The sequence below is a fragment of the Mustela nivalis genome (genome assembly GCF_964662115.1).
Source record: "Mustela nivalis genome assembly, chromosome: 6".
Classification (NCBI taxonomy): domain Eukaryota; kingdom Metazoa; phylum Chordata; class Mammalia; order Carnivora; family Mustelidae; genus Mustela; species Mustela nivalis.
Window position 1 is genome coordinate 30,613,166 of NC_139025.1, and position 71,633 is coordinate 30,684,798.

Genomic DNA, 71,633 nt, shown 5'->3' on the forward strand with positions numbered 1-71,633 from the left:
TGTAGGCTCAGAGGAACAGAATGGGCAGCGGGAGGTAAGGAAATGGAGAGTACTAGTGAGGACCAGGTGCTCAAGGTTACCTAGTTACCCTTTACTGAATGCTCCTGGGTGCACAGTCCACATTTTCTTATTGGGGGAACAGTATATGCATGTTCTTAAGGAACTGTGGCCTAACTGGGGAAACAAATCAGGGTCTCACGAAGTGAAAAAATATGCAAAACATTTTTTCCTGATTTATTATTTTTATTTATTTTATGTTTAAAAGATTTTACTTAACAGAAAGACCGCATGCACAAGCAGGGGGAGCAGCAGACAGAGGAAGCAGGTTCCCCCGTGAACAAGGAGCCAGATGCTAGATTCTATTCCAGGACCCTGGGATCATGACCCAAGCCAAAGGCAGATGGCTAACTAATGGTGCCACCCAGGTGTCCCTCCTAATTTATTTTTAAAGAAAGTGAGTGTGTACAGAAACACATATCTTTTTGTTGATGTTGTTGTTGTTGATATACATTACAAATCTGTGTAATATTCAAGAAATCCTGAGGTTATGCATGTGTTTGAGATGGGAAGAGAACTAGGCAATAGGAGAGAGGGATGGGAACGAGACTTTTCACAGCATACAGTTTTACTCTTGATTTTTCAAATATTTAATGTATTAGATTCTCAGGAAAAAAAAAAAAAAACTGTATTCATTTGCTATGGCTGCTGCACCAGATCACCACAAACTTGGTGGCTAAAAACAGAAATTTATTCTCTCACTGTTCTTGAGGCCACAAGTCTGAAACCAAGGTGTTAGCAGGGTCATGCTCCGTGGTGACAGGAAGAATTCTTTCCTCACTTCTTCCAACTTCTGGCGGCCGCTGGCCCCTGGCTTGTGGTTGCAGAACTCCAACCTTGGCTTTGGTTTTCATGTGGGCTTTTTCCTTTTGTGTCTCTGTCCTCTCCTCTTATAAGTACCAATGATTGGATTTAGATCCTACCCTAATCCAGGGTGATTTCATACTGAGATCTTTAATTATGCTGTCAAAGACCCTATCAGTGATAATTAGGGAGTATCATTTTATTGTAATTTTACTTCTCCTAAATTCAATATTACCTAAAACAAAATGTTTTCTGAGAAGAGGTATTTGAATACAACAGATAACATGTATGCATACATGGAGCCATCACAAGCAAGAAAATGAACAACATATACTCTGAAGTTTCCTTGTGCCCCCTTGCAATTTTTTTTAAGATTTTTAAAAAATTTATTATTTATTGAGAGTGAGCACGAGCAGGGTGAGAGGCAGAGGGAGAAACAGACTCCCCACTGAGCAGGAAGCCCTGTGTGGGGCTCAATCCCAAGACTCTGGGATCATGATGGCCTAAGCCAAAGGTAGCTGATCAACCAACTGAGCCATCCAGGTGCCCTCCTCCTTGTAATTTTTACTTCTAATCCTTTCTAGACTATGTTCCTCCAGGCAACCACTAGCCTGCTTTGTTACCATAGTTTACAGTGTCAACATTATTTATATAAATGGATCCATAAAGTGTGGACTTCCTGTCTGGCCTCTTTCATCCAGTATCATTAATTTGAAATTCATAGGGCCCCTGGGTGGCTCAGTGGGTTGGGCCGCTGCCTTCGGCTCGGGTCATGATCTCAGGGTCCTGGGATCGAGTCCCGCATTGGGCTCTCTGCTCAGCAGGGAGCCTGCTTCCTCCTCTCTCTCTCTCTCTCTGCCTGCCTCTCTGCCTACTTGTGATCTCTCTCTGTCAAATAAATAAATAAAATCTTTAAAAAAAAAAAAGAAATTCATCAATGTCATAGCAATAGACATTCCTTTCTTAATGCTGAGTAATATTCCATTATAAGGATTTAACAGTTTAGCTACTTGATGTACATTTGGGCTAGCTCTAATTTTTGGCAATTACAAATGAAGCTGCTATGAACATTCATGTAAGCCTTTGTGTGAACATACACCTTCCTTTATCTTGGATGAATATCTTGAGTGGGATGGCTGGGTCATACGGGAGGTGTTATTTTCATTTTAAACTGCTAAACTGATTCCCAAAGTGGTACAACTCCTGGCAGCTACATTTTACATTCCTGACACCACTGTGAAGTCCACTTACTCTGCACCCTTGCCAACACCAGGAATAGAATCAGTCTTTTGATTTTAACTATTCTAATAGGTGTGTGTTGGTATCTCATTGTGGCTTAAATTTGCATTTCCCTAATGACTATTGATGTTAGGAATCTTTTCATATGCTTTAGTTACCATCCTATCTTTTTTTGTGAAGTGTCTCTTAAAATCTTTTGCTCATGGGTACCTGGGTGGCTCAGTTGGTTAACCTAGGTCCCTAGGCTCTGGGATCAGGCCTGCCCCACATTGGGAGAGCAGGGAGCCTGCTTCTCTGTCTGCCACTGCCTCTGCTTGTGTTCTCTCTCTCAAATAAATAAATAAAATCTATTTAAAAAAAAATTCTTTTCCTCATTTAAAAAATTGGACTGGGCGCCCAGCTGGCTCATTTGGCTGAACGCTTGACTCTTGAACTCAGGGTTGAGTTTGAGCCCCATGTTGGGTGTAGAGATTAAGTAAAGGAATAATTTTAAAAAACTGGGTTGTCTTGGGTCGCCTGGGTGGCTCAATTGGTTAAGCAGATGCCTTCGGCTCAGGTCATGATCCCAGCGTCCTGGGATCGAGTCCCACATCGGGCTCCTTGCTCCGCAGGGAGCCTGCTTCTCTCTCTGACTCTGCCTTCCACTCTGTCTGCCTGTGCTCGCTCTCGCTCTCTCTGTCTCTGACAAATAAATAAATAAAATCTTAAAAAAAAAAAAAACTGGGTTGTCTTTTTTTTTTTTTAAAGACTTTATTTATTTGACAGATCACAAGTAGGCAGAGAGAGAGAAGGGAAGAAGCAGGCTCCCTGCTGAGCAGAGAGCCTGATGCGGGGCTCGACCCCAGGACCCTGAGATCATGACCTGAGCCAAAGGCAGAGGCTTTAACCCACTGAGCCACCCAGGTGCCCCAAACCTGGGCTGTCTTATTAAGCTATAAGGGTTCTTTACATATTCTAGATATAAGTTCTTTGCTGTATATTACATTTTGTAAGTACTTTCTCCCAGTTTATGGCTGCATTTTCATTTTCATAAGTGTCTTTTGAAGAGCAAAAAATTTCAAAACTAGTTCATGCTTTATATGTTGCATTTAAGAGATCTTTGCCAAACTGAAGGTCACTAAAATTTTCTGCTAGTATCATCCTTCTAAAGCACACAGTTCGAAAAAAAAAATTCTGGAAAATATCTGAGGAAAAAATTGGCTATATGATTTAATAGTACTATGGTTTAAAATGAAAAGAAAATGAAACACTGACTGTAAATTTAATATCAATATCCTCAAATACTCAATAATGATTTATTTTTAAGCTAAGTGTGGCTACTACTTAAAACGTGGACTGCTATAGTAAAGAAAGACTCACACTTCAAATTAAATAATGAATGTTTTTTTATTTCTCTCCTAATTTTTAAAATGTGAACATTCTGTAATTTAGTCACAACCTTTACTTCCAGGTGACTTCTTCATTGGGTCTCAATTCCCTGTGTGGAAATTAAAAAGGAAGGAAAGGAAAAGTATAAATTAAATTTTTATGGGGGGGGGTAAAGAGTCAGAGGATTAAGAATTCAATATTTTATATTCTATTAAATTGACCCATTAAAATTTTTATATAGACTCAACATACTCATTCTAATCTCTCATGATTTTAAACTTTTACCATCCCTTCAATTTCATTTTTCCAAATTAAGGAACTGCAATTTCTTCGGCTGTATGAAAGCTATTATCTTCTCAATGAGTTCATTTGAGGTTTTCTAAACCTTTTCTAATTCACTTTCTCTTTCTTGAAATCCTTAACTGTAAACCTCCTCTTCACATTGACTGTGAATGTTGCTCAAGCCTCTGGTTCCTTGAGCTTCTTCCCACTTAGCTGCATACCCAGTGGCAGACATGTTAACTCACTCTGCTGCCAAAAGAGCCATCTCCAGAGACACAACGTGGTACCAGGAGCTGCCAGCTGCCTTCTGATCACTCAGCTACCACAACTAAAGCTCTCCAGCAGTATTGCTGGGACCATGGCACCAAGCCACTATTAGTACCACAGATTTCAGCTACATTCTGGCTTAAGTAAGATAATATATGAAAGCTTTATTAAAGGCTTTCGTGAGCTGGTTTATAACATTGTTTCTAGATTACAGTGCATCCTGAATGCTAAAAAAAAATTTTTCAAACATTTGAAATAGCCTGTTCATAAACTGAAGACTTGTTGGCCGTCCAAAGGTAATCATACAGTTTTGTAAAAGGATTAAACAGTAACTAATGCTACAAAATAATGTAACGTTAATATTACTTTGGGGGCGGGGGAGAGACAACTCACCCCTTTTATTTATTTTTGGCATATTTGATATTAAAAAATTATTTCCAAGAGCTCATTAATTGTTCATTTAAAAGAAGCATAAAAACTAACCTTTTAAACAATAAACTCTTGTTCCGGAAGGCGGTCAGCGTTTCATCATTCCTTCGGTCTAAGTAACATCCAAAGACAAACCCCACAGGCACAAGTATATGTACCCAGTGGTCACGAACAATCTGAATTATATTCATCCTGAGTGCTAGGGGGAAAAAAAATTATCAGAAATATAACTGCCTTTGTAATATCTTGAAAAACTGCATCTGAAACAGAAAGATAGCCCTGAATATAGGAGATCAATGTTAAAGCATAGTAAGCCTCTTCAAATTTGCCTGGGATCAGGATGTAGTATACAACTTAAAATCTACTTGATGACAATTATACAGGTGACAATGATTTGTATAAAAATTGTACTGCATTAAAAATCAATTTATTAACTTTTTTTCCTAGCTCTACTAGTGAACTGATATGATACAGTGCAGAGAAATGGAGAGTATAAAAATATTCTACTTGCAAAAGTTGGATATTTGCACCCTCCTACAATTAATTTAAAACATTTACACATGTGTAAATTATTTTTTGAATCTCTTACGATGCTAAAACAAATATAACTACACTATTATGCCAAAAGCAGAATTATTTAGTCAAGCTATCATTATTGAAAATGAATATTTCAATTAGCAGTAATTGTGACTCAGATAAACCCCATTAGCTACAATACTGCTAGTGCACAAAGCTGAAAACTAATTTTTGAAAGGAAATGAAATTTTAAAAAACTTCAATGACATCATGGTAGATCTCAGTATCAATTCAAAGATTGAACAAGTAATAAGGACAGAAGGGAATTTACTTTTATAGAATGACTAATAGGTACCAGAGCCATCATATCATCTTATATATAACATGAAATAACTATTATCCTCATTTTATAGACTAGAAAACAGCTTCACCTAAACAGGTATTAAACACAGAGCTGAAATTCAAGCTTAGGTTTGCTCCAAAGCTCTTTTTCTATTAGATCTCAATACCTCTCTAAAAGACCTCTTCTTGAATTAAAATTTATGGGACTTAGGGGCTTTTAAGTTCTAAGAGTTTCTAAAAGATACAGGAGGAAGAATAGAACTAGAAGTCACCGTATGGAAAATAAATTTGCCTTAATTAAAAAAAAGTTTTCGCAAAAATTTGTACCTAAAGTTGAAATAAAAATACATCTGCCTATGCATGAATCTAAGACGAATTCATCATATACAATGGCTGAGAAGGTGTATGACAATATGGTGAAAGAATACAGGCCTGCCAACAAAAGTGCTCAGCACTCAACTAACTGTGCTAGGGTTAGGGAGACTGGATTCCTGCCTCTCCTAAGACACTGGTTCTCACACTTAAACATTCCAAATCTGTATTTCTCAAACTTCATCACGATCTAAAGACACTGAGGTGGAAAATGGCCATAAAGGTAAAAGTTGCACAATTACCCCATACTCTACTTGATAAAGCGTATTACACACAGCAGGAAAATTAGGTAAAGTTAACAAGTTATTTAAAATATATAACTTACAGTTTAGTCATTAAAGTTTTAGTCTACCTCCTACGGCTGGAATTTTCAAACCTAACTGCACATCAAAAGCGTCTGGGGAGCCTTTATCAAAATAAGGACTTTTGGGGTGGGGGAGACTGGGTGGCTCAGTCAGTTGAGCATTGGGCTCTTGGTTTCAGCTCCAGGCGGGATCTCATGTGTTGCGGCATTGGGCCCCAGATGGGGCTCCCCACTCAGCAGGCAGTCTGTATCAAGATTCTCTCCCTCTGCCACCACATGCCCAACCCCCTCATGTGATGGAGTACTCTAGTAAATAAATCTTTAAAACAAACAAAATAGGTACTTTTGGTCCTCCTTCCTTGTGGGGCTGGAAAAGTCTAGTTGAAAGAATTTGTTATCTGATTTGATGCAAACAGTTCTTGAGCAAACTTATTTCCTAGAAGATGGTGGCTCTCTCAGCACTATGCCTTAAGTAACGTTATTTGCATTTAGATACTGAAGCTCTCTTCGTGAATCTGACCAAGTGCCCTACCAGATTAGCCTAGATTAGCCACTTACTTGTTGAACAAATTTGAGCCAGTCAAGGATAAGAATAACAAAACATGCCTTGATCAACTTTGAAAGCACAAAACTGCAAAGTACTAGACAGTATTGGTCTCTGTAGAACTCAAGAGGTCATGTATTCGGTCACCTCTCCTCATAGGTTCCTCAAATTTCTTTATAGGGGTGTTTGGGGAGTCAAGCCTACCCCTCAGCACAGGTGAGTCAGATACTATATGTACTTTAACCTAAGACAAAAGTGCTTGTTGACCAAGACTGTTCTAAATAAGCCCATGGCCACCGGTGGGTTATAAGCCATTATTGTTGTTGGCATTCTTCCAACAGGGCAAGTAGCTACTTTTCTCCAGCTCTACTCTGAGAATCTAAGAGGGGAGACAAACCCTGGAGACTGGCTGCACATAAGTTCTTATATACACTCTACAGGTCCAGACTGATAAAAGGATTCTGTGTATTCAAAATCCAGAGTTGGGTTCAGCCACCATGATTCCATCGCTAACAGGTAAACTGAAAAATCTTAGTCCCAGAGACATTTTGTATTACACTTGTGTAATCTATTTAATGGACTTTGGGAGCCGTGGCATTTAACATAATTTGTCCTCTGTTTTTCACTGAGTGAATGACTAGGGAGGACAAAGATTTATGGACCGAAGAAGTGAGCTAGAATGATTTCTTGGAGAATGGATAGGAGGGAGAGTACAGAGAGGCTCTGGTCATGAGCCCAAGACCATAGGGGACTTTATCTGTTAGGCAAAGATTAGTGAGGTCCTCGGAGAAGCTACAATGGAACAAGCCCTGAAGTGTGGATGAACAGTGACATCCACATGGGTGCCCAAGAGGCCACTGTACATATTAGTGTTTTTTTGGTTGGGGTTTTTTTTTTTTTTTTTTTTTTGAGGGGGCAGGGAGCAAAGGGGGAGAGAGTGAGTCTTAAGCAGGCTCCATGCTCAGCAAACATGGGGCACCAGCGTATGCCCCTGAGATCATGACCTGAGCCATAATCAAGAGTCAGATGCTTAATCAACTGGGCCACCTAGGTGCTCCAGTAGTGTCTGCTTTTTAAGACTCATGAAAAATCCTTTTACATCACAAGTGGAACTTGCTATGGTATTCCTAATTAAAACTAATTAGTTTTTGTCTTATGGACTCAAGGAATCACTGAACTGATCACCCATCCTTTGTTACCAATGTTTAAAATATTTTGCTGTAGCTCTACAAAGAGCTCTTATAGCACTGTCAGGTTCAGTTCTTACTGCTTTTCATAATCGCTAACTCATGTACCATGTACTCACTAATGTCCCCAGTTTAGCAGGCATATTTTTTCAGATGAGGAAATGGACTTGCCTAAGGTCACAGATGCAGTAAGTAGCAGAGCCAATATTAACACTCAGGCAGTCTGGCTTTGGTTCAAGCTATTTGTGTTTTATTGATTGCTAGGGTAACTACAGAGGTGAACATTTAGACTGACCTCACTCAGTGTTCTTATTTTTCCTAACATTACCTTTTTTTAAAGATTTTATCCATTTATTTGACAGAGAGAAATCACAAGTAGGCAGAGAGGCAGGCAGCGGGTGGAGGGAGAAGCAGGCTCCCTACTGAGCAGAGAGCCCGATGTGGGGCTCGATCCCACCACCCTGAGACCATGACCTGAGCGGAAGGCAGAGGCTTAACCCACTGAGCCACCCAGGCGCCCCCTAACATTACTTTTATTCCAACCAATTTTTCCCACCTAACTAAAAAAAAAAAATAAAATAAAAAAAAATAAAGTAAAATGTATCTGGAGTGTATTTTTATAAGTCAATACATGTTGTAAAACGTAGATGAACAGATATTCAAAAATTAAGTCCTAATCTCTAATTGGTCCCCACAGCATTTTAGATCGACTTTTTTTTTTAACAATACATACAATCTATGAAAAGCAATGCTGGATGCACGGAGAAACTGAACTCCTTGAGGTCTGGAACCGTGTCTTATTAACCTAATACAAATTAAACATTATGTTTTTAAAAAGTGATTTTTGGGTGTGGAATGGTCGGCTCAAGAAGGCGTGCGATTTGGGGCTGGTTTCCAGTCCTGAGCAACCAGGAGACAGGACGCTGAAAACTTGGGATCCATCTGTGATGCTCGCGCCTTCCCTCCAGCCTAAGGACGTGATCCCGGCCTGTCTTCTCTCCGGGCCGGTCAGGGACGGTCACCTGATGATCCCTAAAGGACGTTTTCCAATAACGACAACCTCCCACTCCCCTTCCCAAAAGCCGTCAGGTGCGAAACAGGAGCCCAGCTGTCTACGGGAAGATAAGCCCTATTTCCCTTTCCCGTCTCCACCGCTCGCAAGCCCCGGGGGACTCTCCAGACCACTCCTCGCCTAAACACACCGCCGCCGAGGGCTTCCCTAGAGGTGGACCCTCCCCGTCTCACCACGGGGACCCGCAGCGCCTCGGGCCATCCTGGACCCCGGACCCACCTGCGCCCTTGGTTCCAAAAACGACCCCACAACCAAGGGCAGCGACGAACTCAGCCACCGGCGCCGGCGGAAGCTGCGGCCTTGGGACCTGCCATTCGCCACGCTGGGTCAAAGAGAGGGGTGGCGCTGGGAAACTGTACCTCTTCTCCCTTGGGATGTTGGGATCTTCTCGTACTTATTTTAGCTTTTAAGCACTATAAATTATTTGCAAATAAGACTTCGGCGCAAGGTGACGAGACTTGTTGTCGTAAAAGCCATCTCCTTTCCACAGCTTCGTCCTCACCCCCCCAGAACATGGTATCGCCCTGGGCCTTACCCGCCTCAGAGGCTCGCCTCCAGTTTCAAAATGGCGGCCGCCATCGGGGGGCTTCTGCTGGCTGGTCGTCACGGGTGGTGTTGAGCGAGTATCAGCTTGTCTCGCTCTTGAACCTGGATTCGACTAGGGGTTGGGAAGGGCAGTGGACGGCGTTGGGGGAGGACTGACGAGGCAAGTGGGGGCGGAGGGAAGGAGTGAACCTTTGGATGGGGGAGGGGGCGTCCTCGGCCCTAGGGAGACCCTGGCTCCACCTTGTCCGGGTCCGCGCTGGGGACATGCTCCCGGGTTTTCGGTGGCCACTGTCCTGGCCCGGCGTGGCAGAAGTGCTTATCGAGGGAAAGAAGTGATTTTTCCGTGGGTCTGAAGCCCCCGGTCTTTGTGCCAACCCGCACGATTCACTCGTGTGTTCTCTTCTTCCCTCTTTTTTGCTGTTTCCCGGCTGGATGAGTTAATCCGGCGCCAGCTTTGGCGCCTTTGGCCCTCGTGGTTGCCGTGTTTTTTAGCCTCCTCGCTAGGAGTCTTGCGTGGTCTCGGGTTCAGAGACCACGAGGCTGCTAAGCACTGGGCACAAAGTAGGCGTTCTTTTTTAGTTAGTCGATTCCAGGGACCTTTTAAGATGTTACTGTGTTTTATTAAAATGGTCTCGGCCTTCTGCTCCTCCCGCTCCCCCCAGCTCCCCAGCTCAGCCCCCCAGCCCCCCCTTTGCCCTCGAGCCCTTCCATCTCTGTTTTATTTGCTCTTAAGTAAGCAAGAGGTCAGACTAGCCTTAACCCCGTCGAGTCCGGCCTCCTGTCACCAGCAGAACATGAATTATCAATTGCCCATTCCCTAATTTTTTATCTTATAACCCCTGTGATATATATACATATATATATATATATATATATTTTTTTTTTTTTTTAGGAAGCCAATTTTTTTCCCTAACTGACCAGGAAGAGACTTTTTGGACTCCGTGAGCTTGGGGGCCAATCCAGATTTCCTTCGTTTTCCCTTGGATTTTTGCCTAGTTCCCTTTAGCGGTCTCCAACATGCAAGGTCATCATTTCTCTCGCAAGTAACTGAGAGATAATTGAGATGAAGTAGGAAGTCAGGAAGGAATTGATGATCGTTGGGGTTCATTCTTTAAGCACACATGTATGTCGCTTTAAGTGCTGTGCTTGAATTTGGCGATACAAAGATGATCGCTTTTGCTCTTTGCGTATACATTCAGCATTCATTCAACAAATATTTTTGGTTCCCTTTTTGTGCGAGGTAAAAAAAAAAATAACCTCCTGAGACTGCGAAAAAAGCTTCCTAAAGGAGAACTATTTCAATTGGGTCTTGAAGGGTCAGAAGGAATTTACAAGGCTCAGGAGAAGGTCATTCCTGGATCTAGAGACTTGGGTAGTCTTGGCATACTGAGAGAGAGTGGGAGGATAAACGTCCTTGAGCATTCAGTGCAAGGGTGGTTGGTGAAGGAAGAGGGAGATTGAAAGCAGCTTGTGAAGGACCTTGATTTCCAGCTAAGGAGTTCAGATTCCATTTGTTAGAAAGTGCATACTTTACACAAGGAAAGGGCATGAGTATATTTGGTTTTTTTAGGGTGGTCTCTGACAGCTGTATGGAGGATCAACTGGGAACAGGAAAACTAGGTAAGAGGAAATTGTCACTGAGGTAAGGTAATGATTGCCTCAGTTGCAATAGGATAGTGAAGGGTGTGAGAGAGACCTTTCTGAAATGTCAGATAGGATTCAACAGGTGGCAGCAGTTTGGTGGATGGAGGGTGACTCCAGGGTTTTTGGTCCAGAAGACTAAATGGTTGGTGATTCCATTAAAATCAAGCCCAAGATATGTACATAAAAATAGGGTGGTACCAACCTGCACCTTAAGGAGTGGCTGAGGACAGTGGAGTATGGTACAAAGCATTGATTTTAAAGTCTAGATTTGTGCTATTACAGTAGCCACTAGCTGCATGTAGCTGTTGAGCCCTTGAAATTGTGGTTAGATTGAATTGGGATGTGCTGTAAATATAAATGCACACTGGATTTCAAAGACTTGGTATGAAAAGGTAAAATATCTCAATAATTAATAGGTTGCATAGGAAAATTATATTTTGAATAAGTTGGGCTCAGTAAGGTATATTAAAATTAACTTCACCTGTCAAACTTCTCAGTGTGGCTATGAAAAAAAGTTTTAATTACGTTTGTGGCTTGCATTGTATTTTTGTTGGGCAGAGCCAATGTAGTCTAGGAATTCATGTGGAGGTGCAATTTGAGCTGGGCCTTGAGACGGCGGTGAGCAGGGATGTCAGCAGCTTGCTGGTGCCCCCATTGCTAGTTAAGGCATTCAGGGTTTTGTTTTTTCAAGCAGTGAGAAGCTTTCAGAGGTTTCTGAGCAAGGGTTAATATGTGGAGAGGTGTTTCAGTAGATTAGTCTGACCGTCATGGTTAGGTTGAGACGAAGTAAGCCTGGAGGGAGAGAAACAAACCCAAATATAAGGTGATGAGGCCCTGGTTTAAGGTACTGGTGATGGGAAGGGAAAGGGGGTGATACACAGGTGAGGCATTTTGAGGGGAAAAGAATCAGGAGTTGGTAACAGACTACTCAAGAAGTAGCCTTGGTTAGATGAGGACTAATGAATTCATGTCAGAATTATAAAGTACATTTGAGGCGAAAGGAATTTAGTCTCAAAATAGAAACAGCAAAGTTGGAAGGAGGAAGTGGCCTGCTAAATAGTCTTCCTTTTTATCTCCTTGCTTTCTGTATCTTACCTAATCAATCATACCCACCAGGTAATTTTTCTGAAATACGGAGTTTCCTGTATTGTGTCATCTTACTTCATAGTAGATCGTAAAATGTTTCTCTCTTGCCTGAAGAGCTAGGTCTGGAGTCCAAGACCTTTCATTATCTGGCCCTTTTCTATTCATTAGGGCTTTTCTTTCATTTTTTGCTTATATGAAAGTGTGCCCGGCTGGTTTTTCCACTAAAACTGTCAGTTCTTATGTGCCTTTGATCATGTTATTCCCCTCTTTTCAATACCTTTTCTCTTTGTCTCTCCTCAGGTACTCCTAATCCTTAGCAAGGAATTTAAGATCCCACCTCTTTTATGATTCTTAATAATATAAGCTAATGTCGGTTTTTAAAATCTTATTTCCTAAACTGCATATTTTAGCTTGTGATTATGACCAATTTGGTACATTATTATTTTTGTCTTTTATTATCCTTTTATTATCCCTGTTTTATGTAAGCTTTAGCTTCCTAAAATTATAACAAGTTTCTTTTTTTAAAAAGGACCGTTCATTATACTGCTTGCTGTCGCTCATGGTGTTCATCTTAGGGCAAGACATAGAAGTTAAACACCATAAGTAAAAACAGAAGTAAATCTGTTATACCACATTCAGCAGACTCTCTTTATTTTTTAGATTTATAAAGAACTCTTCCCTTGAATTCATGGTGTCTCACCCTATGTACAACTGAGATATCAGTAAGTAATGATGAGCAATTGTATTAAAAATATCTTTTCACCTGTTGAAATCTGGGTCTGTGTGCAGAACTTTAACATGAACTAATTTACTTCTGTCTGCAGGATCTTTTGTATTTTCACTTCATAATCTAAAGAAAGTGGAAGTTAAAGTGGATTTGAGTAAAAAAGGGTTTCTCTTAGACCATTAATATAATTGTTGCACAGGAGGCTTTTTGGCAGGGAAAATTTTCTTTAGATCCTTTCCAAAGGATTCTTTCCATTAATATCTATCTTTGTATTTACAAAGATATATATATTTTGTAAAGATTTTATTTATTTATTTGACAGAGAGAGATCACAAGTAGGCAGAGAGGCAGGCAGAGAGAGAGAGAGAGGAGGAAGCAGGCTCCCTGCTGAGCAGAGAGCCCGATGAGGGACTCGATCCCAGGACCCTGAGATCATGACCTGAGCTGAAGGCAGCGGCTTAACCCACTGAACCACCCAGGCGCCCCTGTATTTACAAAGATATTAATCTTCGTATTTCTCCTACCTTATGAATAGGAACATGCTAAGCCAATATATTTTTAATTTTAACTTATTTATTTCATCAGTTCTTTACTGAACAACTGCTGTGTGTTCCAAACATGTGTTAATATAGTAAGGATACAAACATGGGTCAAACCTGGCTTGCATCCAAGAGACCTCTCCCAAGCAAGGAGAAGTGCATATAAATGGGTAACTGTTAATGGTGCAGTAAGGGCACTAAACTCATTTGATACTAGCCATGCTTCATTCATTTAATAAGCTTTTATTGACCCCCCCCCACTATGTGTTAGACACTATAGAGGCATTGGAGGGTAACTGTACCCAAAATAGATAAGGTCTATTTTTCCGCGGAGTCCATAATCTACTGCTGGGGTGAGCAGGAGAGATGGGGGTGGGCAAAGCAAGTAAATGAGGAGCAGGTTAGGTAATAGCGAGCAGTAAGTCTTTTGAGGGAAGCGGAGTGATGTTACAGGATGTAACCGGTAGGCAAGGACGTTAGGGTTGTTAGAAAACCATCTCAGAATAAATTTGAGGCAGGGAATTATACAAACTAGCTAGAGATCTTCGTGACAGTGGAGATAGAAGGAAACTTGAGAAATCGCATGGAGGTAAAAATGCAGCACTTCCAGAGAGACTGGATGTGGGATACAAAGGAAAGGCAGGACTCAAGGATGATGCCGTCAGAGGTCAGACGATAATGTATAGCTGTGGAACTGGTGAAATTACCTGGAAAGAAAAAAAAGTCCTACTGAAGAGCCCTGCTGTGTTTAGAGGTTGAAGAAAGAAAGTAACTAGCAATGGAGATGGGCGAGTGACCTAAGTTAGATACAAGGAAAACCAGGAGAGGGTTGACACGGAGGCAGAGTGAGGAGAATATTTCAAGGAGGCTGTACACTTACTTTCACTGAATGCTGCTCCGGTTTCTGCAAGTTGTGGCCAGAGAAATAAATGAGGTTGGTCAGTGACCTTGATGAAAGCACTTCTGATGGGTTGGTGGAGAAAGATGCCAGCTTTGGGAGGTGAGAGAGTGGAGACACATTTGTGGACAAATATTTTGAGAACCTTTGCTGTGAAAGGGGAGCATAGAAATGATGAAGTACTTGCCCGGGATTGTAAGATTAAGAGAGGGTGTTTTTTAAATTGGGAAATTCTAGAGGATCTGCGTCTGCTAATAGGAGTGGTACATCAGTGATACATGGATAATGCAGGGAAAAGATGGGGTGACTGAAGAGGTTCAGTCCTCTAGAAGACAAAAAATTAGAATGGGATCCAGAGTACTTATGGGGATTGGCCTTAGATGAGAGCAAGGCTATCGATTCCATGTAATTGGAGACACAACAATGTTTATGCAGATGCATTAATAGAGTTGGTATTGGAAAATGGGTTATTTCTAAAGGCTTAGTTTTCTAGTTGAAGAATGAGGCGAGGTTATCAGCTGAGAGTCGGGTGGAAGGAGTGGAACATGATGCTTGAGCAGAGGAGGCAGTGTAAAATCAGTCTCAGAAATAGTCAGTCTACTACAAAAACTCAGATTGGGGGGCACCTGGGTGGCTCAGTGGGTTAAAACCTCTGCCTTCAGCTCAGGTCATGATCCCAGGGTCCTGGGATCAGGCCCCACATCGGGCTCTCTGCTCTGCGGGGGGCCTGCTTCTCTTCCTCTCTCTCTGCCTGCCTCTCTGCCTACTTGTGATCTCTCTGTCAAATAAATAAATAAAATATTAAAAAAAAAACTTTAGGGGCGCCTGGGTGGCTCGGTGGGTTGGGCCGCTGCCTTCGGCTCGGGTCGTGATCTCAGGGTCCTGAGATCGGGCCCCGCATCGGTCTTTCTGCTCGGCAGGGAGCCTGCTTCCTCCTCTCTCTGCCTGTCTCTCTGCCTACTCGTGATCTCTGTCTATCAAATAAATAAAATCTTAAAAAAAAAAAAAAAACACCTCAGATTGATAGGTAGTGCTTAGTGCCTGTTTGATACATGTATATATATATTTTTTCCATTTGAGATTTTTGACCATGAATTTAAAGAGCAAATAGCACAGCCTTGGGTTCTTTTCCTCTGGCAGCATTCAGTTTCTGGAATAGGCAAAGTGAAGGATTGGAATCAGTCAGAGTTGGAGTTCTGCCAGGCTGCTACAAGGAAAGACCAGAGCAGCCAGGTGCCTGATAGTGTTTTCAAGATACTCGTAATGGATTGTGGATCAGCAGGAAGGATGTGAATGGAGACAGAGGGTGAAAGAGTGGGGGGTGAGTTAGAGATCCGGTGAGGCCGAAGGATTTTCACAGTGGGATTACTGAGTAAGCAGGGCGGGAATGACAGCATGAGACCCCGGAAGGTAAATGTTTGGAAATGGTGCAGCTCAGGTGTGATGAGGTCAGGGGTTGAAGTGAGATGAGGTTACTGGAATTGAGAAAGTCGGGGGATTGGAGTCAGTGTTGAGTTACTGAGGAAGACTGAGTTGGGAACTAAAGTCCTCAGTGAATGAGGACGTCAGCAGTGAGGAGGAAAGCAGGAAGGCTCCTGGTGAACTGGCTGGGAGGGCCCGGAGTATATGGCGGAGGAAGGAGAAGATCTGGTTTGGGAGCTTCAGTGAGGAACAAGGAGCATGAACGTCCTGCTTTGGAGGCACAGGGGGTGTACAAGGAAAAAAACCTGGGGAACACTGCAGGAGAAACCGTTTCGGTGAAGAGAACCTTCAGGGGAGAGGTGCAGTTACAGGTGAGGGTGAGCGGCATCGTTCCAGAGGGCCTCCTGGAAGGACTTGGGAGGGGTAGAAGGTAGAGGAGTGGATCCGACTGGTAGCCGTGCACATCAGTGATAATGGACAATCCAGGAGTCTTGGGTTTTTTGTCTGTGACTGGGAAGAAGAAGAATGGGAGATGTGGTGTGGTGGGATTGGTCTTCTGACACCCTGTCATGAAAGGTGACAGTTTACCTGAGTTTATTGATAGGACCTTCGGTAGCTGGTATGAGATCATCAGGTGTGCTTGATCTTTCCTTCTTGAATAGGCTAATTTACTTCAAGGAGCACGGATCTGAAATACTGCTGTGGAGTTGTACTTTGCTAATGAATGTTCTTGTAACATCTGCTTAATAGCACACAATTCTAGGTCTTAAATCCCAATAATTGTTCATGTTGTATCTCTTTGAACTATATACAATAGGCATCCCAACATAAATTCCATCAGATATATGTTGAATACCATCTGTGTGACAAGTTTTCTTTTTAGGAATTGCAAACACGAGGTTCTACCTTTTTTTTTAGTTGCTTACTTTCCAGTGCAAGCATTTTTAACATTCAATGCCTGAAAAGTATGTGGGTTTCTATGTGTATGTGCACCTTGTTTGTTTTTGGACGGCTGAGGGGAGAAGGAATAGTCCATAGCTTTTTATCAGATTCTCAAGGGGGTCTATTTATTTAAGGACCAGTGGTCTAATAGGAGAGAGAGACATGAAAGCTAATCATTGTAATGCAATGAAATCATTGCCATCACAGAGAAAAATAAAGGAAGCACAAATTCACCTTGAAGAACGAGTTCATTAATTCATTATGTAGTTATTTATTGAGGAACTTGGTAGTCTCCATTCTAGGTAATTTACACATTATTTGAAATCTTCCAGCATCCTTTTTATGTGTATTATTATTAATGATTGATTTTTTTTAAAGATTTTATTTATTTATTTGGCAGAGAGAGATCACAAGCAGGCAGAGAGGCAGGCAGAGAGAGAGGAGGAAGCAGGCTCCCTGCTGAGCAGAGAGCCTGATGTGGGGCTCGATCCCAGGACCCTGAGATCATGACCTGAGCCGAAGGCAGCAGCCCAACCACTGAGCCACCCAGGCGCCCCTGATTGATTTATTTTTAAAGATTTTATTTATTTGAGAGAGAGACAGAGGTAGAGAGAAAGAGAAAGCATGAGCAGGGAAAAGGGAGAAGCTGGCTCCCCACCGAGTAGGGAGCCCCACCCAGGGCTAGATCCTGGACTCTGGGATCATGACCTGAGCTGAAGGCAGACATTTAACCAGCTGAGCCACCCCAGTGCCCCATAAGATTGATTTATTTATTTTAGTGACAGAGAAAGCCTGCTCTTCGGGGTGGTGAGGGTGGAGAGCTGAGCATGGAGCCCCATGCAGGGCTCTAACTCATGACCCTGAGATCCTTATTGGAGCTGAAACCAAGAGTCTGATGCATAACCAACTGTGCCAAGGTGCCACCCCCTTTTTAAAGATTTTATTCCTTTATTTGACAGAGATCACAAGTGGGTGGAGAGGCAGGCAGAGAGAGGGGGAAGCAGGCTCCCCATTGAGCAGAGAGCCCAATGTGGGGCTCGATCCCAGGACCCTGAGATGATGACCTGAGCCAAAGCCAGAGACTTAACCCACTGCTCCACCCAGGCACCCCTTTTTATATGTGTTACTAAAACTCATGTTTACAGATGAGGGTACATAAAGTGAGGAAAGGTTAATTAATTGCTTAGGGCCACCTGGTAGTAGCTTCAAATCTGAAACTGATTGTAAAGTCTACCACTTTTCATTAAGCTACACGGGGGAGCCAATGAAGGGATCATTGTAAACAAGATTATGTAAGATCATGTTTGTACTTTCAAACTTAGCAGTGATGGAAATAGGTCTTTAAAGTGTTTGCTTTCTGGGGTGCCTGGGTGGCTCAGTCGGTTGAGTGTCTGCCTTTCAATTCAGGTTGTGTGTCCCGTGTCCTGGGATCAAGCCCTGCATCTGCTCCTTGTTCAGCGTGGAGTCTGCTTCTCCCTTTGCCCCTACTCCTACTCGTGCTCGCTTGCTCTCTCTTTCTTTGTCTCTCAAATAAGTAAAATCTTAAAAAAAAAAAAAAGCATTTGCTTTGTATGTTTATGGAATTTAGAAACCTGTTATGGGGCGCCTGGGTGGCTCAGTGGGTTAAAGCCTCTGCCTTCAGCTCAGGTCATGGTCTCAGGGTCCTGGGATTGAGCCCCACATCAGTCTCTCTGCTCAGCGGGGAGCCTGCTTCCCCCTCTCTCTCTGCCTGCCTCTCTGCCTACTTGTGATCTCTGTCTGTCAAATAAATAAATAAAATATTTAAAAAAAATGGTAGACTTGATGTCTAAGCCATTCCATGTTTAAAAAAAAAAACCTGTTATAATCTTGATTTGTACGTTATGTTTGGGAGACTATGATGTATGTTTAATTATATTTTTATTTCTTTTGAAAAGACTTTCTGGATTGTTATTGGACCAAAATGACGTCTATTATCAAATTAACTACCCTCTCTGGGGTTCAAGAAGAGTCTGCTCTTTGCTATCTTCTGCAAGTTGATGAGTTTAGATTTCTGTTGGACTGTGGCTGGGATGAGCATTTTTCTATGGATATTATAGATTCCCTGAGGAAGTAAGTTACTTTTCATATATCTAGACTTTTATTAAATCAGCTTCTCTTTTCTACACTGTAATACCATTTTGTGTTACACAGTGTTTGCTTTCCTTCCTCTATTTTAATTCATAGTAAAAGGCTGAGTTTTACTTTCTCCAAAGATCCAAATAGTGACTGTTTCCATTTGTAAAGTTTTGATTGCATTATGAGCAGTGTTTATTGAAATTCAGTAAAATGTTAAGTGTTACTCGGCTAATGAATCTCAGTAGGACTTTGCACCTAATATGAGAGAAGAATAAGTTTATAAGAATTTGAGGAGAGGATAAACCTTCCACATGGAGGGTCTGCCAGCAGATCACATTAGCTTACTTTCTATGTCTTTTGATCCTCCATACTGAGCTTGGTGCCCAGAATAATGACCATGAGATACGAAAGGATACTAATCCATCAAAAAAAAGAATTCGGTTACACTGTAGTATTGTACTAATTATGGAAGGAAAGATAACTTAAATATTTAAAAACTTAGAACTTGTAGCAAAATATTTTTTTTCTAATTTCTTCTCTCAGACCACACGTTTTATTAATTAAGGTTTCAGTACAGTGAATATGCTCTCCGTCGCCATACTGAAAAGCAGGGGTAAAAATTCATAATAAAAATGTGGCCATTTAAATATCCTCTCCCTCTCTGAAACAAATAATACATTATATGTTAATAAAATGTAAAATAAAAACAAATAAATAAATATCTTCTCCCTAACCATTTCTGAAATTTTAAGTTGAGTTCTTGGATTTTAATAAATAGTATATGAAGTAGTCATTCAAAATCAGCTTATGTGTGGTATCGACTGGTTCTCTTTTCTTTTTCCTTCTCTTTTTTTTAATGTGTATAGACATCATCTATTTTGTGGAACACACCATACTTTTGATATCTATGCAGGACGGGGTAGTAATAATTGATATTGATGGGTATCATAATTTCAGCCCCTTTGCTCTTTTACCCCAACCTAGTCTTTACTCTTAAAAACAAGATTGGAGAAATTGAGAAGGCCTTTTGATCATGTTTTCCTAGGCATGTTCACCAAATTGATGCAGTACTTTTGTCCCACCCTGATCCTCTTCATCTCGGTGCCCTCCCCTACGCAGTCGGGAAGCTGGGTCTGAACTGTGCCATCTATGCGACCATTCCCGTTTATAAAATGGGACAGATGTTCATGTATGATCTTTACCAGGTAACTCACGCAGTTAAAAAATGCTTTTTACACTCCTGCAGTGACCATCTTTAACCTCTTGTTTGTGTTCTTTTAGTCTCGACACAATACGGAAGACTTTACCCTCTTTACGTTAGATGATGTGGATGCAGCCTTTGATAAAATACAGCAGTTAAAATTCTCTCAGATTGTGAATTTGAAAGGTAAAAAATGTTTCCAGTAGTAAGTAATTGGACTAATGGGGTTTAACTGACTTTGAAAAGTACAAGGGAAATTTGTAGTAAAAATCATAGGCTCTGTGGTCTGAAAAAGAAGAGATTAGCATGTTCAGGTATGGAACGCTGAACTTCTCCCAAGTCATTTGGATTTTAAAATATTTCAGACTAAATACTAACACAATGTTAATAGCTCAAGCCTTTTGACATGTAACTTGGGAAAGACTTTAGTGTTTACTGTGTCTGATGCACAAAGGTAACATGGCCAGGTCCTCCTGGGAGTTCACAGTTAAGTTGAGGGGCTCAGATGACTAAATGTAGTGATCAAAGTCTTGAAGGAAGTGCAGTGCTCTGGCAACATAGTAGAAGATAATGGAATTCTAGAACTGGATATTAAGAAGTTTATTATTTAATTAGGTCAGGAAGTTGTCTGTTAAGTATAGATTTCTCATCTGTGGAGGGAGATGTATTAAATATGAAGCCTTGCTTTGAAATTGAGAAAATGGTGCCACGGTGGACTCTGATGATTTAGCCAAGAAATATCAGCATCAGAACAGTTTGACTTGTACTTAATTTTTCTATAGGATAAATTGTTTACCATGAGATTTGAATTGTTACTTTGTCAGTTTAGAGGTTTGTAAAAATGGAAAAATTTGATGATTGTGTGAATAAATATTCACATTTATTTGTTCATACTAAGTAATTTAATGGGGTACTGGGTCCAATCTCTTTGTAATATTTCAGTTTATGAACACAGGTATGTCTCCAAGAACTCATAACAAAACAAGAATGTCTATAGGGAGGGAAAGGAGTAGCTGGGTGGCATAAGAGTGAGATTGGCATTTTCACTGTTTGCCTTTTTACTTTGGGATTTTGTATCATTGCGTATATTAGCTATTAAAAATAGCTTACAAATAAATAAGCTTTCTTTAGGCTTGTAAAAGAAATCTGAGTATTGTCACTATCTTATTGATACAGGTAAAGGACATGGATTGTCTATCACTCCTCTGCCAGCTGGTCATATGATAGGTGGAACAATATGGAAAATAGTCAAAGATGGAGAAGAAGAAATTGTCTACGCAGTTGACTTTAACCACAAGAGGGAGATGTAGGTATATCAAGACAAAAGCTAATGGAAATGCAGTTGATATTGTTTCATTCTTTGGAGGGAAAATTAAACTAAAAAGTTCTTTTCTTTTTAGCCAGAACTCTAGAACTACTTAAAAGTCTCAAATAGTGAATTTTTTTGCATTGTAAGGGGAAAGTCTGATATAACAGATAATGTATTTTACAAATTGGCATGTAAGTATCCACTATATAAAGCAGATACCACTCTGGAGATGTAAAGGAGATGAATTTTTGTACATAGGATTATATTTTATATGCTACTTGACCTACTATTTAAAGGAACTTTGTGGGTTGTTTGTTTTGTTTGTTTTTGGTAAAGTTAGTGATTATGATATAACTATATTTAAAGTCAGACTCCTTTTAAAAGGGGACACAGAGGGCACCTGGGTGGCTCAGTGGGTTAAAGCCTCTGCCTTCGGCTCAGGTAGTGATCCCAGGGTCCTGGGATCGAGCCCCACATCGGGCTCTCTGCTCAGCAGGGAGCCTGCTTCCCTTTCTCTCTTTCTGCCTGCCTCTCTGCCTACTTGTGATCTCTGTCTGTCAAATAAATAAAATCTAAAAAAAAAAAAAAAATAAAAATAAAAGGGGACACAGTAGTTGTAATTTTAAATACTTCATTTTGTACTCACAGCATTACTATAAAATTGTTTTGGTGTTTAGTTTCATAGAGGCTTCTTTTGTAATTTCTGTACATTAAGTTCATAGTTGTTTTATATGAGATTACAGTAGCCTCAAGATCTTTTGTATCTTCTATTTAGAAATATATAAGACTAATAAGTTTTAGGCTCTTGTAATCATAGGATAATGAGGAACATTGTATGGGTATTTGAATAAATGGTATTTAAACATTTTGGGGAAAAAGTCAGTTTGTGGGTTTTTTTGTTTGTTTTTTTACCACATAACAAATAAATTTCAGATGGATTGGAGTTAAATAGAAAATGAAACAATACAGGTGAGTCTAATCTTTAATATGAAAAAGGGTTTTCTGAGTATAAAGGCAGTGGACCAAGTTACAAAGGAAAACTTTGATAGATTTGATTATTATTATTATTTTTTAAAGATTTTATTTATTTATTTGACGGACAGAGATCACAAGTAGGGAGAGAAGCAGGCAGAGAGAGAGACGGAGAAGCAGGCTCCCTGCCGAGCAGAGAGCCCGATGTGGGGCTCGATCCCAGGACCCTGGGATCATGACCCGAGCCGGAGGCAGAGGCTTTAACCCACTGAGCCACCCAGGTGCCCCGATAGATTTGATTATATACAGATTTAAAACATCTGAAACAATAAACTAAAGAACAATAAAGTAGGGAGATTATCTGTAGCATTTTGCCTAAAGGCTTATATGTGTAAGACTAGGTTTTAACCAATTAAAAAGATGCCAGTTATAAGATGGACAAAAGTTATGAAAATAAAAAAATTTAAACCATAATTCTTTTAAAATTAAATATCATTAAAATGATTTCTAAATGGTAGTATTCTTCTAGGAGATATTTAACAAATTGCTCATTCCTTCTGGAAAAGAGAGAGCTTTCTAAAAAAGATTAAATCTTTCTGGAAAGCCATTTAGCAAAATTGTATATTGTAAATTCTAGGAATGTGTCCTAAAGAAACAGTCAGAAATGCAATTGAAGCTTCTTGCAAAAACGTTCTTTGAGATTATTTATAATGATGAGAAAAAGTAACCTAGGCAGAGGTTTTTACAATTGTTAAAAAATAGGTTTAGAAACCAGTTTTAGTATCATGGGAGAAAACCAGGGTGTAGAACTGAGTATAGAGACATATATATGAGATACCAATTTTTGTAGAATATATTCACATATATATGCCTAGAAAAGTGTATTTGTGTGCTTAGAAGGATATATACCAAAATACATCGATTTCTCTGAGTGGTGGTACTCTGGAAGATCTTAATTTTCCTTTTTTTTAAAAAAATGTATTAGATTTCTTATTAATGAGCACGTGTCCTTTTATAGTTAGGGAAGGAAAAATCTTATAAAACAAAGTTGCTTATGTTTTTGGGTGAGATAAGCAGTTGCTTATTTGAAATGATATAATATTCTTCTTCTTCAACTTTATTATAGTCATTTAAATGGATGTTCCTTGGAAATGCTAAGCAGACCCTCCCTGCTTATCACAGATTCCTTTAACGCCACGTATGTGCAGCCTAGGAGAAAACAGAGAGATGAGCAACTTCTGAGTACGTATTACATAGTAATGTCCTCCGTGGAGGGGCATGGTGGTATGAGTTACAGTTTCTTCTATTTTGTTTAACACTTTTCTTGTCATGAGAGATTGATTAACTCTAATTTTTTTTTTTTTTTAAAGAGAGGGAGAGGTCGGGGAGAGGCACAGGGAGAGAGAGAATCTTAAGCAGCCTCCACACCTCGTGTGGAACCTGTTGCAGGACCCAGTCTCATGACACTGAGTTCATGACCTGACTCAAAATCAAGAGTCAGGTGCTTAACTAACTCAGCCAGGCTCCCCTAACTCTAATATTTTTGAAAAAATATTATGTGACCATATTTTGTAGAAAAAGAGACTTTAGTTCATTTGAATTCAGCTTTTGTGGGATAGGTGTTGAGATTGATTTCTTCCTGTCATTCAGCACATAGCTAGCTCTATCTGGCATTCGCTGATATATGTCTAGGGAATGCCAGAATATAGAAAGAGCTCATAGAAATCTGTTAAAAAAGGGTGCCTAGATGGCTCAGTGAGTTAAGCATTTGCCTTCAGCTCAGGTCATGATCTCAGGGTCCTGGGATCGAGCCCCACATCGGGCTCTCTGCTCAGCAGGGAGTCTCTTTCTCCCTCTCTCCCTCCCCTGCTGCTCCCCCTGCTTGGGTGCTCACTCTCTTATTCCCTCTCTCTCTTAAATAAATACTTAAAAAAAAATCCATTAGCAAAACACTTAGACTTTAAAAGAAGAATGAGCAAAGATGATACCTGAGGGTGCAAATAGTTCACTGATTTTTGACGTTGGGTGTCTTAACACTCTAATCTAGTAGTCCCAGTTTTAAAGAGGAGCCTCTAAGCCATCCCTTGTCGCTTCTGCTTTGGCTCCAGCTGCTTTACCTTCTTACTCTTTGTTTATAAGCTACACAGGATTTTAACAGGAAAATTAGATTCTACTTTTTTTTTCTTTTTAAGGATTTTATTTATTTGACAGAGATCACAAGTAGGCAGAGAGGCAGGCTGCCTGCTGAGCAGAGAGCCCAAGGGAGGGCTCGATCTCAGGATCCTGAGATCATGACCTGAGCCAGAGGCAGAGGCTTTAACTCACTGAGCCACCCAGGCGCCCTTAGATTCTACCTTTAAACATGTTTGAAACCACTGCTTTCATCTGTCTACTTAAAAAGCAGAGCTTGTGGGGTGCCTAGGTGGCTCAGTCAGTTGAGTATCTGCCTTCAGCTCAGGTCATGATCCCAGCATTCTGGGATTGAGTCCCAGGTTGGGCTCCTTGCTCAGCGGGGAGCCTGTTTCTCCCTCTGGCTGCTGCTCCCCCTTCTTGTGCACGTGTTCTCTCTCTGACAAATAAATAAATAATATCTTTTTAAAAAAAGGCAGAATTTGTGTACTATATTGTTTTCACTTTAAGAAGGTATCAGTTTGTATATTTTTTTGTTTGTTTTTGCTAGAGTTTGGTTTTACCAAATGTTTCCAAGCCAACTTTAATGTAGAGTGAGGATATCTACTCATAAAGATACTTTTCTTGGAAGAGGGAATTGGATCTATATTTTATTGTGTAGGCATGCAAACATACAAAATGTGTATGTATAAAGTAGAGAGTATGAATGTGTGTATTTGGGTGTATAAATTTGGGAATCATTTATAACAAAGTTTTTTTTTTTTTTTTTTTTAATATTTTATTTGTTTATTTGACAGAGAGCTAGAGAGAGAGCACAAGTAAGCAGAGCTGCAGGGAGAGGGGGAGAGAGAGAAGCAGGCTATCTGCTGAGCAGGGAGCCCGATGTGGGGCTCGATCCCAGGACCCTGGAATCATGACCCGAGCCGAAGGCAGCTGCTCAACCAACTGAGCCACCCGGGCGCCCCTATAACAAAGTTTTAAATGGCCACAGTATACTATAAGAATGTCATTTTTTATGTGTACTGTGGGTGAAGAGGGCTGGGGACCACTGATTTACGCTTTTTCAGTGAAAAAAAATTGAGAATGAATGGCATTATCTTTCATTCCTATGAAGATACAGTCACAGAATAAAAACTAGTTGTAATAACCTGAGTGGAATTTTAAAAATTGTGTACCTGGCCCAATAATCACTTATTTATAAGTTATAGTCTTTATACTGGAGATAAAGTCTTCTTTAATTTTGCAGCAAGGTATTGTTATGTTCTCTATGGATTTTACATTCTTGTTTTCTAGCAAATGTCCTGGAAACACTTCGAGGTGATGGAAATGTATTAATAGCAGTGGACACTGCAGGCAGAGTTTTGGAACTTGCTCAACTCCTTGATCAAATCTGGAGAACTAAAGATGCGGGCCTGGGTGTCTACTCGCTGGCACTCCTGAATAATGTCAGCTATAATGTGGTGGAGTTTTCCAAGTCCCAGGTTTGTTTTCATGGTGTTATTTGTATTACAGAAGTTTTCTACAGAAATTGGACTTCTAGAAAACAATTTAGTTGCTCTTTGGGTTTTATTTCCCTGTGAAAGAGGTTGATGATGGTAATGGTAATGAACCACTTGTTCTATGTGTTCACATGGAACATTTCATTTAGTCCTTCTAGACCCTATGAAGTAGGTTCTGTTTTTGTCCCCATCTTACAGATTGGTCAAGTTGCTTGGTATCACAATTTGTAAAATGAGGAAAAAAGTAGAAAGCTACCTCATAGGATATAAATGTTGGAATCCATTTTTCTCTTCTTTCTGAATAAGCTCTTTCCCTTGAAATAGCAATCTTGGGTAAGATATTTATTTAAAACTTAACACTGCTTTCTCAGTAAGAGTTAAGGTGATTTGTAACTGAAATAAAATGCAGAATTGGATTTTTAGGGATGAGCTATGGGTTAGAAGGATATAATGGGGGAACAGAACAGAAAATAAGCTGCTTATCAGAATGGTACAAGTTTTAAGAACTATTGGTGGTAAATACTTAAAAGAAGACAGAACATGAACTTTTAGACCTTGAAGAAGACATTGCAATTATATTCTAGTATTTTCTAATTATGGTCATCCTTTCCCCCTATATTAGGTAGAATGGATGAGTGACAAATTGATGAGATGTTTTGAAGACAAAAGAAATAATCCATTTCAGTTTCGCCATCTCTCTTTATGTCACGGTCTTTCTGACTTGGCTCGGGTACCTAGCCCCAAAGTGGTACTCGCCAGCCAGCCTGACCTGGAATGCGGATTTTCAAGGGATCTCTTCATTCAGTGGTGTCAGGACCCTAAAAACTCAATCATTCTAACTTACAGAACTACTCCTGGGACTTTAGCCCGTTTCTTAATTGATAACCCTTCCGAAAAAATTACAGAAATAGAGGTAAGTGCTTGTATGTGGACTTTATCTTAAAAGTGTTTGGGAGACACATGCATGATGTTTATAGAAATCAGTGACCAAAAATGAAACTTGAAATTGTTCCCAGATTTTTACCAGAGTAACAGTAGAGAGCCTTGAATAGCACAGATTTGAGCTTCTTAATTGGAAATCCTCATTCTTTAACCCTTCCATGGTATCCAGTGGAACCATGCCCAGAAGGTGCCACACACGTACCCTATATTTTCAAGCACTCTTTGAAAACTTCTTTTCACATCCTTTCCCTAATTGAAATCTGGCTGTTTCGTAACAACGATCTTTTTCCTGTAGGTCTCTCAAGTAGACGCTCTTTTTCTCTTTAATGCTTCATGAACTTTGGGTGCGGCAGGGATCCTTTCTCTGCTTTCAAGGCATTTCTCTTCCCTTTCTAGGTCGTGCCATCAGACTTGACAATACTCTGACCCCTTGTGACATTTACTGATGCCTTGGTTGTTCTCTGTCCTTCATTGGTGACTTTAATTCTGGTCCACAGTCTTCCTGTGCACTCACTCAGGACTGCATTCTTGATGACTCTAGCATCCATACGTGTGATCTGGCCAAGTCCTCGGCTCTCTCAGTCCCTTCACACCTTATTTCTTAATGATCTTTTCCTCCATTTCACCTTAGCCATCCCTCCCACAATCATACCATCTACTCTTGTTATCATACCCTTCACCTTGTTACCGGGTTACCCCTGAAGATCTCCACCTCAAGCATTCCACTCTGATCTTGCCCTGGACTTGCTCTGATAGCCCCATGCCAACAATTCTTTGATTCCATTGGGACTTTTACTTTGTGAACCTGGCCACTTCTACTACTATCCATCATTGCTCCAGCTTCTAGTCAATGGTCCATCATTACTTACAAACACTTTTATCTCTATTACCCTCCTGTTTATTGTACTTACCGGACAAAGCTTTGACCCTAGTTAAACCATTCGCTTAACTGTGCTTATACCCAAGCAACCTTATGTTACTGGCGTTAAACACACTACTGTGTGGGCAGATTGCCCTTCACATTTGCAATGTCACATCTCAGATGGGTACTCAGCACCAGTCTAGCATTCTCTAAGATACTCTTTTTTCCTACTCCCCAGTTAGATAGCTTTATACCCCCCTTCTCTTCAAATATCCCACAACTCAACTCAGCCCTCACCCATAGCACATGAATTTGTTTCAAACTTACCTAAGAAGTAGAAGCAGTCAGACAAAAATCCCCATATCTTCTCCCCACTAATTAGCCTAACTTGTTTCTGTATCCGCATTTGCTGCTTTAGCTCTTGTTAACCAGCACAAAACAGTAGCCAGGTGAATGGTATGCCAAAAGATCATTTTGCTTAATGACCAACCAGCACATCTGTCAGTTTTCCAAAGCTAGTATCATTAACTGAAATCTATAGTTGTGGATACTGAATGGGCTAATAACTGCCACAGTTGGGCACAGTTGTAGATGATTCTTTCATTTTTCCTTCCTAGTAGACATGTTAAGGAATGTTGTTTGTTAGAGGCTGAGTGATAAGCATACCTTAGTCTTTAACTCTACTCAAGAAAAGCACAGAAATAGTAACTGAAATCTCCTATATCTTCACTATAAATACAGAATTATTGAGGAAGGACGCAGAGCAAACATATCAAAGTAAAAACTGTCATTTGGGTTATTTAATAGCTTAGAAACATGGAGTTTTCTTTAAACATTAAAAGAGCTCAGGGGCTCCTGGGTGTCTCAGCTAGTTAAGCGGCCAGCTTTTGACTTTGATCCAGGTCATAATCTCAGGGTTGTGAGATTGTGTGATGGAGTGGAGTCCCAGGTTAGACTACTGTGCTCAGCAGGGAGTCGGCTTGAAATTCTCCCTCTCCCTCTGGCCCCCACACCACGTGCACACACTCACTCTCTCTTTCTCTAAAATAAATAAATAAATCTTTAAGAGAAAAATGAAAAGAGCTCTTTGAAATACTTGTGAAATAGTTTCATCAGATGCAAAATACTGAATTTGAAAATAATAATTACTAGAAATTCAATTAAGGTTGATAGACATAGGCCATTTGAGGAATTAATAAAAAGAATATGAAAAGCTGTTCCAAAAAATAAAAAATAAAAGCTGTTTCACTTTGAAAAAAATAGGAAAGAACATTTGGAGCTATAACTTGAAACATTAGGTTTTGACTTTTTAATAAGTAGTACTAACACTTAGGATTCTTTTCCTTTTCCCCTCATAGGGGTGTTTCTTCTATAATCATACCTTCTCTCTCCATGACCTATCAGTTTTTCCCTCTACAAGGTCATCTGCAAAACACTGTACTCTTTCTTCTTTCCCTAGTCCCAGACTTAACTCTTCTCTGAGTCTTCCTCATCTCAGACAATAGCAGCACTTTCCACAGATTTACTGTAGCCTAAAAAGTACAGATTTTTTTCCAGTGTCCATTGCCATGTAACATACTGGAAGTGTGCGTGAGAGACACCTGTCTGGTCTGTACCCAGACCAAGGAATATCAGCAGTACCTCATACATCCCCTTCCAGATCCTTCCTCTCCGAGGGAAACCGCTCTCCTGACTTCTCATGCACAGATGGCTATATTATAAACATTCAAGTGTTTTCAAATAAACGAACTCATTTTAGTGACTTTATAATTGCACATGTGTGTGTATATACAGTGATTATTGAGTCCAGTGGTTCCCAAGGTATGGTGTGAGGGCCCCTGGGAGGGAGTCCCTGAGACCCTTTCAGGGAGCGCCAAAGGTCAAAACTACTTCTGATAGGAATATGAAGATATTGTTTGCCTTTTTCACTGTGCCTACATTTAACATTGCAAAGTCAAAGCAGTGGTGGGAAAAGTGCTGGTACCTCAGCGTAAATCCAGCAGTGCCACCAGCCACTGCCCCAGCCATCACATCTTACATCAGCACACGAAGTTCCAGAAGGGTCCATTTCACTTAAGAATGTTCTTAATGAAGCAGTGAAAGTTATTAATTTTATTAAATCTGTTTAATAAAAGGTTTTAAAAAATAATCTGGATGGCAGGATGAGCAGTATGCACACAGCACCTGTCCTTGTTTACCAACACATGACGTTTGCCTCGAGGAAAGCCACATGTGTGATTGAGTTAACTGGCCACTTTTTTCTTGGAACACCCATTTTTATTTGAAATAATGACATGGTTATTCAGACCGGGTATTCGGCAGATACTCCCCCAAAGATGAGTTAAGTTGAGTTTGTCACTCTAAGGAAAACAACTGATAGCATTGGTTGCCTAAGTCTGATAAAATTCAAACTTCGAAGTTGAAAATTAGAATTTTAAAAAGGGATGCCCCTCACTGTGAGATTGACAACTGAAACTTAGGCGGCTTTGCTGATTGAGATTGGTGGTGATATTTGCAAATGTGATTTTTAAAATATTGTCAACATTGGTAAGATCTGTGTAACTTGGTGCACTAGTATTTTGCAAATAACCAATGCCTGTAGGTACAAAATAGTGCTCAGCTAAAAAAGCCATTCAAAGTGCAAGAGAAATCAGTAAATTTTAATATAACAGCATAAAAAGTTGTTGGTTTCAGATTCCACGTTACAACTAATCTTTAAGAAACCACCAGTTTTTGAGTTTTGATGTAATACCAAGGAATATTCATGGAAAGGCTATTTAAATATTTTTCCCTTTTCCAATTATACATCTGTGTGAGGCTGCATTTTCTTCATATGCTTTAACCAAAACAACATATTGCAGGAGATTGAATTCAGCAGATGTGAGGATCCAGCTGTCTTCTATTGAGCTAGATGTTAAGTGAGACTTGCAAAAATGTAAAATAATGCCGTGCTCTCCAATATTTTTTTTGCTTTAGAAAATATAGTTACCTTTTGCAAAGATAGGATAATGTTACTATGCAATGATTTTATTTTTTAGTGAACAGATAGTTATTTTAAAACTTTCTCATTCTTGATTTCTGATATGGTAGACATTAATAAATGTAATCTACAAAAAAACCGCAAAAACTCTGGGGTTCTCAGTAATTTTTAAGAGTGTAAGGCAATCCTGAGATCAAAATGTTGGAGAGATCTACTGATTTAATCATCCCATGTTGGTGGATTTTAAAGTTGAGTCTTGTTTTTTTACTGTTACAAACATAGCTGCAATTGTACTTTTTTCCTTACACTTGGGATTGTTTCCGTAGGATAAATTCCTAGAAGTAGAAATGCAGTGTCAAATTTACAGGCACATTTTTATGGCAAATCACCTTGTACCATATTCGTGCTAATTTTTCCATAGATATATAGTAATTAGCATTGCCAATCTAAAAGATATTGCAATGGTATTACAGGGCGCCTGTGTGGCTCACTAGGTTAAGTGTCTCTGCCTTCAGTTCAGGTCATGATCCCAGGGTTCTGGGATTGAGCCCCACGTTAGGGTTCCCTACTCAGTGGGAATTCTGCTTCTCCCTTTCCGCCTCCTCATGTCCACCCCCCCCAATAAATAAATAAAATCTTAATGGTATTATGTTTCAAAAAAATTGCATTTTTCAAAAACCGGCAAAATGAGACATCTTTTCATAGCTACTGGTTGTTTTTCTTATTTTGTAAGTTGCTTATATATGGATTTGTCCTTTTTTGACGTGTTGATCATCTTTTTCTTAACTGATTGGGAAGAGCTCTTAGGAAAAAAGAACCTCTGATAGTCAAGTAGTGCTGCAGATAATTTTCTCCATTCCCTATAATTTTCTGAGATTTTTAAATGTCAAAGAGATGTATTTTTTTTTCATGTTGCCATATTTATTCATCTTTTCCTTTGTGGCTTTTGGGTTTTATGTCTTGCGTAGGCCTCACCTACTCCAAATCATAAAAATACTTATCCGTATTTTCTTTTCCTGATTGGTGATTTTTAACCAGTTTAAATTAAACCCAGCCTAGAAATGTGGCAGCTCAATTTTGGTCTTAATCTAAGGGGGATCTGTAATTGCATGTAATGGGAACTTGAATAATTTCAAATTTAAGATGGTAAATTCACAGATGTGTTACATCTCACACCCCACCACCTAACCCCTGATAACGATGCTTCCTTCTGTCTGCTGTTTTTCTTCAGTTGAGGAAACGTGTGAAGCTTGAAGGGAAAGAACTAGAAGAATACTTAGAAAAAGAGAAACTAAAGAAAGAAGCGGCGAAAAAACTAGAGCAGTCAAAAGAGTGAGTTATTTTCAGACAGATTAGAAGCTTGTATGTAAATTACATATAATTTAAGGACTTATTTCTAAGATACAAAAGTTTATTTGAAAATATTTAAATTTTCTTTGAGAAACAAAACAGATGAACATAGGGGAAGGGAAGGAAAAATAAGATAAAGAGGGAGACAAACCATAAGAGACTTTTGACTATAGGGAACAAACTGAAGGTCACTGAAGGGGAGATGAGAAGGGTAATGGGGTAACTGGGTGGTGGGCATTCAGGAGGGCAAGTAACATGACGAGCCTTGGGTGTTGTATGCAACTGATGAATCACTAAACTGTACTCTGAACCTAATAATACACTGTATGTTAACTAACTTGAATTTAAATTAAAAATATGTATTTAAATTTTCTGTTGACTTCATTATTTTTGTGAACATTTTTAAATCGTGCTAGAATGCCAAGTTCTTCTAGTGCAAATTTTGTTTTGTTTTGTTTTTAAAACAATTTTAGGGGTGCCTGGGTGGCTCAGTGGGTTAAAGCCTCTGCCTTCGGCTCAGGTCATGGTCTCAGGGTCCTGGGATCGAGCCTCACATCGAGCTCTCTGCTCTGCAGGGAGCCTGCTTACTCCTCTCTCCCTGCCTGCCTCTCTGACTACTTGTAATCTCTGTCTGTCAAATAAATAAAGAAAATCTTTAAAAGAAAATCAATTTTATTTTTTAAAGAAATTTTTTTAAATGACTTACATTGCACACATACTTCTAATTTCTTATTCTCATTCCTCCCTTGTGTGGACATACTGCCACATGGTATCATCCTCTCTTCTCTGAAGAAATGCCTTTGATATTTGTTTCATGAACTGCGTATCTGCAGGCAATATCCTCCATCAGATTTTTCTGGGGTTTTTTTGTTTATTTTTAGTCTGGCAAAATTATATTTATATTTGAATGATATTTTTACTGGGAATATGGATTAGCAGTTTACAGACTTCATTGTTTCTGGCAGGCAGTTTGAGACAATGCTGTCACTGTTTTCTTTGTTCCTCTGTAGTATGTGTGTGTGTATGCATTTTCCTTCACTGATTATGATGTGCCTTAGTGTGTTGTGTTATTAGAATTTTTTTTGAGTATCATCGAGACTTTCAGTGCTAGTATTAATGTGTATTTATTAACTGACAGTTAATGCTATTTTACAAAATTACCAATCCAATAAAATTATCATTGAATTAATTCAAAATTAATGTTGTAAATATTAATTCAAAATCTTGTGGGGGCTTGATGACCTTTATCTATTCTACAATCTTCTTAGGGCAGACATAGATTCCAGTGATGAGAGTGATGTTGAGGAAGACATTGATCAGCCGTCGGCTCACAAGACTAAACATGACCTGATGATGAAAGGTGAAGGTAGTCGTAAAGGAAGTTTCTTCAAACAGGCTAAAAAGTCTTACCCTATGTTTCCTGCCCCGGAAGAAAGAATTAAATGGGATGAATATGGAGAAATTATCAAGTATGTAAACGAAATAACTGTTTCTTTTTTCCAGATTAGACTGTGTAGTTTGTGTATAACTCAGTGTATCATTAGAACTCAATAAATTTGGACTTTCTGGTCATATCGTGTACTTTGATAGTTTCTGAGTACCCCACTTTGAAAGATACAGAGGACTTGTATAGTGTGAAAGTATAGTATAAAACAGAAAGGTTGCAGGGCACCTGGGTGGCTCAGTGGGTTAAGCCTTTGCCTTCAGCTCAGCTCATGGTCTCAGGGTCCTGGGATTGAGCCCCGCATCGGGCTCTCTGCTCAGCGGGGAGCCTGCTTCCCTCTCTCTCTGCCTGCCCCTCTGCCTACTTGTGATGTCTCTCTCTGTCAAATGAATAAATAAAATTTAAAAAAAAAATAGGTTGGGGAACATCTAAAGAATTAATTTTAAGGGCAAAGTAGCAGTTTTATTACCTAGGTAGGGGAAAAGTTTAAAAAGATGAGCAAGACTTTGTTTCCCCATTTAAGAGAGGGAAAGGGGGGCACTACTTGGTCCTCTAAAATAGTGCAGAGAGAAAATAACAATCTAAATAGCATTAGTGAGTTTATTTACCATTCCACTCAATTAGTGTCCAGTCTGTTTAGCATATGGACAAGTGTTCTTTTGCTTCAATTTCCTTATCTGAAAAGTGGGAGTAAGATTTAAGTGAGGTTATGTTTTTAAGGCCCTTAGCACAGAATCTGACCTGTGACTCGTGACTCCTAGTAAATGTACTTTAAGTGGTTGCTACTGCTATTATGTGGATTACAGAGGGAGAAGTTGGACTCCAGGATCTGAGAAACTACATAGCAATCTAGGTGTTGGATAACAGAGGCCTGCATTCCGAGAGAGGAGAGTGAGTGGATTTGGGGGTGGGGCGTTGATAATTATGGGAGGTAAGCGAGAACATTTTTAAGTTTTTTTTTTTAATTTTTAAAAGACATTTATTTTAGAGAAAGAGAGAGGGGAGAGAGAGTGTGGGAGTGGTGAGGGGCAGAGGGAAAGAGAGGATCTCAAGCCGACTTGGCGCTGAGCATGGGAGCCCAACACTGGGCTTGATCTCATGACCCCGAGATTATGACCTGACCCAAAACCAACAGTCATTTGTTCAACCAACTGAGCCACCCAGGTGACCCTGTTTTTTTTACTTTTATCATACAACTCTGTCATACTGGAAGTAAAAATGGAGAGATAGATGCATTCATTCATCTCATGAAATGAAAGTAAAGGCTTTTGAGGGAGCTCATGATTTTGTATCTCAGTCTTAATGATAATGTGCCAACGGGGAGTCATACACTTTCTTTGGGCACAGGTGGGATAACTGGGGCTCTTACAGAAATCAGAAGCTGAGATTTATAAGAACTGGGAATTGGCAAGAGAAACTATAGAGATGGAGGGAAAGAATGACTGAAACATGCAGGGCCACGTTGTAATAGTACTTAAGGTAGCCACGGAGATCTTCTAATGGTGTAGGTCTCTTTACTTGCCCCCATGGTGTGTTTTAAAGAGCATTCCTCGGGGGTCAGGAGGAACAGAATATATCATTTGGTAATTGATATTATAAAGTTGCATTAGCTTTGCATAAGTTGTATACTTAAATCTGAGATACGTGAGGCGTCTAAAACTTGTGCCATCTACTAGTTACAAATTTATATAATATTATTAGCTTGCTCGTTACTGCTTCTAATTAGAGACTTATAATTTAGACCAGAAGATTTCTTAGTGCCAGAACTTCAAGCGACTGAAGAAGAGAAAAGCAAATTAGAATCTGGCTTGACAAACGGAGATGAACCCATGGATCAGGATTTATCTGATGTTCCTACCAAGTGTATTTCTACAACAGAGTCTATCGAAATAAAGTAAGTGCTTTTTGTTGCATTTTTGAAACTAGATTATAAGATAAAATTTTAAGAACTTGAATTATATGAATTATATAATTTACATTGTTTCAAAAGTGAAATTTCTGAATATCCTCTAGTAAGTTTGTACTTTTAAAATTTAATTTCTTTTTCTATGCAAAGACCTGTGAAGTATGGTGGCATTTTGTTTTCATTAATGGTATTTGAATTCCAGTGTGATTGAATGGGTGGTGAGGTGGGGTTTAAACATTAAATTATGTATTTATACAAAGAAACATTCTGGCCTTTTTTTTTTTTTTTTAAAGATTTTATTTATTTATTTGACAGAGATCACAATGAGTAGGCAGAGAGGCAGGCAGAGGGTGGAGGGAGAAGCAGGCTCCCTGCTGAGCAGAGAGCTGGATGCAGGGCTCTATCCGAGGACCCTGAGACCATGACCCGAGCTGAAGGCAGAGTCTTTAACGCACTGAGCCACCCAGGCACCCCACATTCTGGCCTTTTTACTAAGTCTGGTAGCATGTGAACTTACGCAGGTCACAAGTTTAATTTTTTTAAGTGTTTCATAAGCATACTCCTTGACTTAAACATCTCCAGGGCTCCAATGTCTTAAAAATGTTACTATAACCCGAAGTAGTAAATAAACCTTTTTTTGTTTGTTACAGTTGTAACAGCAGTAAATCATCATTCTGGAATTTTTTTTAAGTCATTAGAGAGCACAGTGGTTTATTTGTCTAGTGCTATTCTTTAGTATGTATTTTGAGGTATAGCTGTTATCTAAATAATGTCTATTAACAGTATCAGAAAATTCTCTCCTGAATGGCTGTATCAGTTTATATTTTTGCTAGTGGAACAGAAAGCTTTTTTCATCCCTGTTTCCCTAACAGCATTTGGCATTATCTAACTCTAAAGCTTTCCAGCCTGGTAGGTATAGAGTAATGTATCACTACTGTTTAAATTTGTCTTACTGTGGTTATTAGTTTATCTTCTTCAAATGCTTCTTACCTTTTTTGTTTTCTGTGAATTCCAAGTGCCTGGCTTTTGTGCATTTTTCTCTAGAGGTTGCTGCCTTTTTGTTACTTACAGAGGTTCATTGTATATTTTGGATATTAGCCCTGGTTGGTTTCAGACAATGCAAATATCCTCTCCCAGTCTGTTAACTTGTTTATAAGAGTTGTCCATGGTCTACTTTGTTTAAAAATATCTTTAATTTTGATGTAATGAAATAATATTTTCTGTTATGTTTTTGTGATTACATAAAGAAGTCCCTCCTTGTCCATGGTCACAAACGTAATTCATACATTTTATTTTATTAAATGTAAATATTTACATTTCTCTGTTATGGTTTCAATTCAACCTGCTGTTGTATGTGACATTAGATCAGGATCCAGTTTTATTTTTCTTTATATAGTGAGTTTTTTTTTTCTAAGAGCTACTGAATAATCCCATTCAAATACATATCAACAGTGTGACATGTGTATTTCTAAAATCCTCATTTTATATATCCTATACATTTCTTTCCGGATAAAAGCCATTAATAACCTAGTTTTGGAGTTAACTTATAGAAAAATAAGCTTGAATTATCCTGTCTAATTACAGAGCCAGGGTTACTTACATAGATTATGAAGGACGCTCTGATGGAGATTCCATTAAAAAGATTATTAATCAGATGAAACCACGACAGCTGATCATTGTCCATGGACCACCAGAGGCTAGTCAGGATCTCGCAGAGTGCTGTCGTGCATTCGGTGGGAAAGATATTAAAGTGTACATGCCAAAGCTACACGAAACAGTTGATGCCACTAGTGAAACTCACATCTACCAGGTAAGTGCACTGGCATTTGAGCCACACAGAAACAAAGACTTTTTGTTGCAGATGAGGACAGGTATATTAGGAATTCAGTGGTGAGTGAGACAGACATGGTCCCCTTGACTTAATAGATCTTATGGTCAGTGGGGCTTATAATAAGGAAAGATCATTTATCACATTGTTATTACCTCTGATAGAGGAAGTACAGGATGTTGTGAGACCCCAACCCAGATTTGGAAGTTTACAAAAGATTTCCCAGAGGCAGTGATGACTAAGCTGAATCCTAACAGATGTTTAGATGGATCCTCAGGGTGGTATAGAGAAGGGGAAAGGGTATTCCAGGCAGAGGGAACAGCATTTGTGGAAGTGTGAAGGTGAGGGGAATGGGGAGTATTCAAGAATTCACATGTTTTATAAAAATTCACTGATATCAAGGGTCTATTTCTAATTGAAAAAAAAAATGGAGGCAGGTATAAAAAATAGGAGTAGCACAGAGGAGAGGTTAGATTTTTATCTGGTTGGGGGGATGGTGTCAGTTAAAGCAGGAGCGATGTCTGGATTTGGTTGGAAAAAATGGGTTGGAATTCACCAGGCAGCAAAGTTATTCTGGGCAGAAAAGAGGAAGCGGCGTTCCAAGAATAAGGATGTGTGAATTCATGGTAATGAAGGAAACAGTAAGTAATTCAGTACTCCTGAAGAGCAGCAACCACTAGAGGATGAGGCTTATCAGTGGTTCTCAATGTTGGCTGCACATGAGAACCATCTGGGGAACTTGAGGGGTGGTAGGGGGACTCAGTGCTCTGGATTTAGTCTCACCATTTGTGTTAGAGTCACTGAAGGTAGAACCTGGCATTAACATGTCATTTAAGAAATTGCCATGTGATCCCAGGGTGCAACCAAGGATTAAGAACCTTTTGGGAAGTAGACAGGGATCCTAATGATTTCACAGGTCACTAGGTCATTACCAGTCACTGTGAAGATCAGACGAGTGAAAGATTTTCAAATCTTAATACGCATTACCAGAATTAGCAAATAATAATAACTGGTTATATTTTGTTGTTAATTTATACTCGGGGTTTCATCTCTCCCTCCCTTTTGCATCATGTCTAGGTGAGATTGAAAGATTCACTTGTCAGCTCCCTTCAGTTTTGTAAGGCAAAAGATGCCGAATTAGCTTGGATAGATGGTGTCTTGGATATGAGAGTTTCCAAAGTGGACACAGGAGTTATTTTAGAAGAAGGAGAACTGAAGGATGATGGAGAGGACTCAGAAATGCAAGTGGACGCTCCTTCGGATTCCAGCGTTATAGCACAACAGAAGGCCATGAAGAGTCTGTTCGGGGATGATGAGAAAGAGACAGGTGAAGAGAGTGAGATCATTCCGACCTTGGAACCCTTACCCCCAAATGAGGTAAACAAGCACATGCTGCTTCTGTCTCTTCCTTCATTTGCCATCCTTTGGATTTTTCTTTTATGTTTTTAACTCTAAAATATGTGTTTGGGGGCACCTGGGTGGCTCAGTGGGTTAAAGCCTCTGCCTTTGGCTTGGGTCATAATCCTAGGGTCCTGGGATCGAGCCCCGAATTGGGCTCTCTGCTTGAAAGGGAGCCTGCTTCCCCCTCTCTTGCCTGCCTCTCTGCCTACTTGTGATCTTTGTCTGTCAAATAAATAAATAAATAAAAATCTTAAAAAAAAAAAAAATAATGTGTTTGGTGTAGGCTGATTTTGGAGTTTTAGAAAAAAGATTACTTAAGATGTGGTTGTGTGTGCACACACAAGCATGTGTATATATCCTGGATGGCAAGGGAATGATAATTTAAAGGAAATGTTTAACAAATATTATAGATACATTATTGTTTCATAATTTATTTTTTCAGATTTTAAATTTTGATTGTGAGGATTATATCACATACCTGCTTCCAGTCAGAAGATTTATAGTTTTCTAAGACTGAAACCTTGTCCTCCATTTTTGTATGTTGTCAATTCAGCTGAAATCATTTTTGGTTTGATATAGTTAGAAATCTTTTATTAAGCACAGATAAATTTTTAATTTAGTATTTACATGTTCTCAGGAGATACCCTAGTTAGCAAAGATTTCTGGTAATTAACTTACAACAACAGTGTTAAAACTGTGTCATCAGAGTCGTGTGTGCATGTCAGGGGACTCCAGGCTTTCTGTGCAGTAAGGAGTAGAGGGACAGCCTCTGTCGCTGGATTCCCTTCTAGTGTTGCTCTTGAGATTGGGGAAGGAATAAGAATCTTTTTTTCTGTGTGTGCTAAAGCTAGTGCTCTTCAAGGCAATTTCCGAGTAGCAGCAATAGGTTGAGCCGCTTGTTTTTCTGATTCTAAAACCTTTTGGCATTCACTCTCCGGGAGGAAGGAAGGTGAAAGTGGGATCAGGGAAGAACTCCCCTCAGAACCAAGTGAAGGAGTTGGATCTAGAAAACCAAGTTTTTGGTTGAGTTCTGCCTACTGGCACTCTCCTTGACCCCCTCAAGCAAGTGGGTGAGTGGAGAGCATCACATCAGCAAATGTCTCTCTGTTTCTGTGAGGCATGACTAATAAAAATTGATTGGGAAACATTCAGAAAATGTGAAGGGCTTTGTAATGTTAAATAAGGAGGTAAAATTCAGAATAACAACTTGGAGTGTGATTTGCAGCCTTGCAGAGGTCTTCAGAGGATGACAGAAAGTATCTTAGAGATCCTGTGTTAGTTACTTCACTTTATTCAGTACAGCTGTGTGTCTGCTGTTTTATCTGAAGTGTTTCTTTCCCCTTTAACCTTTTCTAAGGTTCCTGGACATCAGTCAGTTTTTATGAACGAACCAAGACTGTCAGACTTCAAGCAAGTTCTTTTACGGGAGGGGATTCAAGCTGAATTTGTAGGAGGTGTACTTGTTTGCAACAACCAAGTAGCAGTCCGTAGAGTAAGTGTTTTTAATAAGGGATGAGTTGAACAAGTACTTCTTTCTGATGCGTTGCCATTTTGAATTCTGTAATTCTTGACTGGTAGTTTCACAAACTGGAGACCATAATTTATATTCATAATGATGACCTTGAAGGCTTACAAAAGTTACTATCAAAGAAATGATGTATAATTTTATTGTAAATTTTTATTATTTGAATTCTGACATTTACATGTCTATGTTAGATTCATGACTCGAATATTCTATCTGTGTTCTATGCAGAGCAACCCATTCCAGACCAATCAGCAAATAACCCAGTTAATATATCTTGTTTATTATGTCTGCATATTGATGATTAGGAAATGTGCTAAAGAGTTGTTTTTTTTTTTTTTTTTTTTTTTACTTTCTAGACGGAAACTGGACGCATTGGATTAGAAGGCTGCCTTTGTCAAGATTTTTATAGGATAAGAGACCTTTTATATGAACAGTATGCCATTGTGTAAAGGACATGATGTCAAGAAGTATCTGTTTGACCTTTCTAAGAAAAAGCATTCTTATTCTAAGCTTTTCCTTTTTTGTTTTGTAACATACAAAAAGAATTGCCAGAAAAATTTAACATGCATTAGTTTTTTTAAAAAAGTGTAAATACAGTCCATTTTGCTAATGTTCAAGTGAGCATTCTACCTTTTGGCTTTCAGAGTGATAGAGATCCTAACAAGTGTGCAGGCCAGAGAATTGAGGGTGATTGGTTTCCTCTACAGACCCCTTATTCTAGAAGGGCTTTTTACTTGAATAAAACAATGCAACTTAGCAAACCAGCTCATGGCCTTAGAGAAACATGTTTGCAATTGTGAGTTCTTGCAAACGGTTTCTTATATTTTCTGGAATGAAAAGTGAGAATTATTTAGAAAAGATGTGCTATATTAAAAAAAAACAAAACAAAACTGGTGAAACGGTTTTTTGAGGCCTATGTGTTTAAAAAACAAAAAACAGTTTGTTGCTCTAACTGTTCTTTGGACTCTGATAAGCAGTTGTCTTCACATGGGGCATATCTCCTTACCCTACCTGGATTTCCCAGCTATTCAGTCTACTGGAAGGTGGTGCACATTTGATTCAGAAATCAATTTTTATTTCTCCCATTTTTTGTTTTATCAAGGTGTTGTTCAGTTAGAACTACACCACCACCCTTTGAATACACATAATTCAAAAGAACTCCTTGTCATGTTACAGTCTTAAGGATTCTCTATGCATTTTAGCTCTCAGCTAGGTTACTTATCAGAGACCCCTCAGTGCTCTCTTTTTAAGGAAACAGATGTTGAACATCGTTTTATAAGGTAATAGCATAATTTAATCAAAATGTATAAATGTTTCATCTCTTAGGCTTGCTCCCTCCTAAGGTTACTGAAGCAGTGGATAGATTTTATACACCTAAATACAAAAATAATACTGAAGTTGATTAAGGTCATCCTTTCTGTGTTCCTGTCTTTCTTGGGGCTGGCATCCCTGGTACAGGATAAGCCACTTGTGTTTAAGAGTAAAAACTGAACATACGCAATTTTCATTGAACCTAAAAATGAAAATCATGTTACCTGTCATCTGATGCTTTTTCATGTGTAGCTTGATTGTGGCCGTCCTTGATCTTTATTTCTTAAGTATTTAAGCCTTCTTCCACATACTTAGCATCTTTAGAAGGATCATTCCTGTTTAACTTATATGGATCTATGTATAGTATAGTACTACCCAATGATATCAGACTGGGATTAATATTTTATTTCAAAGCTGATGGAGAGTTCATTATGGATTATAGTGCTAACACAAAGTTACAGTCTTCTGATACCAAAAATCAGAATGCAAAACAACATTACAGAAGGTGACGATAAAGAGTATTTTCTTTCTTTTTTTTTTTTTTGGAGAGCTTTGAAAAAATTTCACATCAATTCTTGTTACTGAAGAGAGTGAGCCTGGAATCCTATTTATATTCCAGGGGAAAGAAAGTCTGCATTTGTTACATGGCTTGAAGCATCTGGTTATACATATTATATTGCAATACTGATACTGAAAAATTGTTGCTCGCTTAGCCTTTTTATTGTCTTATGAAGAAGGAATTAAATTTCAAAGTACTCCTTGAAGATGGCTGTGTGAATGTCACTGCAAGAGCAATACTTTGACCTGTTTCTTGATGACAGAATTGCTAAAATTTCAAAAGGAAGACATTTGTTTAGCTTTAGTCACTTAAGAAAAATATAAATTCAAAAAATAAATCATGAACTCAGAGGAACTTTCAGATTTTGTTTAGAGGCAAATTAAATACAAGTGGACGATCAACTGATAAGTATAAATAATTTGGTTAAAAAGAAATTTTATTATAGTATTTGTTTTAATGGATTATAAATGTCAAGTATCATTGCAAATGTTTCTGTTTTCATGAACCAGTAGGTGGTCTGAAATAGAAGTGAGGAAATCAATTTTCTAAGGAGGGCTTTTTATAAAAAAATTGAAATTCACATACCATAAAGTTCATTATTTTAAAGTATATAATTCATTGGGTTTAGTATATGTAGAGTTGTGCAACCCTTACCACTCTAATTCCAGCACTTTTTCATCCTCCCCAAAAGGAACTCTTTACCCATTAGCAGTCACTTCCCATTTTTCCTTCATTTCAGCCCCAGGCAACCGTCGGTTTATTTTCTGTCTGTATGGATTTGCCTGTTCTGAATATTTCATAAAAATGGAATCATACAATATGTGGCCTTTTGTGTCTGACTTCTTTCGCTTTGTATAGTATTGCCAAGATTGATATTACAGCCTGTGTCAGCATCCTTCATGCGGTTGAACAATACTCCATTGTGTGGATACACCACATCTTGTTTATCCATTCTTCAGTTTGTGGACATTTGGGTTGTTTCCACCTTTTGGCTCTTAGAAACAATGCTGCCATGAACATTCCTATGAAGTTTTTTGTGTGGATATATGTTTTTAGCTTTGGGAGGTTTATACCTAAAAGTAGAATTGCTGGGTAATCAATATGGTGACTCTTTTGAGAAACTATCAGTTTTCCAAACTTTATTTCTAAACTACTTCCCAAAGTGCCTATACTATTTTACATTCCCACCAGCGGGATGCAAGGATTCCAGTTTCTCTGCATCCTTGGCGACACTTGTTACTTCCTCTGTTATTTATTTTAATCATCCTAGTGGGTGTGAAGAGGTTTTCATTTAAATTTTCTTAATGACTAATGATATTGAGCATCTATTCTGTGCTTATTGGTCATTTGCATGTCTTTAGAGAAAGGTCTGTTCAGATTCTCCTGCCTATTTCTTAGTTATCTTTTTTTGTTGTTGAATTAGTAGTTTTAAAATACAGTTTGGATACTTAAATCCTTATCACATATGTGATTTGCAAACATTTTCCCCATTCTTTGTTTTTCACTGTCTCGATTGTGTCCTTTTATACCATAAAAGTTTTTAATTTTGATGAATTATGCTTTATGCTTTTTTCTTTTGGTTCCATGTGCTGTTGGTGTCATATCTTAGAAACCATTGCTTCATCCAGAGTCACAAAGATTTATACCTGTTTTTTTCCTATGAGTTTTATAGTTGAAACTCTTGAAGTCTTCAAATTCTTTAAAGTTAATTTTTGTATATGGTTTGAGGTAGGGGTTCAATTTCATTCTTTTGCATGTGGCTATCCAGTTGTCCCAGCATGGTTTATCGAATATACCATTTCCTCATCAGATTATCACTTTTGTTGAAAATCCATTGGTCATAAATGTTTGAGTTTGTTCTTGGACTCTCAGTTCTGTCTCATTGATTTATATAATACATCCTTTTGCCAGTACCACATTGTCTGGATTCCTGTTTATTAAGTTTTGCGATTGGCAAGTGTGAGTCCTCCAACTTTGTTCTCTTTCAAGATTGTTTTGATTTTTCTGGTTCTCTTTGAATGTCAGTGTGAATTTTAGAATCAGCTTATCAGGGTCTGCAGAAAACCCATAGGGGAGAAAAAAAGTAGTTGAAATTTACAGCTTAAAATCATATGGTGTTGTGGCTGAGGAAGACTGGAATTCATCTAGTTCAGCTCACTTATTTTACTTTTGGATGAATCGGCCTCAGGAAGGGAAGGGATTTGCTTGGGAGCCTCATAGCCGTTCAGAGTGGAAACAGGACCCAGCTTTATAGAGTCCCTTCATTGATCTAGAGTCCTTATAGAGCCCACTGAACACTAAAATAAGTATGTTGAACTAGGTAAGTTCCACAGTCCCTACTGTAACATTATGAGGTGTAAGGCTGTAAATTTCAACTACTTGTCTTCTGCACTGCTGTGTTTTCATTTCTTAGTATATGTTCACTTTACGTAAGTACTAGCAATTAGTACTTCAGCGATTGAGAGGTTGACTGTTTTGGTGCTATTTGTTCCTTGTCATCTCCTTCCCCTCATATTCATCCATTCAGCAACTACAGAATGAACATGAAAGTGAAGTTGTAGTGGGAACTAGAGAAGGAACATTCAGATCTGCCTACCTGAGCAGAGATCAACGAGGGGTAATTTTCTTCTCCTTTTGCCTATCTCTTTTAACTATCTTAGTTGCATTTATGAGAAAATACCAAAAATCCCCAAAATAAATAAACCGAGGATTTTGCTGGAAGTTGAGGGTATCTTTATTCTCTCCTTTTTCTTCCCCCTCCACCCTCGCAGCGTGCACACACAGCTCTCTTTTTTGGGGGGAGGGTGCTTTTCATTTATGACTCAGGCCTATTTCATTTTAGTTCTTGAAGTCAAAATATGATTTCAAGGAGCAAAATAGAAGTTTGGGGAGTTTTAAATTTCTCTTCACTGTAGTTGAAGTATATGTGCTTTCTTTTGTGAAATTGTTAATGGATTCCAGGGGTCCTGCTCAAATTTTTGATACTGAGTGATAATCTCAAGTGGAGAATGTATGAAGGATTCATAAAGTCTTACTACATCATTTTCCCGAGTTTTTCTTGATTGTAATGTTAATATTCAACTGATCATATTTCCTTTTTTCCTCTGAAAATTTTGTTTTTAAGGCACTGCTAAATTGTATATTCACAACTAGTGAAGTCCTTCAAACAAATCTGTTTTTATTTTATTTTATAAAAAGCTATTTTTATTCCAAGGGTGCTGCTGCGGTCCTCGTTTTTAATATTTTGGGAGCTCTCATTTCTCTTTAGATTCATTTACCAAGCTTATGAGGAATGTAAACTATTTTAGAAACAGCTTGCAGTCTTGACCCAATATGACATTATCACTTGACTCTGAATGATTGTGGGGGGGGGGGGGGATTAAAAAAAACCAAACCTCTTCTATAGACAGACATTTGCTACCATTGGAGATTTTTTATATTAAACATTTAATCCCAAACTATAATTTTTTTTCCAAACTATAATTAAAAGCAGAATATACCAGAAATCATAAAGATAATCTAATTTCCAACACAAGTCATGGTTTAGGTTAAATTTCATATTTAAATATCAAAGGATGTAAGTCTCTAATGAGACTGTAAATTCTTTATCAGTTATGAGAAAAAATTACTTAAATGTACAGGGCTCAAATTCTCAAGGTTTTTTTTCTTTTTTTAAAAGATTTTATTTATTTATTTTACAGAGAGAGATCACAAGTAGACAGAGAGGCAGGCAGAGAGAAAGAGGGAGGGAAGCAGGCTCCCTGCTGAGCAGAGAGCCCGATGTGGGACTCCATCCCAGGACCCTGGGATCATGACCCGAGCTGAAAGCAGCAGCTTAACCCACTGAGCCACCCAGGCGCCCTCAAATTCTCAAGGTTTTTTCAGTATCATATATGTGATTTTTTTTTCAAGGAGATAAACTACTGCAAGAAGAAAGAAGCATGTTTAATGAAGATTCAGAATATTGTACATTTTTAACTATTAAATAGGATTTTATTATCTACATTAGTGTCCATTCAGAAAAGCTTCTTCCACATTTATTTCAGCTACTCTTTTGAATAGTTTACCCGAGATAATGAAAGCATCAATCAGATTTCTCCAGTAGAATATAAAACCAGTATAATAAATTTCTTACAACTGAAAGATCACTTTGTATATATTTCATTCTTTAACTTACTTTGAAATAATTTTAAACTGATAGAAAATTTACAGTAATTTAAAAATTTATATATCACTTCTGTTAACCTTTTGCCCTATTTACCTTATTCTCTCCATATACATATTAATTTTTTAACTATTTGATACTAAGTTGCTGTTATGATGTCCCATTAGCCATAGCTAGAGTAATTCCATCAAAATTAGGAAACCAGTACTTATAAAATTCTACCATTTAATCCACAGACCTCCATGCAAATGCTACCATGTACTCTAAAAATGCCCTTAAGGTACTCCTTGCATTTTTGCTCCAAGGTCCTGTCCATGGTGCTGCATGTGCTCAGTTAGGTTTTCCCTCCTCTTTTCCTCAACCTGGAGCACTTCCTTGGTTTCTCCTTCTTTAACAGAAGATTTTTTAAAGACCTTGATATTTTTGTAGAGGGCTGCCTCGTTACTTTGTAGAATGACCCTTACATTGGGGTTGTCTGATGCCTCGTGGTTAGAATCTGGTTATGAATTTGGCAGGAAAAGCAGAGAAACGATGCTGTGTTCTCTGTGTTCTATTGGGAGGCGTTTGGTGTCTGTTTTTGCCGTTACCAGTGATGTTAATTGCTAATAACTGGTTATGTCTGCAAGGGTTTTCACTGTGAAGTTAATAAGTATCTTGTACTTATTAATTAATGAGGAATAAGTGTCTTGTGGGGAGCTGCTTTGGGACTATATCAATATCTGTTTTTGTAAAATATTTATCCTCTGGTTTTAGCATCTGTCGATGATTCTTATCTGAATCGGACATTGCCGAAGGTGGCTTTCTAATTATAGTCTTGCCATCTACGTGTAATTGGCATCCTAGTGTCATACTTTATCTTCTCTCCCACTTATTTATTTATGGCAGTATGAAACATGGATGCTGTTTGATAATCTACAAACTATCGTGATTAGATTCTCAGTCTCCAGTTGCCCTAGATCTGGCTAGTAGGAGCACTCTCAAGCTGGCTTCTGTGTTCTTGAACATGGCCTCAAGGTTCTTTTTTCCTTTTTAAAAAATTTTTGTGAAAAAAAAAAACATTAAATCATCTTAACCATTTCATGTGTACAGTTCAGTAGAGTTAAGTGTATTCTTGTTGTGCAACAAAGCACTTGCACTTTTCCGTCTTGCAACACTGCGTCTCCATACCCCTTAAGCACTAACCCCCAAGCCCTCCTCCCAGCCCCTGGTAACCACCTTTCTCCTTTGTTTCTGTGATTTTTGACTGCTTTAGATTGTGAGTGGAACCATAGAGTATCTTTTTTGTGACTAGCTGATTTCACTCAGCATAAATGTCCTCAGGGCTCACCCATATGTAGTTTGTGACAGGATTTCCTTCCTTTTTACTTAAAAATTTTCCTTCCTTTTTAAGGCTGTGTTTTTCATTGTATGGATATACCACATTTTCTTTTTTTTTCTTTTTCTTTTTTAATTTAAAGATTTCTTTTTCTTTTTTAATTTAAAGATTGATTTATTTGACACAGCGATCACAAGTAGGCAGAGAGGCAGGCAGAGAGAGAGAGGGAAGCGGGCTCCCTGCTGAGCAGAGAGCCCAATGCGGGGCTTAATCTCAGGACCCTGAGACCATGACCTGAGCCAAAGGCAGAGGCTTAACTCACTGAGCCACCCAGGCGCCCTATACCACATTTTCTTTATCCATTTATCTGTCAATGGACATTTGCGTCATGTCTCCTCCTTTGCTATTATGGCTCATGCTGTGATGAACGTAGGTGTGCAAATATCTCTTGGAGATGTGGCTTTCAATTCTTTGAGCTATGTATCCCGTGGAGTTGCTGGGTCATATAGTAATTCTATTTTTAAGTTTTTGAGGGACTTCTAGTTTTCCATAATGGCTCCATGGTTTTTTGCACCTATTCTCACTTTTGTATTATTCCTATCCCAACCTGGGATCAGATGTTTCTCCAAAGAGTCCTGTTTTGGTTTAGTGGAGAATGGTATTTACTTTTTTTTTTTTTTTTTTTTTTTTTTTTTAAGAGCAAGAGAGAGGTGAAGGGGTACAGAGGGAGGCGGAGAGAGAATCTTAGGCAGTGGGGGCTCCATCTCGCAACTCTGGGATCATGACCTGAGCCAAAATCAAGAGTCAGTTGCTCAAGTAACTGAGCCACCCAGGGGCCCCAGTGGAGAATGATATTTAGAAACGAGATCTGGGTGCTGGGTTGTGCTCCTTGCCACTGTGCTATCATTGCTACTAGGTCTTCTGAGCAGAGTAGGGAATATATACATCCACGTTTGTTCCTCATTCACCCATCTCTATGTATTAAAAACTACACATGCACACAGATCTCCAATTCCTCTTCTACAAGATTTATTCTAGTCCCCCCCCCCTCCGTTATTTTTACCTCCTTTACCCTATAGTAAAAAATGTGGGTCCCATAATCCCCAATATATTCACTTATTCACTCCCCCTGTGCTTAACCAGTCTGACCACAGGGCTGACTGCTTTCCTCCCAGCCCCTTGCACCCGGCTGCCATGACTCAAGTGTCCTCCCATCCTTTTTATTATCATTATTATTATTATTATTAACATAATGTATTACTTGCCTCAGGGGTACAGGTCTGTGAATCATCAGGTTTACACACTTCACAGCACTCACCATAGCACATACCTTTTCCAATGTCCATAACCCAACCACCCTCTCCCTCCCCCCTCCTTCCTCCCCCCAGCAACCCTCAGTTTGTTTTATGAGATTAAGAGTCTCTTATGGTTTGTCTCCCTCCCGATCCCATCTTGTTTCCTTTATTCCTTTCCCTACCCCCTAACCCCCCACTCTACCTCTCAAATTCCTCATATCAGGGAGTTCATATGATAATTGTCTTTCTCTGATTGACTTATTTTGCTCACCATAATACCCTCTAATTCCATCCACGTCATTGCAAATGGCAAGATTTCTTTTGATGGCTGCAATACACACACACACACACACACACACACACACACACACACACACACATATACCACATCCTCTTTATCCATTCATCTGTTGATGGACATCCAGGTTCTTTCCATAGTTTGGCTATTGTTGACATTGCTGCTATAAACATTCAGGTGCACACGCCCCTTCGGATGACTACATTTGTATCTTTAGGGTAAATACCCAGTAGTGTGATTGCTGGGTTGTAGGGTAGCTCTATTTTCAACTTACCGAGGAACCTCCATGCTGTTTTCCAGAGTGACTGCACCAGCTTGCATTCCCACCAACAGTGTAGGAAGGTTCCCCTTTCTCCACATCCTCTCCAACATCTGTCATTTCCTGACATTAATTTTAGCCATTCTGACTGTTGTGAGGTGGTATTTCATTATGGTTTTGATTTGTATTTCCCTGATGCTGAGTGATGTTGAACATTTTTTCATGTGTCTGTTGGCCATCTGGATGTCTTTGCAGAAATGTCTGTTCATGTCCTCTGCCCATTTCTTGATTGGATTATTTGTTCTTTGGGTGTTGAGTTTGAAAAGTTCTTTATAGATTTTGGATACTAGCCCTTTATCTGATAGGTCGTTTGCAAATATCTTCTCCCATTCTGTCAGTTGTCTTTTGGTTTTGTTAACTGTTTCCTTTGCTGTGCAAAAGCTTTTGATCTTGATGAAGTCCCAATAGTTCATTTTTACCCTTGCTTCCCTTGCCTTTGGCGATGTTCCTAGGAAGCAGTTGCTGTGGCTGAGGTCGAAGAGGTTGCTGCTCGTGTTCTCCTCAAGGATGTTGATGGATTCCTGTCTCACATTGAGGTCTTTCATCCATTTGGAGTCTTTTTGTATGTGTGGTGTAAGGAAATGGTCCAGTTTCATTTTTCTGCATGTGGTTGTCCAATATTCCCACATCATTTGTTGAAGGGACTTTCTTTTTTCCATTGGACATTCTTTCCTGCTTTGTCACAGATTAGTTGGCCATAGAGTTGAGGGTCTATTTCTGGGCTCTCTCTTCTGTTCCATTGATCTGTGTGTCTGGTTTTGTGCCAGTACCATACTGTCTTGATGATTACAGCTTTGTAATAGAGCTTGAAGTCTGGAATTATGATGCCACCAACTTTGGCTTTCTTTTTCAACATTTCTCTGGCTACTTGGGGTCTTTTCTGGTTCCATATAAATTTTAGGATTATTTGTTCCATTTCTCTGAAAAAAAATTGATGGTATTTTGATAGGGATTGTATTAAATGTGTGGTTTGCTTTAGGTAGCATAGACATTTTCACAATATTTATTCTTCCAACCCATGAGCATGGAACATTTTTCCATTTCTTTGTGTCTTCCTCAATTTCTTTCATGAGTACTTTATAGTTTTCTGAGTGCGATTCTTTGCCTCTTTGGTTAGGTTTATTCCTAGGTATCTTAAGGTTTTCAGTGCCATTGTAAATGGGATTGACTCTTTAAATTCTCTTTCTTCTGTCTTGATGATAGTATATAGAAATGCAACTGATTTCTGTGCATTGATTTTATATCTTGACACTTTACTGAATTCCTTTATGAGTTCTAGCAGTTTTGGAGTGGACTCTTTTGGGTTTTCCACATAAAGTATCATATCATCTGCAAAGAGTGATAGTTTGACTTCTTCTTTGCTGATTTGGATGCCTTTAATTTTTGTTGTTGTTGTTGTCTGATTGCCGAGGCTAGGACTTCTAGTACTATGTTGAATATCAGTGGTGATAGTGGACATCCCAGCCATCTTCCTTATCTTAGTGGAAGAGCTCTCAGTTTTTCCCCATTGAGAATGATATTCGCTGTGGGGTTTTTTATAGATTGCTTTGATGATATTGATGACATGTACCCTCTATCCCTACACTTTGAAGAATTTTGATCAGGAGGGGATGCTGTACTTTGTCAAATGCTTTTTCAGCACCTATTGAGAGTATCATATGGTTCTTGTTCTTTCTTTTATTAACATATTGTGTCACATTGATTGATTTGCAGATGTTGAACCAACCTTGTAGCCCAGGAATAAATCCAACTTGGTCGTGGTGAATAGTCCTTTTAATGTACTGTTGGATCCTATTGGCTAGTATTTTATGAGAATTTTCGCACCTGTGTTCATCAAGGATATTGGCCTGTAATTCTCTTTTTTCATGGGGTATTTGTCTGGTTTTGGGATCAAGGTAATGTTGGCCTAATGAAATGAGTTTGGAAGTTCTCCTTCCATTTCTATTTTTTGGAACAGTTTCAGGAGAATAGGAATTAATTCTTCTTTAAATGTTTGGTAGAATTCCCCTAGGAAGACATCTGTCCCTGGGCTCTTGTTTGTTGGGAGATTTTTGATGACTGCTTTACTTGTTATGGGTCTGTTCAGGTTTTCTATTTCTTCCTGGTTCAGTTTTGGTAGTTTGTACATCTCTAGGAATGCATCCATTTCTTCCGGATTGTCAGATTTGCTGGCATATAGTTGCTCATAATGTGTTCTTATAATTGTTTGTATTTCTTTGGTGTTGGTTGTGATGTCTCCTCTTTCATTCATGATTTTATTTATTTGGGTTCTTTTTCTTTTCTTTTTGATAAGTCTGGCCAGGGGTTTATCAATCTTATTAATTCTTTTAAAGAACCAGCTCCTAGTTTTGTTGATTTGTTCTACTGTTCTTTGGTTTCTATTTCATTGATTTCTGCTCTGATCTTTATTATTTCTCTTCTTCTGGGTTTAGGCTTTCTTTGCTGTTTTTTTCTCCAGCTCTTTAGGTGTAGGGTTAGGTTGTGTACTTGAGATCTTTCTTGTTTCTTGAGAAAGGCTTGTATCGCTCTATATTTTCCTTTCAGGACAGCCTTTGCTGCATCCCTCATATTTTGAACAGTTGTCTTTTCATTATCATTTTTTTCCATGTATTTTTTCAATTCTTCTTTAATTTCCTGGTTGACCCATTCATTCTTTAGTAGGATGCTCTTTAGTCTCCACGTATTTGAGGTCTTTCCAACTTTCCTTTTGTGATTGAGTTCTAGCTTCAGAGCATTGTGGTCTAAAAATATGCAGGGAATGATTCCAATCTTTTGGTACCTGTTGAGACCTGATTTGTGACCCAGGGTGTGATCTATTCTGGAGAATGCTCCATGTGCATTACAGAAGAATGTGTATTCTGTTGCTTTGGGATAGAATGTTCTGAATGTATCTGTGATGTCCATCTGGTTCAATGTGTCACCTAAGGCCTTTATTTCCTTGTTGATCTTTTGCTTGGATGATCTGTCCATTTCAGTGAGGGGAGGTGTTTAAAGTCCCCTACTATTATTGTATTATTGTTGATGTGTTTCTTTGATTTTTGTTATTAATTGGTTTATATAGTTGGCTGCTTCCATGTTAGGGGCATAGATATTTAAAATTGTTAGATCTTCTTGTTGGACATACCCTTTGAGTATGATATAGTGTCCTTCCTCATCTCTTATTATAATTTTTGGCTTAAGATCTAATTTATCTGACAAAAGGATTGCTACCCCAGCTTTCTTTTGATGTCCATTAGCATGGTAAATTGTTTTCCACTCCCTTACTTTAATTCTGGAGGTGCTTTGGGTATAAAATGACTTTTCTGTAGACAGCATATCAATGGGTTTTGTTTTTTTATCCATTCTGATATCCTGTGTCTTTTTATTGGGGCATTTAGCCCATTTACATTCAGGGTAACTATTGAAAGATATGAATTTAGTCCAATTATATTGCCTATAAGTTGACTGTTACTGTATATTGTCTCTGTTCTTTTACTACCTTTAGGCTCTCTCTTTGCTTAGAGGACCCCTTTCAATATTTCCTTTAGGGCTGGTTTGGTGTTTGCAAATTCTTTTAATTTTTGTTTGTCCTGGAACCTTTTTATCTCTCCTTCTATTTTCAGTGATAGCCTAGCTGGATATAGTATTCTTGGCTGCATATTTTTCTCATTTAGTGCTCTGAATATATCATGTCAGTTCTTTCTGGCCTGCCAGGTCTCTGTCAATAAGTCTGCTGCCAATCTAATATTTCTACCTTTGTATGTTACTTCTTGTCCCAAGCTGCTTTCAGGATTTTCTCTTTGTCACTAAGACTTGTAAGTTTTGTTATTAGATGACGGGGTGTGGACCTACTTTTGTTTATTTTGAGGGGGGCTATCTGTGCCTCCTGGATTTTGATGCTTGTTCCCTTTGCCATATTAGGGAAATTCTCTAGTATAATTCTCTCCAATATACCTTTTGCCCTCTTCTCTCTTTCTTCTTCTGGAATCCCAATTATTCTGATATGGTTTCATCTTATGGTATCACTTATCTCTTGAATTCTCCCCTCATGGTCCAGTAGTTGTTTTTCTCTCTTTTGCTCAGCCTCTTTATTCCCCATCATTTGGTCTTCTATATCACTAATTCTCTCTTCTGCCTCATTTATCCTAGCTGTAAGAGCCTCCATTCTTGGTTGCACCTCATTAACACCTTTTTTTTATTTCAGCTTGGTTAGATTTTTTGTTCTCTTATTTCTCCAGAAAGGGATTTTATTTCTCCAGACAGGTTTCTCTTAATATTTTCCATGCCTTTTTCGAGCCCAGCTAATGCTTTGAGAATTGTCATTCTGAACTCTAGATCTGACCTATTACCAATGTGGGTATTGATTAGGTCCCTAGCCATCAGTACTGCCTCTTGTTCTTTTTTTTTTTTTTTTTTTTTGTGGTAAGATTTTCTGCCTTGTGATTTCATCCAGATAAGAATATATGAACAGAGGATAAAATACTAAAAGGGTGGCAAAGACCCCAGGAAAATGTACTCTAACCAAATAAGAGGAGACCCCAAATGGGGGGTGAGAAGAAAGTGGGTAAAAAGAAATGTAAAAAAATATATGTGTATGTATGTATATATATTAGACTGGTGAATAGAACAGAGCCACCCACTTGATTTTGGGTGTATTTTGGTCTTCAAGAAGAAACTACTTCCCAAAATTTTAAAGAAAGAAAAGCTTATATATATACAAAAATAAGAGTAAACACAATGAAGGGATGGAATATGACAGTAAAGTTGAAAATTAAAAAAACAATCTAAAAAAGGAATTGATAAGTTGGTTAGAAAAAGAAAAAAAAAAAAAAGGAGAGAATGTGCTCAGGCTGGAGACTAGAACAAAGCCCTGTACTAGTTTTATGGTATATTTAGTATATTAGAAAATACTGTATCCCAAAATTTTTTAGAAAAAAAAAACCTTATATGTACAAAAATTAAGGATAAGTACAATTAAGAATAAAGTATGGCTATAATAATGAATGTTTAAAAAGATTTTTTTAAAGAAAGGTATTGTTAAGATAAACTAGTTAAAAATGCTAAAAGATGAAAGAGGAAAAGTTAGAAAAATTAGAATAAGAAAAATTTTTAAAAATTTTTAATTTAACTTTGCAAGACTAAAGGATCATGGGGAGAAAGCCATGAATTCCATGCATTGCTTTCCCTTAGCTCTGGAGTTCTGCTGTTCTCCTTGATAGGTGAACTTGGTCTTGGCTGGATGTTCTTGCTGGTCTTTTGGGGGGAGGGGCCTATTGTAGTGATTCTCAAATGTCTTTGCAGGAGGCAGAATTGCACTGCCCTTACCAGGGGCTGGGCTAAGTAATCTGCTCAGGTTCGCTTTTGGGAGCTTTTGTTTCCTGAACTCTTTCTGTAGAGCTCTGGAGGACAGGAATGAAGATAGCGGCTTCCCAGTGTCTGGCCTGGAGGAGCCGAGAGCTGGGGGCCCCACTCAGGGCACCCTCAGAGAAAAGCAGTCAGTCCTTCCCATCTCCCTGGTCTCTGGCCGTGCTCTGAGCTCACCCAGCCTGTGACCGATCATTTCTGCCTCTGGTGCATGGTCTCATTTGGAGTCTCCAAAACCAGCAGATTCCTGCTGTGCTGCTCCTCTGAAGGAGGAAGGTGAGTTTCCCCGGATCTGCCACGTGTGGGGTCCCTGCTCGAAAAGCAGTGGCCCGACTGTGCCTTGGATCATGAGGTTTAAGGCAACCCCCAACTGAGAGCTCATTTCTCAGCTCCATCTCTGTAGCCTGCTTCCCCACTCTGATACCTGGCAGCTCTGCCACACTCAGACAACCTTGATCTTTCTGTGACCCTGCAGGTCCTGAGACCACACTGTCCCCATGAGGGGTCCACCCCCGCTTAGCCTCTGAGCAATGTCCCTCAGTGGAGCAGACTTCTAAAATGTCTGATTTTGTGCTCTGCTGCCATACCACTTGCCAGGAGCTGGCCCCTCGCCCCACGGTCTATCTTCCTGTCACTTCAGATTCACTTCTCTGCAGGTCCTACCTTTCAGAAAGTGGTATCCCAAATACAATGCCAAGTACTTTATATGCATTGTCCCATTGAATCCTCATGATTGTGGGCGGAATGTTACTACCCCATTTTATAGATAAGGAAGTGAAGCTTCTGGTCGGTCCATGGTCCTCCAGCTCTCACACAGAACAGGCATTACAGTCTGTAGTGGTTTTCATATATTAATACAGTTCCTTGGTCCTGGGCAAAAGAACTCTCTGGCTAACTTAGGGAAAAAAAAAAAAAAAAAAAAAGCTTATTGGGACAAAAACCCCAAGTAGCTCTGGGGCTCCAGGCACCTAACACAACAGTCTTTCAAGTCACCACTAAGGAAATGAGTTGGCTACTCACTGTACAAAGTCATTAGGGAAGTCCACCATTGGCCTGACTTTTGTTCCAAGCAGACTCTGTGGCTGGAGACGGACCCCATAGTTGGCAGGCTCACCAAGGTTAGACACAGAGAGGGACACTTCACCCCAAGAACCTGAGGGGCTGTTACCTCAAGGCGGAAGGTTGGATACTAGAAGGCAGGACCTAATACCCAGTCTATGAAGATGTAGTAGTTAGAGGCACAGGCTCTGAAGTCGAGGACTTCAGATGCTTAGGGCACCACTTTCTGTGGGGATTGGGCCAGTAACCTTCTTTCCGAACGCTTAAAATACACAGGCATGCTTCGTTTTCTTGTGCTTCCCTCTGTTGCACTTGGCAGTTACTGTGTTTTTTACACAGTGAAGGTTTGCGGTAACCCTGTGCCGAGCAGTCTTGGAGCTGTTTTTCCCAACAGCATTCCCTCACTTCGTGTCTCTGTGTCATATTTTAGGAATCCTCACAAAATTTCAAACCTTCCTATTATTAAACTTGTGATGGTGATCTGTGATCAATGATCTTTGATATTACTATTGTAATTCTTTTGGGGCACCATATAGGATGGTGAGCTTAATTATAGCGTATGTGTGTTTTGACTACTCCACTGGCTGGCCATTCCCCCATGTCCTTGTCCTTGGGCTTCCCTATTCCTTGAGACACAACAAATTAGGTTGGTTAATAACCCTACAGGGGCCTCTTAAGTGCTCAAGTGAAAAGAAGAGTCAATGTGTCAAACTTCATTGTTGTCTTTTTTAAAGAAATGGCCACATGGGGCGCTTGGGTGGCTCAGTGGGTTGGGGCTTCTGCCTTTGGCTCAGGTCATGATCTCGGGGGTCCTGGGATTGAGCCTCGCGTCGGGCTCTCTGCTCAGCGGGGAGCCTGCTTCCCCCTCTCTCTGCCTGCCTTTCCATCTACTTGTGATCTCTCTCTCTCTCTGTCAAATAAATAAATAAATAAAATCTTAAAAAAAGGAAAGAAAGAAAGAAATGGCCACAGGCACCTTCAGCAACCTCCACCCTGGTCAGTCAGCGGCCATCAACACCGAGACAAGACCCTCTACCAGCAAAAAGGTTATAACCCGATGAAAGCTCAGGTTAGCCTTTTTTAGCTATAAAATGGTTAGCAATTTTTAGCAATAAAATATTTTTTTAAATAAAGGTATGTACATTTTCTTTTAGACATAATGCTATTGCACACTTCATAGACTACAGTTATGGTGTAAACATAACTTTATAGGCACCGGGAAACCAAAATATTCATTTGACTTGCTTTATTGCAGTATTCACTTTGCTGTGGTTGCCCAGACCCAAACTTGTCATATCTCCGAGCCTATACAGGAATGGGAATGGTACTATTCCTAGGGGTTGTATGAGGATTAAATGCTATGAACCATGCAAAGCACAGGGTGTCTGGCACGTAGTAAGCACCTCAGCAAATGCTAACAATTATTTAGTGCTGCCTTGGCACATATTGCCCTGTTTACTCCATCCCGACCCTAAATGCTTATCTCACCTCTGGTCTTGCAAATACAGAAGCTGGCACTGGAGGAGGGAGTTCCTAAGTGGCTTATTCAAAGTCACACACCTGATCAATAGCGGATCGGGTTCTTTCACCAGCTCACTTGATCTACAAAAAGGTCCTCTAAGAAACCTTTAGCTTCTAGACAAGAATCCTTTAAAGATGTTTTGTTAGAGAGAGAGAGAGCACACACATACGAGTTAGGGGGCGGTGAGGAGAGGGGCAGAGGGAGAAGCATACTCCCCGCTGAGCAGGGAGCTGGACTTGAGGCTTGATCCCAGGACTCCGGAATCATGACCTAAGCCAGCGGCAGACACTTAACTGGCTAAGCCACCCAGGTGCCCCTATCTAAGCCGTTTTTATCTTTAGACATTTATTAAGATAATTTAAACGCAGCAAACTTTCTGTTTTGGTCAAAGTGATAATGCATTAATCTGGAGTTACTGAATCTTTTCTGGTCTTTGTTGTGCATTTTGTGCTATTTCCCATAGAATTAGAAAAAACAGGCATCCCTTGGTGAAAAATGAGCCTGCAAATCTTGGAACATATTGATCCAGGAACGCTTATATATTAATTCCAAAATGCTGTCTAACACTTAGAAGAGGGAGATATGGGGGTTGGGTTAGGATTTAGTCAAGTTGGTTTCTTTTCTTTCTTTTTTAAAAGATTTTATTTATTTATTTGAGAGTGAGAGAGAGAGAGAGAGAGAGAGCACAAGCAGGTAGAGGGCAGAGGGAGAGGGAGAAGCAGACTCCCCACTGAGCAGGGAGCCCTATTCAGGGCTCAATTCCAAGACCCTGCGATCATGTCCTGAGCTTAAAGCAGATGTGTAACCAACTGAAGCATATAAGTGCCCCTGGTCAAGGGAGCTTCTAACCCTTCCAAAGCTATTTGCAAAGCCTCATCAATGGATATGTACTAGCCCAAATTACCAGACTGTTCTCATCTTACCTTAACTGGACATTTTTATAAATTTTCTGTTTGAGGATATTGGTAGCGGGTTCAGGAAATTTGTAAATAACCTGCCACTGGAGGAGGTAGGCTCTTGTATGAGAAGACAGAAAATTGGTACCTACAGGGATCCTAACAATCTGGACTACAGGCAAAATCTGAGAGAGTGGAATTTCACCTGTCTTTCTAAACCCATGGCATAAATAAATATATAATGGAGAGGGAAAAAAAAAAAACCCTAATAGTCTAGGTTTTAAAAAAGGCATTTGATTGTATTATAAACTGAGTATAAAGATGGATGCCAGAAAGGATAATGAATTAGGGCCATAGTACTCATAGACTAGTGAACTAATTGCTGATCAAGTGTTCAAAATAGAAATGGTGATTCTGCTTCATGCTATCAGTAAGATCCTGTTTAGAGCCCTTCACTCAGTAGACATTCCCCCTCCCTTCTAACTTTTCTCTGTAGTAAGTAATAAATACATATTATAGAAGATTTGGAGGGCATAGGAAAGACAGAAACAGGAAAAAAATATTTTACTAAATGCAGTACTTTTTATCATTTTGGTTTCCTTCCAGCTTTTTTTAAATGAAATGTTTATGTAATTGATATGTAAGTTTTCATTGTGCCTTTAGAGAAAATTTCCCCATGTTTATAAATATCTTTTAGTGGCTATAAATACTTCATCATATGGCTGTATCATTGTTTGTTTAGCTCTTCCCAATTGTTGGATGGTTTCCAATTTTTCTCCATAATCTGAAATGCAGACGGATTTATTCACAAAGTCCTGCATCATGGTGATATTAATACTCACACATAATGGCAAAGAGCCACTATTACAAAATACCACATTGTGAGGACAGTCATATCTGAGTTAAGTCCCTAGTAGGTAACTAGTTTGTCGAATAGCCTGGTAACCATAGCAAACAGGAACCAAGGATGTAGGTTGGAGTATGCCATAGGGATTACTTTTGGGAAAAGGGTACCTTACCAAAAAACAAACAAACAAACAAACAAACAAAACCAAAAAACAAAATCAGCTGAGGCTCACTCTAAGATCCAAGAAGCTGGCCACCAAGGAAGCTGCAGTTCTTCAGCTTCCCGATAGTGACCCCCGGCTTTAGGTACTCAATGTGCAGTAAAGCGTCTTTGAAAAAGAGAAGTTAATTAAGTCTTTGTCATTCAACCACTGAATGAGAGCATCAGTGCCCATCACCAATCCCCAAACATAATGGTCCAAGAATCTGCTTCCAACCCCAGCATCTTACATGAGAATGATCTTCTAAGTGAATTATATGTTTACTTTTTCTTGTTGCCTGCCCCTCCCCATTAACATACAGTGAAATATTGGCTTCAGGTGCAGAATTTAGTGCATCATCACTTACATTCGACACCCAGTGCTCATCACAGTCAGTGCCCTCCTCAATCCCCCTCACCCATCTAGCCCACCCCTCCACCCACCTCCCGCCAGCAACCCTCAGTTAAGAGGGTTAGGAGTCTGTTTTCTGGTTTACATCATTTTTTCCTTTTCCCCCGTGTTCATCTGTTCTGATTCTTAAATTCCACATATGAGTAAAATCGTATGGTATTTGTCTTTTTCTGACTGCCTTATTCTGCTTAGCATAATACTCTCTAGTTCTGTTCTTTTTAAAAAGATTTTATATATTTGAGAGAGAGAGAGAGAGTGCACACACACATAACAAGGGGGGTGGAGGGGCAGAGCGAGAGGGATGAGCACACTCCCCACTGAGCAGGGAGCCTGATGTGGGGCTCAAACCCAGGACCCTGAGATCACGACCTGAGCCGAAGTCAGATGCTTAACCAACTGAGTCACCCGGGTGCCCCTGTTCTTTTTTTTTAAGTTTTCTCTCACTGAAATTTTGTGAGATCACATTTGACCCTGACCAACCCAAGGGAGCCAGAACTCATTTTTAAAAAAGATTGGTTAGAACCACCATTCTTACTCCTTTGTTACCAGTAATCATTAAGATGTGTTTCACAGTGGGGAAAAAACATCTATTGCGGCACCTGTACAAAACTCAACGCACAGGTATCAGCCTCCAGCAGCCAGCCCAACGTGAGTTCTTCATTCCATGACTTCGGTTTCCTAAAAAGGGAGGCCAATATTAGCCTATTTAGCTCTCGAGTGCTCAGAAAGGATTAACTTCTACTGGCAATCCTACAGAAGCTGATGAAGGGCGGCAAATGAATTGCAGGAAGAGTATGCTATGCACTGTTTAATGCACCAGGGAGGGAAAGGATCTGTGTTCCTGGTTAGTTGCTGACCCAGATGGAAGAGGTCTGCCAGCAAATGCTTACTGTGTATCCCACACGACCTTGCCTTGCATTCCTTGCACTGAACCCGCACAGCCCAGTCTCTGCCAGATGGACAGCATCATTTTCCTGGTGTCAATTGCTAGGAATGAAGAGCCGTAGCCAGGATATGCAACCAGATCGGAGAATTCCAAAGTCCACAGGCTTTGACTGGGAGAGATTAAAGAGCGGCTACCATTGAGGACCTATCCCAGAGTGGCCACAAATAGGTGTTCAGGAAAGAAGAAGGAGTCAGCTGCATGGATTGAATAGAGAACATCAGTGGATGTCAAGATGTTCATAAACCAAATCAATTTCATATCTTTCAGAGAAGGAATGCTCCATACCTCTCTGACCGTTGTTGAAGCTCCGGGGTCTGGATATTCCCAGGGCTTCAACTTGCTTTCCTCACCACCCTTTCAAAATAGAAGCAGGGCTTGCTTTAGTGTGTCATCGGGGATCATGTGATGATTTCCCTGTTGTAAATGCTTCACAGCAGCACGCTGCTTCCCTGTTCCACTTTGGGAGCATTTTCCTGCTACTGCTAGAGCCTTTCCACGCAGATTTCACATTTTTGAAATCTCCACCTTTGAGATAAAGTTAGGGAAAGGACTAGGGTCAAATGCATATTCAGAAACCAAGGAAAACCCATGACTTTAGCAAACAGAGATGTTCAAAATGATTAGCAGGTCTTTGGCATCACTAACCCTAACTTCTATTATAACTCTCTTTCTGATCACAAAGGCACCAAGAGGTAAGGAAGATAGGGATCCAGACACATGGACTCACTATACCACAGGCACTGGGATAGACACTTTATTTTTGTTTTTTGAAGATTTATTTGTTTATATTAGAGATTAATGGAGAGAGAGAGAGAGAGAGAGCGCACACACATGGGGGAGACATGCAGCCTAGGGGTCAAGCTCATCCAAGACCATGACCTGAGCCAAATTAAGAGACTGACACTTAACCAACTAAGCCACCTAGGTGCTCTTAAAGATTTGTTTATGAGAGAGAGAGAGAAAGAGATTGAGAGACAGAACACATGAGCGGAAGGGGGAGGGGGAGAACAGATTTCAAGCAGACTCTGTGCTGAGCGCAGAGATGGACGAAGGCTCAATCTCACAACCCTGAGATCATGACCTGGGCCAAAACCAAGAGTCGGGTGCTCAACCGACTGGGCCACCCAGGTGCTCCTAGACTAAGCACTTTATTGGTACATTTTTTTTTTTTTTTGCAATAGTAAACCTGATTGGCACTGAACATTCATGGATAGGGAATAGTTGATTACAGTGTAGCCATACAGTGGAAGAGTTAAAACCTCTTTTAAAAAGCAATTTTTAATTAATTAAGGGACTCAGTTGTGACCCTTGGCTTCAGCTCAGGTCGTGATCTCAGCTCCACACTCGCTGCAAAGTCTGCTTCTGATTCTCACTCCCTCTCCCTCAGCTTCTCCCCACCCCACCATGCTTTTCCTCTCTAAAATAAATAAAATCTTTAAAAAATAAATTTGATTGGGGTGCCTAGGTGGCTCAATGGGGAGCCTGCTTCCCCCTCTCTCTCTGCCTGCCTCTCTGCCTACTGGTGATCTCTGTCAAATAAATAAATAAAATCTTTAAAAAAATTTTTTTGATCAATAGGTTGATACTACCTATGGACCTAGAAAGGTGTTTGTGTTATATTAAAATGACAAACAGTCCATTTCAGAGCAATAGAGAAGGTATGACACCATTTTTGTGAAACTACACAGACAAATAGTTGAGGGAAGCTTCTAATCCAGGTCAGCATTAAAGGTGAACTTTCTGGGGCACCTGGGTGGCTCAGTAGGTTAAAGCCTCTGCCTCGGCTCAGGTCATGATCCCAGGGTCCTGGGATTGAGCCCCGCATTGGGCTCTCTGCTCAGCAGGGAGCCTGCTTCCTCCTCTCTCTCTGCCTGCCTCTGCCTACTTGTGGTCTCTGTCTGTCAAATAAATAAAAATCTTTAAAAAAAAAAAAGGTGAACTTTCCCCTCCAGTGTTCAGTTTATGAATTTTACTAATGCTTTTATTTTGCTTTAATGAGTAATTAGTCTGAAAGGAAACTGTTGCAGATGTCACTTGAAAAGACTCACCTCGTCTTTCTCAGCATCCTTCAGTGGTGCAGGTGGGACAGAGCTTCAGAGAGCAGGAGAGGAAGGAGACAGGACAGAGAGGCAGGGAGGCAGGGAAGCACTCCCCCTGAGCATCCAGTGCCTTGGCTTTCATTGCTCTCCCCTTGCCTACCCTGGCTGTAAGAGGAGCCCTGTCTTGGAAAGCTTCGCTGCGTAGTATGATCACTGTTCCTCCCATTTCCAATATATGATCCATTGCCCTTTAAAAATCGTAAAGTCTGGACAAGTTCTGATGTTAAATATGGTTTCAAGTGAGATGTTTAAGAACGTGTACACTTCGTTTGGCCCTAGTGTTTGGGTCTCATCCCCAGTTTGGCTGCCCCAAAGAGGTGATGAGTATGATAAGTGAGAACAGAGGAGTGTCTCGGTGGAGATTCAGAAGGCTTGAAACTGTCACCTTCTATGGAACCTTGGCCAAATCTCTAGTCCTCCCTGATCCTCATTTACCTTTGAAAGCGTCCTGGGGGTGGGGGTGTGATAAGACCCTCTTCTACGTTATGATTCTATCATCCAAGTCAAACATATTGTGGCGCTTCAGGTATGGCATTCTATTGTTTAGATCCCAAACACTGTGGGGGAATAGGTAATAAAAACAAGACCTGGCAAATGAATGCCTGTCTGGGTCCCTATAGCTCTCATCCTCCACATGGCCCTCCCCTTCCTCATTATCATTGTAACCCAGTGGGTAGAAAACAAATATTACATTAATTCAGCTCACTGCTTTCAGCAAAGGGGAAAACTGCTCACATAATTTTAGCACTTGCAGCCAACATCCCTTTGTTGGATGGATTTACGACAGACCTCAAATCTGAACTGGGGAAGATTTTTCTTGTACAAATGGCTGTCCCCTGGAGGTATTTTTGTATCGATACCACATTTTGTCCATAGTAAGTTTGTTTTCTTAGTCATTTCCAATGGTGGTAAACCTAAAGGCTTCAACCTAACATCTAGTCTTTAAAAGGGTAATTAGTTGAAGTTATTAAAAGCTCACCATCCTACAGATTTTTTGAAGATTCTTGAGGGGCTTCAGAAAACTATAATTCCCCTTTCTGTTGCAAAATAACCTAAGCAAATGAGTTATTCCTCAGAAATAAGAGAAGTCATATAAAGAGTGATGGAGATGATAAATCTTTAATGCTCTGGGTAATCTAACTCCCTATTCTCAGCCTGAAGTAGGGGATAGAATCTAAAGAAGACACATTAAAATTTGAGGGAAATGAAATATATTAATTCATCTATATCTATCTGCGGAAAAAATGAGTATCTCAAAGAATGAAAAGAGAAAACATAAAAGAGGAGATGTTTTTGTTGTTTGTTTAATTGTGAGGAACTAAGAAAGGGCACCCTTGGGAGAAATTACTTTCTAAAAAATATACTGCAAAGCAAGTGAAAGATGCTTTGATTAGAAAAATAACCTTAAGACAAATTCAGACCCTATATAATGCTTAGGGAATTGTTCCTATCCATTCTGGAACAATCTGGGGCTTCTGGAACAATCTGTGATTGGAAAATTTAGAAAAGGGAATGAGTGATGCCTCTACCCTGCACCATGTTTCCTCTTAGTCTACTGAATGCTAACCCTCATGTCACCCCAAAAATGGGTCTAGTGCAAATCAGTAGCATATTTTTTTTTTTAAGTGGGCTCCACCTGGGGCTTGAATTCACAACCCTGAGATCAAGACTTGAGCTGAGATCAGGAGTCAGACACTTAACCGACTGAGCTCCCAGGTGCCCCGCAAATCACTTTTTTACTGAAGGCTGATCATATGTAGATGCTGAACTGGTCACTCAGGGGGAGAGGAGAAATAAGGCTCGGTCCCGGGCATTAACCTTGAAGGACATCATATATGTTTATGAACATAGACACAACAGCCTTTTCAATAGATCAGAACAGACAGATGCCCAAGAGCAGGGTGGAGGATAGGAAGAGGGATGGTGGACATGGGTGAGCACCACAGAGCACCTGCTCATGGCAAGGAAGCCAGGGCAGGGCAGGGCCAACCTCAGAAGGAGAAATGGTGGCTTGGGTCTAGACAGCTTTCCTTTGCCTCCCAGAAAATCAAAAGGAAGGACATGAGGAATCTGACCATGGACCTACGGTGTCCCCCAAAATATATTCTTCCTACACGAAAGGTGATGCTTTACAGGGGTGCAGGGGGCGGGGTGAGCTAACAGTGTGAAGCTCTGTGAGATGAGGAGACACTGGCGTGCCCGATGGGAGCAGGGGATTCAAGCTGAGCAGCAGGTGGACTGAGGTCACCTCTGCCGCTTGGAGGCATCCCAGTGGACCCACAGACCCATGCAAACGGGCCATGGGATCTGGAGGCAGGTCTGGCTTGGGGACCCCCACCATGCTTCTCTGCCTCCGGTGTCTCACCAGAATCATGACAATGACTAATGTGATAGGTTTGCACAGTTTTTGCCTCCCCAGCAACTTTCCCTTCTGCCGTAACAGAGCCTGGATTGCTTTTGGAGACCCATCCCTTCTCGGCCCTCATGTCACTTGCCTGGGAGAGGAATCACCAATGCCCCCTGCCACAGTGACTGGCACAGGGTTGGGACTGAGACTCAGGCCAAGCTAGAGAGGCCCAGCTCTGGACTTGGTTGAAACGCTGCTGGGAAAGGACTGTGCTTTCTATGAGGCTGCTGAACTGGAGGGCCTAATCCTGTGCGCACTGGCCATCTTTGCCTCTGCCGCTTCTTGCGGGGACAGCCTGCCTGAGAAGGACACTAACACAGGACAAAGCTAAGGATGGAGGCAAATGGCGTGGTGGGGGACAGGGATGGAGGAGGGAAGGGGAGGGGAAAGCATGCATGTTATTGTTTGAGACCCTCTGAACCAACCCCTTGAACTTCTTTTTTTTTTTTTTTAAGATTTTATTTATTTATTTGTCAGAGAGAGAGTGAATGAGAGCGAGCACAGGCAGACAGAGTGGAAGGAAGAGTCAGAGGGAGAAGCAGGCTCCCTGCGGAGCAAGGAGCCCGATGTGGGACTCGATCCCAGGACGCTGGGATCATGACCTGAGCCGAAGGCAGCCGCTTAACCAACTGAGCCACCCAGGCGTCCCCCCCTTGAACTTCTTATATGAACCAGTGAATTCCCTTTTTTGGTTTATTTGTTTAAACTAGTTTGAGCTGTTCTTTTTCTAAAATTAGAAATACAAGGGACTCAGTCATTTGGGCATTTGCCTTGGCCTCGGGTCGTAATCCTAGGGCTCTGGGATAGAGTCTCACGTCAGGCTTCTTGCTCAGTGGGGAGCCCGCTTCTCCCTCTGCCTGTCGCTCCCCCTGCTTATGTGATCTTTCTCACTCTCTTGCTCTCTCTCTGACCAAAAAAAAAAAAAAAAAAAATTTAAAAAAATAAAATATAATTAGGAACACAAGAGTTCAAACTGAAGTGAGCCCGCCACATGGGACCAAACAGCTGGGAGAGCCACACGGATGTGTATGGGCTTTCATTTCCCTCCAAACCTCAGCTTCTGTGACCTGCAAACTGCAGACGGCACCTTCCCTGCTTAACCTGGGAGTGTTGTCAGATGAGATCGAACAGGACAGACAGACAGACAAACCCTTTGAAAATCAAAACACCATAAACCTATGCCAACTAAACCATGCTTACAAATCATGATTCTTTGAGGAATCCTAAGTAAAGCAGAAATATTGCCAAGTCAGAGATTTCCACACCACCCCCCACCCCCCTCAAAATACACCGAACTCCTTCAAAATTTTTTTTCTTTTCTTATAAGAGAAGCACGAAGTAGACTCTTTGGGGAGGACAGCACGTTGAGTTTGGGTTTCTAAAGGTTTCTGAATGTTGGAGGGAAAATGAATTATTGGATGGAGGTAGGGGTTAGGTTGGATTAGAATTTCCTGATGCTTGATCTGGAAAATTCTCTATAGACACTGAATCCCAGGAAGAGAATGTCATGGATTACACACATGAAGGCAGGGACAGGCAGGACACGGGGAGCTGCGCTGGCTTCCTCTATGCTCCCCGCACTCTGCTCTTCTCGCTCTGTCTCTGAAGGACACTGGGGAAAACCTGGCTTTTGTGTCAAGCGGTGCACTTCTCTCTAGAGTAGATCTCTGAAGAAAAGGACAGCACAAGCTGAACTGACTCCTCCCACTGCTCCAACGCAGTCTTCTAAAGATCTCTAGAAGGAATTCACGACCTCGTGCTTCTTATGACAATGTGTTAAGGGGCTCACCTGGGCCTAGTCTGTCTTGAATGTTCCAACCTCTACCCTTCAAATCACAGCCCAGAGAACGAATATGCTGAGAGGCTGGCCCCCCCAAAGGGGAAGGCGTCCCCCATGAGAATTTTGCCATGATCTGGGGGATTCATCTTCCTAAAACCTCAGGCAAGTGCAGGTTTTAGCTCTCTGAAGACTAAAACATGAACTCCGGGCTTTTACTTCTGTTCTTGCCATGCCCCTATGTGCCCAGTTCACGGATGCAACTCGGAATATAAAGCAATTCCCCATTTTCCTGGTGAAAAGAGGTAAAACGTCCCCCAAACACAACCAACCAACCAACCAACGAAACAGCCAAAAGCCAATGTTTTTGGCCAACTTGAATATATAAATTTGTAGAGAGATAATCAAGGGTTTGTAATACTTATTCTTTTTTTTTTTTAAATATTTTATTTATTTATTTGAGAGAGAGACAGTGAGAGAGAGCATGAGCGAGGAGAAGGTCAGAGGGAGAAGCAGACTCCCCATGCAGCTGGGAGTCCATGCGGGACTCGATCCCGGGACTCCGGGATCATGACCTGAGCCGAAGGCAGTCGTCCAACCAACTGAGCCACCCAGGCGTCCCTGTAATACTTATTCTTAAAAAAAAAAAAAAAAAAAAAAGATTTGAGGGAGGGAGAATGAGAGAATGTGCATGAAGGGGGAGGGGTGGAGGGAGAGAGAGACTCCAGCTGACTCGGTGCTGAGCGCAGAGCCCGACCTCACCACCCTGAGATCATGACCGGAGCCCAAATCAGGGGTCAGTCACTCAACCAACTGAGCCACCCAGGTACCCCAAGATTTGTTTTTTAAATGCACACTCGTCTATCTATCATGCTTTAGATATATGGTTATAGGTTATACTGATAGGTTATAGGTTAAAGGTTTTACTGATTAGAAATTGGCTTTTTTTTCTCCTCTCAGGTTTCATGGAGGATGTTATTCCAGTTCTGCTGGGGGTCCCTTGACATCCACGTCTGTCTGCTCTTCTCTGAGTCCTCCGAGCCTCAGGCTACACTCCTGGAGATGCCTGACACTGTCATTGGGGACCTGGGGAACAATTCATCTTGTGGATACATATTCATGACCTCCAGACCATAAGGACTAGCTGCACCGCTCTTTTTTGGCTTAAAATAACACCAACTTGTTAGAGTTCTGGAGGTCAGAGTTTCCACAACCTAAAATCAAAGTGTCACCAGACACTTTCCTTCCAGAAGCTCGAGAGGAAAATCCATTTCCTTTCCTTTTTCATTTTCTAAAGGCTGCTGCATGCCCTGGGCCTGTGGCCCAGGGAGACACTGTGTCACTCCAGCCTCTGCTGTCATCTCTTCCCTGACCTCCTGCCTCTCTCTTGTAAGGACCTTTGGGATGCCCTGGGCCCGCCTGGGTAATCCAGGATAATCTCTGCTTCTCAGGGTCCTTAATATCACCTGTGAGATCCCATTTGCCATGGAAGGTACCATATTCATAGGCTCCAGGGATGAGGACATGGACATCTTGGGATGGGGGGCACTGTTTTGCCCCTCACAGAGAGGGGGAGGGGCTGCAGGACCTCAGCGGAGGCTCTCTGGATGAGCTCATTCCCCAGCGTGGTGTTGAATTGGGTCTGAAAGCCCATGATGGGTGGAGAGAAGCCTCTGGATTCCCAGAACTTAGTGGGGACCCAGCAGGTGCCTGGCCTCTGAACAAGATGCATTGCTTCTTAGTGGTCTTTTTTTTTTTTTTTTAAAGATTTTATTTATCTATTTGACAGAGAGAAATCACAAGTAGTCGGAGAGACAGGCAGAGAGAGAGAGAGAGGGAAGCAGGCTCCCTGCTGAGCAGAGAGCCCGATGCGGGACTCGATCCCAGGACCCTGAGATCATGACCTGAGCCGAAGGCAGCGGCTTAACCCACTGAGCCACCCAGGCGCCCTCTTAGTGGTCTTTAAAAAGTTTTCTCTTTTTTTAAAACAACATCTCAGACCCTTCCCCTTAACAACTACATCTGTTAAATCTGTGTTAAATCTTTGGCTTTTTTGGTTTCCTTCTGGCGATCTATATAAGCCTCCCGAATTAGCATCAACTGATTATGTTTTCAGGCGGATATAGCTTCTCAAAACAGTATTTTGGCATTCAGAAAAACAACAGCAAGAATAGATTTTCCTATAACATGTATATAATAATATCTAAGTCACCAGAACTTAGACTTTCCATTGTATTTATTGGACAATCACAAATCTGACAGTGGCTATATGATAGGTCAAGAGATCACTGGGCATTATTTATAGGGCAGAAACAGAAAGTATTCACATGTTCCCCACTCCCCCATGAGAAAGGATGCTTTGCTATGGGGCGGCTTCTGGGCCTGGCAGTTGCGTGTCAATTACAATGGGTGATAGAACTGTAGAATTTAAGGGCAAAGAAAACATAGATTGAGTTATTTGCAAGGGCAGAGGTCTGCATGCAAGAGAAAAAGGGCAGGTCTTGAAATGGGAGAGACTGAGACAAAGGAGAAAAGCCATTGGGCTGGGTGGCTCTTCTGTTCTGTCGTTTGTCTGTTTTTAAGTTTTGGGGATTCATGAAGAGAATGATAGATACAGCTTGCATCATATAGGACAAGGAAGAGGGACACTGAATCCCTTTTTGGAATTTTTCAGGTGATTAAAGATCTAAATTAAAAAATTTTTTTTTAAATTTAAGTAATCTCTACACCCAACGTGGGGTTCGAACTCATGACCCCGAGATGGAGAGTCACACACACTTCTGAGCCCACCAGCCACCCCAATAAACTAAAGATGGTTTTGGGGTTTCTTTTGCACGTGACCTGGCGCCAAGATGGGCCCCACACAGCAGTCCGGGGCTGTGTTTTCACTCGTCATACTAGGAAACAGTCGTAGAGTACCTCACGATTCTCCACGTGTGCTGTTTTTCGGCATCTCACGGGGGATCCTCGTCGCATCGTTCGCTGCGATGAGAGGATGCCCTGCAGGAGAACGTCTGGTGCACCGTGAAGAGCTACTGATCTCCGGGCGGCTCTGCCTGCAAGCCTGGGCCTCCTGCACGTCCTCTCCTTACACGCTTCAGGGGAGGCGGGGCCCTAGAAGCAGCATGGGGCTTGTCCTCAGAACGGGTCCCTGAAATCCCTTGTCCTTCAATCAACTAATCAGTTTTCAGCCCTCCCAGTCCTGCAGATCAGGTAAAGGCCAACACCTACTTGAATCCAATTTTAAGTCATGGAACCAGTGTGAGGACCTGAGCTCACCACGATCTCTTCCCCAAACCTCTAGGCCCCTATGTTGCACAGGACGTGGGGGTCTCTCGGTTCATGCTGTCATCCTGTGGCAAACCTGATACTGGCCCCTGAGGGCTGGATGTTGAGGGAACGTGCTGCTGGGTGGGGTAAGGATCCTGGAGTCAGACCAGGTCTGTGTGTGACCTGAGGAGCCAGGGGTTGGGGATCCCCCATGGCCTGACTCTGCTGGTGTAGGGGGTGGTGGGAAGGGGAGCACGGTGGCCAGGCTCTGGGCAGCAAGCAGCTGACTTATGGGTCTAGCAGAGCTGGCCCAGGACACTGGGGAAGCCGAGGGTTTCCGACTGGACAAGCTAGTGAGTCCGAAGCTCAGACTTCGTGCCCTATTTGGTGAGGAGGACTCTTATCCCTGAAGAGGTGATAGAGGTGGACTCCAGGTAAACAGTCCCCGCCACAGTGAGGCTGTGGCCAAGGCTTACTCTGGCCCAAGAGCCCTCCTGGTGACCCGGAGGCAAAACTGGCAAATGTTAGCCCATGGACACCGAAGCCAGACTAAGGTTAGCCTTGCACATTGCTGCCCCTCAGTTTCTCCATCTGTAAACTGGGGCTTCTAATATTATCCACTTTACATTATTGTGAGGGTTAGGTGAGGTTATACACCAAGAACAATGTCTGGTGAATAAGTGTTCAAAAAAATACTATTCGTGGGGCGCCTGGGTGGCCTAGTGGGTTAAAGCCTCTGCCTTTGGCTCAAGTCATGATCTCAGGGTCCTGAGATCGAGCCCTGTGTCAGGCTCTCTGCTCAGCGGGGAGCCTGCTTCCCTTCCTCTCTCTCTGCCTGCCTCTCTGCCTACTTGTGATCTCTGTCAAATGAATAAATAAAATCTTTAAAAAGAAAAAAAATACTATTTGTGTTATTTAAAGCATCTGAGTAATTCCAATTTTATCCATTTTATGGGGATTATATAATTTTCCCTTAGAAGTCAGTTTAGTTACATTGGTTCCAGGTCTCTGGGAGGAAGGCGTTGCCATGAGACAGTCCTGTGTGTCATCCACACTGACTGTTTCCTTCCACACTGAACTCCAGTTGTCACCCCACAGGTGACAGTTCTGTCTTTTTCATGCTGTGGCCTTCAAACCCAGTAATAATCCCAAATGGGTCCTTGCTTCTGCATGTCCCCCACTTTGAATAGTGGCATCTCAAGAAGGAGAGATGGGGGGGACTGCCAGCTCCATTGGCCCAGAACTCTCTTCTTACAGGTGAGGAAAAAGAGGTCCACAAAGGGACGGTGGCTCACCCAGGCCCCACAGTGAGTGACAAGGTAGGGAGCACTCGGGTGTCCTCATTCCCAGCCACAACTTGCTGTCCCTTTGCAGAACTGGTGCTGCTGGTCAGCAGTCCTGGGGGAAGAGGAGAGGGAGGCAGGAAGCAGGGCGTACCTGCTCAGGGCTGTGAGGGTGCCTCCCCTGGCGGTTTCTTCCCCTGGTCCTGCTTGCTCTTAGCTAAAGATGGCCCCCATCCTTTGCAGATGGCCAGTACAGATGAGCCACCAGTGGCTGAAGGC

At 40.5% G+C, this 71,633-nt stretch overlaps 2 protein-coding genes across 4 annotated transcripts; one reads left to right on the forward strand and one right to left on the reverse strand.

Moving 5' to 3' along the window:
* Positions 1–3,467: 3,467 nt before the first annotated feature.
* Positions 3,468–9,112, reverse strand: NDUFB1 (NADH:ubiquinone oxidoreductase subunit B1). The gene is made up of 3 exons (XM_082733975.1): positions 9,003–9,112; positions 4,501–4,645; positions 3,468–3,577 (listed from the first exon to the last, which is right to left on the reverse strand). Exons 2-3 carry the CDS (start codon positions 4,635–4,637, stop codon positions 3,541–3,543), a joined length of 174 nt encoding a protein of 57 aa, XP_082590101.1. The 5' UTR covers positions 4,638–4,645; positions 9,003–9,112; the 3' UTR covers positions 3,468–3,540.
* Positions 9,113–9,311: 199 nt separating this feature from the next.
* Positions 9,312–42,723, forward strand: CPSF2 (cleavage and polyadenylation specific factor 2). 3 transcript variants are annotated; one of them, XM_082733956.1, is made up of 17 exons: positions 9,312–9,512; positions 10,776–10,949; positions 12,720–12,781; positions 18,504–18,678; positions 19,730–19,889; positions 19,966–20,071; positions 21,062–21,191; positions 23,293–23,408; positions 25,590–25,777; positions 26,418–26,708; positions 31,811–31,911; positions 33,198–33,398; positions 35,115–35,267; positions 36,864–37,089; positions 38,185–38,484; positions 39,866–40,000; positions 40,390–42,723. In XM_082733956.1, exons 4-17 carry the CDS (start codon positions 18,530–18,532, stop codon positions 40,480–40,482), a joined length of 2,349 nt encoding a protein of 782 aa, XP_082590082.1. In that variant the 5' UTR covers positions 9,312–9,512; positions 10,776–10,949; positions 12,720–12,781; positions 18,504–18,529; the 3' UTR covers positions 40,483–42,723. The 3 variants fall into 3 exon arrangements, with proteins under 3 accessions (XP_082590082.1, XP_082590081.1, XP_082590083.1); XM_082733955.1 differs by lacking the exon at positions 10,776–10,949 and having other exon boundaries at positions 9,312–9,489; XM_082733957.1 differs by lacking the exons at positions 10,776–10,949; positions 12,720–12,781 and having other exon boundaries at positions 9,312–9,489.
* The last annotated feature ends 28,910 nt before the right edge of the window (positions 42,724–71,633 follow it).

Coding starts and splice junctions, on each gene's coding strand:
- NDUFB1 (XM_082733975.1), bottom strand. CDS start 4,637: ATGAATATAATTCAGATTGTTCGTGACCACTGGGTACATATACTTGTG. Junction 3,578..4,500: donor AAGAGTTTATTGTTTAAAAG/GTTAGTTTTTAT, acceptor ATTTCCACACAG/GGAATTGAGACCCAATGAAG.
- CPSF2 (XM_082733956.1), top strand. CDS start 18,530: ATGACGTCTATTATCAAATTAACTACCCTCTCTGGGGTTCAAGAAGAG. Junction 20,072..21,061: donor TCAGATTGTGAATTTGAAAG/GTAAAAAATGTT, acceptor TTATTGATACAG/GTAAAGGACATGGATTGTCT. Junction 40,001..40,389: donor ACCAAGTAGCAGTCCGTAGA/GTAAGTGTTTTT, acceptor TTTACTTTCTAG/ACGGAAACTGGACGCATTGG.